Source organism: Azolla caroliniana, unplaced genomic scaffold (genome assembly GCF_043228905.1).
Source record: "Azolla caroliniana isolate FFs.n. ecotype wild unplaced genomic scaffold, voAzoCaro1.0.p SCAF_3, whole genome shotgun sequence".
Lineage (NCBI taxonomy): Eukaryota > Viridiplantae > Streptophyta > Polypodiopsida > Salviniales > Salviniaceae > Azolla > Azolla caroliniana.
In genome coordinates this window covers 753363-823759 of record NW_028230438.1, presented here as the reverse complement: position 1 = coordinate 823759, position 70397 = coordinate 753363, and the positions used below count along the sequence as shown (strand labels likewise).

The 70397-nt window shown below is 35.9% G+C and overlaps 4 protein-coding genes across 6 annotated transcripts in view; 1 reads left to right on the top strand and 3 right to left on the bottom strand.

The window, feature by feature from the left end:
• The window catches only part of LOC147865730 (protein TUNICAMYCIN INDUCED 1-like), a 1570-nt gene extending 1201 nt beyond the window's left edge, over positions 1-369 (bottom strand). Inside the window, exon 1 of the mRNA XM_087317530.1 lies at positions 361-369. Within this exon, the coding sequence (XP_087173656.1) occupies positions 361-369 (9 nt within the window). The remainder of the gene's footprint in view (positions 1-360) is intronic.
• Positions 370-4948: 4579 nt separating this feature from the next.
• Positions 4949-6449, top strand: LOC147865729 (F-box/kelch-repeat protein At5g15710-like). Its single transcript, XM_087316083.1, has one exon. The coding sequence runs from the start codon at positions 5122-5124 to the stop codon at positions 6418-6420; it is 1299 nt and encodes a 432-aa protein (XP_087172209.1). The 5' UTR covers positions 4949-5121; the 3' UTR covers positions 6421-6449.
• A 3295-nt stretch (positions 6450-9744) lies between these two features.
• Positions 9745-14679, bottom strand: LOC147865728 (protein TUNICAMYCIN INDUCED 1-like). Its single transcript, XM_087316081.1, has 3 exons — positions 14494-14679; positions 11326-11667; positions 9745-10529 (listed from the first exon to the last, which is right to left on the bottom strand). Exons 1-3 carry the CDS (start codon positions 14617-14619, stop codon positions 9759-9761), a joined length of 1239 nt encoding a protein of 412 aa, XP_087172207.1. The 5' UTR covers positions 14620-14679; the 3' UTR covers positions 9745-9758.
• Positions 14680-17146: 2467 nt separating this feature from the next.
• MSH5 (MUTS-homolog 5) lies at positions 17147-38184 on the bottom strand. 3 transcript variants are annotated; one of them, XM_087316078.1, is made up of 34 exons: positions 38031-38184; positions 36240-36271; positions 36000-36091; positions 35804-35884; positions 35616-35691; positions 35391-35517; positions 34789-34943; positions 34598-34699; positions 34488-34518; positions 34372-34403; positions 34101-34158; positions 33893-33979; positions 33425-33481; positions 33252-33344; positions 32433-32477; positions 28653-28730; positions 27150-27200; positions 23108-23189; positions 22903-22973; positions 21394-21493; positions 20702-20798; positions 20483-20572; positions 20344-20411; positions 20162-20220; positions 19655-19731; positions 19450-19539; positions 19291-19352; positions 19142-19203; positions 18297-18350; positions 18127-18212; positions 17978-18009; positions 17881-17904; positions 17662-17777; positions 17147-17590 (listed from the first exon to the last, which is right to left on the bottom strand). In XM_087316078.1, exons 1-34 carry the CDS (start codon positions 38061-38063, stop codon positions 17504-17506), a joined length of 2487 nt encoding a protein of 828 aa, XP_087172204.1. In that variant the 5' UTR covers positions 38064-38184; the 3' UTR covers positions 17147-17503. The 3 variants fall into 3 exon arrangements, with proteins under 3 accessions (XP_087172204.1, XP_087172205.1, XP_087172206.1); XM_087316079.1 differs by having other exon boundaries at positions 35391-35454; XM_087316080.1 differs by lacking the exons at positions 35804-35884; positions 36000-36091; positions 36240-36271; positions 38031-38184 and having other exon boundaries at positions 35391-35438; positions 35616-35774.
• Between the last annotated feature and the right edge of the window lie 32213 nt (positions 38185-70397).

Here is a 70397-nt window from a genome sequence, read left to right as displayed (position 1 = left end):
AAAGGTTGAAGGTTAGACCATCTACAATAGTTTCATTACTAAGTAAGTGGGTATGAGGTTCTATGAGTTTGATCGTGAGCGTCTCCGGTGCAGTATCTGGTCGGTGATGGCAAATGTAAGGCCAAGTTTAGTTAGAGTGGTTGAGATGAATAATATGTGTGGGGTGGCTCAAAATCATTGGTCAGATTAAATTTGGTGCTGACAAGTCTTAGGTTCAAGTCAAGTGGGCCGACCGAAACCTACAAAATCGTCAATGTACATGTTGCTCTCTCACGAAATGTTACCAGTTTTTAATAAGTTAATGGTAGGATACTCAAGAAACCAATTAACCCTAGGAATTTAGGACAAACCCATAAGCACCTGTGACATAGGGTATTCTAGGAGCTTTAGGTATTGGGTTGGCTACCCCTTTCATTATATGACATTTTGAGACATTGTCAAGACTCTATTGGTGAGGCTAAACATTGTTCTTCAACAACAATAGTATAAAATAAGGTAACATTCAATGGTATGGCATGTTGATGGTATTTTATGTTTCACGTCCTTCACACAGGGATGAAATCCAATCATGAGTGAACCTAATAATCCTCACCACAATAACACTATTTGTTTAAGCAACAAACCTATTTCCAAAGCGTCATAAGTCTAGCCTTCCACCATCTCCATGTCATGAACTGATAGAATATTCGCGCAAATACTTATGTTATCATGCATTAATTGCCAATAAAAAAGCCAATGCAATCCCACTAGTGGTGACACGAGAGTAAATGGAAATAGTTGATTAGATATTCTAAACCATATGTATTTGTAATGTGGACCCAAATTATTATGCTTTGTTGCATCTAGAAAGCTTCACACCCCTCATTAAGAAAATTAGAGATACAATTAATACCTTGTGTGGCTAAGAAGAATGGCATATGTAGTTCCACATGGGCTAACAAGGGAACACAAAGGAACCTCCAATGAAGACTCTCCCATCTTATGAAGTTGCCAACATGCTTACCCTTGTCATTCCAACTAAGATGTTGTAGTACTAACTTTCAAGCTCTAAGCAATTTGGTGCTAAAGGGACACCCTTTGGTATGACCATCAAACATTCCAAACACATACTCCCAATAAGAGATTTCCCAAAAACCAAAGTTGTAGATGATGGAAGATGCATTAATCCTTGAGTGATCATCTTCATGGGTAGGCAACAACATGGCTTTCCTTTCCAACATATGTACCTTTAGATCAAAGTAATTTTAATCCTCCAAAAGGTCTGGGTGAGTAGAGCTTTGTCTATGCTAAAATCCATAGGCCTCTCTTAACATGCTTATAACACCTACATTTTAGAAACTATGGTTTGTGACATGTCCTTACACCGATCAAGTGATATTTTCCGATATGGATTGTACACATTAAATTGTAAGCAGATATGTAATGATCAAGTGGCTATTTTCCACTAAGTTAATTTTGTCAACGCTATGCAAAAACCCATTCAACTCTTTTTTTTCCTCATCGCGTTCATCCAAGGGGGTAACTGTGACACTTTAATATCAAGTTCATCAATTATTGCTTGCATATGTTCAAGATCATTCATCATCGTGAAGTATGAGTCATCTATATATGCTTGAGAAAGAATATTAATCAATTAGATGTCACAAGACTATCCATGGATGATAACAATGGATGAGTGTCGATTGCATATAGTTTTGCATTAATGGGGCAATCAATATTGCTTAATGGAGTTAAACAATTTTTACGAATCATAGATTTCAAGACAAATGTCTTAATAGTACCCTTTTGCCATAAAAAATGGTTTTTTGTGAAGTGGTTTTGTACATCTAATGGCATGTTGTGCATGCCATCTTGTCATGTTGTCTCTCATATTGAAGTAATGTTGATTAATGTTGATAGGTTGACATGTTCTTTATGCTCGTTTTATGATATTTGAACCATTGCTTATGTGGTGATGGTATTGTAAACTACAAACAATTTAGGTTCTTCTATCTTACTTAATGTTCACTTTATAATTTTCTTTTCCATCATCTACAACCATAATGTTAGGTAAAAATGTAAGTTGCAACCTTATGTATTCAATTGTGGACAAGTGTAAACATTGATAAAGCTACGCCATTTGGTCAAGGTTCCTAAATCCTAAAATATGAAATGACAATGGAAGACTTTGTGTTAAGAGGATTAATAGAACACAACTAAGTTGTATAAAGCCAGCTATGCATATTAGCTTGTCCGAATACAAGCCTAGGCCTTGCAACCTATTAGAAGTTGTGAGGCTCAAGTTAAACTCCATCTATGACTAGACCTTTTTACCGACATTTGAATTTACATTCTTCCTTGCTTATGAAGTGACCTAAACATCCTCCTACTTGTAATCAAGCTCCATGATTAGGCTTGTATAAAACCAACTATAATTTTTAGCTTGTCCAAAGATAAGCCTAGGCCTTGCAACCTATTAGAAGTTGTGAGGCCCAAGTTAAACGCCATCTATGACTAGACCTTTTTACTAACATTTGAATTTCCTTTCTTCCTTGCTTATGAAGTGACTTAAACATCATCATACTTGTACTTGTAATCAAGCTCCATAGTTCTTGGCCCATGAAATGAATTTACCCTTATAGTTTGATGATTTATACATTTACCCTTCTAGTTTGAGAGTTTGACCTCTAGATAAAAGCTGGTTATCCTGCTTTATAATCAAGGGATGCAAGTTAAATTTTAATTTCAAACTATAATTTGTACATTAACTCTATGCCAACTTATAATGGACGAAGTTGAACGTTTATTCACACTCCAAATGTTTAGAACAAATTAAAAGCAATTAGAGGTGTTCATGTACCAATGATTCACTTTTAGGCATGACAAATGGGAAATCAATAACTAAGATTGTTACAAAGCATGTGTTGTGGAGCCATCATGACTTTCTTTAAGGAAGGCAAACAATAAGAGAGTCATAGTTTGCTCTACCATGAAATATAATAAACTTAAAGCGATTCTCTTTCTAGCCCCATTATGTCATAATTAAGAATTTTTCATGAAATCATTGATTTAACCATTAAGTAATACGAAATCCATCTTCCTTGTGAATACAGTATCACTAGGCTTCCCCATCTAGATAATTGGTTCCACCTATAAAAGTCTCCTTTGTCAGCTTTTTTCTCCCTTGGATCAATCCTACAATGCTATTTCCCCTCCATTGTTGTGATCATGCACTATGTTTTCCATATGCTTCATTAGATGACCCTCAAGTGTGTAGGGTTTGACTGCATGACTTTCTTGATTAATATTATACCTTTTGATGTCTATTGCCTAGCCTAAACTATATTCGAATACTAATAAAAGGTATTTTTCATTGTCACTTTATCAAATGCGACAATGGACCATCAAACAACACTCCACAAGAAGCATCGGGAAAAGCCCATGAAATAATATTTAAAACTATGCCTTTTCAAATATACCGTTGTTCTAAATATTTTCTTGATTATGAATAGTTTTGTTCCAAGTTATGTTCATGGGATGAGCATAGTTTATAAGAAAAGGAATTTATATAAATTCCATGGTCACATCACCTTTTTTTTATTAGATACCGACTAGCTATTGGTAGGTTGGCATTTTAAAAACGTGAATCAATTATATAATAGAAGACACATTTCTATTATTCATGTTTCTAACCTTAAACCACATGTTTGGTGAGATCCTATACGCGAAATATAAGCTCACATCAACATGTCTAAAATATAGTTATAGTTTTTGTGTATGATCTAATTACGATGTTTGTTTGATGAGTTGAAGTTTCTAGCGTTCACCATTTTTAAACATCTACTACGTGCTTAGAACAATTCATAAATAACATCTAGTTCTATTGTGATGCCATATCTTGTTTATGAAACAAAGAAGGTTTACCATGATATCAAATTAACCACGCATTAAGGCAACCTCTTATCTTATAAGTAAGTGCTTTGCATGCTTTCAGAGTAAAAGTTGAGCATGTATTGTAGGGCCCTGAACTGTCATTGATATTTGGAAAGAGTATATAGTATGTGTGTGATGTCCTCATCCAAATTGTGCCCAGACGTACTTAACATTGTAGCAGAATGTACGAAGGGGGGGGGGGGGGGCTGGATATGCCATCTATATACCATTCTACTTGTAAAGGATATGGTATGCTTGTATATATGCGTATGCCTACAAAGGGGCAACACAAATAGCAATGACAAGTAGGAGTACATTTGGAAGCGCAAGGAGGCCGTGGTAGACAACAACTTGAAACAACAATTGCATAAGCCAACGATTACAAAACACACGCAACAAACAACACAAGGGAACATGTATGCGACACTTGCAACGATACACAGACATAAATATAACCAACAGTTTAGAGCAATAGTCCTTAGTGTTGATCAATCAATCTATCAATCAATCATAAGCGAGCTGTGGCAAAACCAATGAAGCAATGTCACTAGGGAGCTTGTATGCAACAGATGCAACAACATATGGACATAAAGTAATCAACTGTTTAGAGTGAGTAGCCTATCGATTTGTCAATCAATCAATCAATCAATTGATCTATCTATCAGGAAGAGCATAGACATTCTAAGGCGAAGAGCGATCGAGTCCTAAGATTGCCCCCTCCTTTCGACGCGCTACACCATGAGGGAGGACCATTTTCCAAACAAATCTCTTTCTTGAAGTGAAGAGAACTCATAGAGTCATACATAACACACACACACACACACACACACACACTCTCTCTCTCTCTATCAAAAGGAGACTTAGTGATTCATTTCAAAGAAAGGAAGCTTCAGAAAGAGGCAGGCAGTATAGGGTTTTTCTCACTTTCTCTCTCTCTCTCTCTCTCTCTCTCTCTCTCTCTCTCTCACAGAGCTCTCTGTATAGGGTTTCTCTCTCTTCTAGAGGGCTCTCTCTCTCTCTCTGTCAAGAGCTCTCCGTATAGGGTTTCTCTCTCTTCTAAGAGGGCTCTGTATATTGATCTCTCTCTCTCTCTCAGAGCTCTCTGTATAGGGTTTCTCTCTTCTAAGAGGGCTCTGTATATTGATCTCTCTCTCTCTCTCTCTCTCTCTCTCTCTCTCTCTCTCTCTCTCTCTCTGTGCCATTTCATTTATGGGCAATTTGGTAAGCTGTATCAAATTCTCTCTCATTAGATCCCTCTGGCATACACAGATTAATCAGATTTCTTCTCCATCTCCACCTCTCCTTCTTCTTGGTGGCAACCTTCTCCGCCCTCCCGGCCTAGCATGCCTGACCCCCTCTTCACCAGTAGACCAATCAGATATCACCATGCCATATGCCCCTGATGACAACGACCTCTCCTTTGCGGACCTTCCTGAAGAAATCGTTGACCGGATCCGCTCCTGCCTACCCCTCTCTTTGTATGTGCGGACGTCTACCGTATCGAAACAATGGTACCAAGAAACATTCTCGGAACGCCTCCTTCTTCTCTGTTCAGAGATGCATCCACCGGAACCATGGCTCTTTGCCCTGTGTATTGAACCCTTTAATGATACCCCCCTCTCCTATGTCCTCGATTCCGAATTCTCGCGGTGGCGTAAGATAAGCATTGGTGGTGTCTCAGGTATCATGCCACGTGATCGGGGTTGCTACCCTGTCGCCGCCTCTTCGGGATTGCTATGTGTCAATGCATATGCTGAAAACCAGGTACTCCTTGTGCTTAACCCTCTCATGTCTAGTTATAGAGAATTACCGAAACGGCACGTGAATCGCCCCGATCCTGTTGTGGGAATTCTCGTCGATGAGAAGAAATGTAGTTTTAAGGTGATTGCTGTTGGTAGCTTCGAATCCGAGGCTATCACTGAAGTTTATGATTCTTTAACGAATGAATGGTCTATCACTGCCAAACTACCCGTGCGCCAAAAATTAGCATTCGCATGCTCATTATTCTCTCGAGGGTTCTTCTATTGTTGGACGGCGGGTCCACCTGAAGCCCTGTTAGTTTATGACATGCAAAAGGGGGTTTGGAACCAGATTCCAATGCTTGTTCCTTCTTGTTATGCGTATGGAAGGCTGGTAGAACATCATGATAAGATCCTTCTTGTAGGGGTCACTCATGGTATTGAAGCATTTAAGAGTATTCGTATATGGGAGCTTCATGAACCTGGTATGGAAATGCTTGAAATTGCTCGAATGCCTTATGGTATCTTTCGAGGTTTTTGTGGCAAAGGTAAAGGTCCTTTAGTAGATCAAATTGTTAGTTCAGGAAACCTTCTTTACTTGTATTCTCAAAGGAACTCAAAACTTGTTGTTTGTAACTTGACAAAGACGCCGCCACAATGGCACCAGTTGACACCATCGGGTCCTTTTGGCATTGAAAAAAGCAAAATTTATCTCTTCAGCTTTTGTGTGCATGCTCGGTTAATGAGCACCATATGGAATAATGTATGATGATGATGAAGCTCATTCCTCTTTGTTCACCCGCTTTTATTTTACCATGGTTTTATTTTGCCTGTTTTGCTCTTAGGCAATGTTAATATATATCTTTGCATCAATCAATCATCAGAAGCTATGATTATGCTGGTTCTCATTTAGCCAATGTGAAGGTGACATGAGAATACCTACATATTGAGGGCCAGACTCCTTCATCTTAGGGAGCTCTAGCAAAAGCATTTATGAATGAGTGGTGATGCTGATGCATATCTCACTTCTAGTATTTGTCTCCCTTCTGGTACTGCACCGTAGTTGGAAATGAGTGCTAGGTAAAATGGTATTCACGTGTTGACAAATGTATGGGGATTTTATACACTAAAAAAATACAAATATGGCCATGCAATGCTATTCATGTGTTTTGACAAGTGTGAGAGGGAATATTATACACCAAAAATTTAAATCACCAACAATGGGCATTTGTTTAAAAAATATGTGGGTGAGAACTCTACAAAAAAATATTCAATAGATGGATTAATGGCTGAGGAAAGCATAGACGGCAGCAGATTTTAATATGGCCATGCAATGCTATTCATGTGTTTGACAAATGTGAGGGAATATTATACACCAAAAATTTAAATCAACAACAATGGGCGTTTGTTTGAAAAATATGCGGGTGAGAACTCTATAAAAAAATATTCAATGGATGGATTAATGGCTGAGGAAAGCATAGACGGCAGCAGAGATGAAAGTGAGGAGGCTGGCAGAGACAAGGGAGATAAGGGGGAGGATTGCAGTGGTGGTTCAGGGGTGTTTCTGCATGAAAGAGGACCAAGCTGAATCTCAATGAGCTTCTCATGGATGCAGTCCAGCTACAGTGCCCAGCATGCACACTAGCAGAACCAACTGGAGAAAGGCAGTGACACCTCCGTTGCCGCTTATCACGAGCTCGACCACCTTGTTTTGCATCATGACAAGAAGACTTGCATGAGAACAAGTAGCAACTGAAGGAGATCACCTCCAGAGCCATCATGGCCTCTGGTGTTTTGGCAGGTGGTTAATGCTGGCTGTGGTCATGTCCACCCATTGTAGTGGTGAAAAAGGTGTAGGGTTTGCCAAGGACATGTTGATGAAGACTGCTATCATGAAGTAGGTGCTCACACCACTATTGTCAGGCACCTACATGTGAACAGCCATCTTGACAGGCACTGATATCAGACAAGCTGATACTTTTAAAATGAACTCCATTTGTTTAACCGTGTTGGTCAACTGCTCCTGCCACTACCCACCATGGCTGCATAATATAAATTTCACAGAGAAGGAAATCTTTAGTCTGATATGTGAGTGATCAATAATAACCCCTTTTTTCGAGAAAAAAAGAGATGCCCCTCATTCACTAACACTGGTGGTACTTTTTGAAACTTAACGGTTGGAAGTACTTATAATGGTTTGGAACAAAATAAAATAGAAACATTGTAATTTTTCTACTAAATTCCTGTAATAAGAAAGTAATTAATAATGTGATGTTAATTTGTCATGATGTTCATTTTGGATTCATATTACAGAAATAGTATTTACCTGTTGCTTCTGTCCTCCACTATCATTGTTACCAAGTTGAGACAAGGAGAGAATACGATTAAGGCTAGTCGTCATATGAAGATTATGAATGCCACTAGTTTTGTTGCGTTTTCATGTTATCCTCGTCGGCTTTCCATGAGAAACCAACTCACCTTTTCAACGTTGGATTGACGTGTCCGATTGGTAATATATGTTATTACTTGAATGAGCTAATGAAAGGAGCAAATGCCCATGGTTAGGATTTTGCTAACCCTAAATGTGAGAATAACCCTAATACTTGTGAGAATCTCTGTATCTCTTCATCAATTTGTTAGGATTTTGCTTTGTTTGAAAAGAAGCATCCTAGAAAAAAGTTGTTAATACTGCAATATTTTACCTTCAATGTTCAGATAACTTCCGTCCTTAGTGAAGTTTTCATATTCCTCATTCATTCTGTTATGGAAATCAAACTTTTGTGATTATATGGGTCTAAATTAGAGAATAGCAATGTAACTGGTTTTTTTGTTATCATATTGTTTCACAACAAGATTACAAGGTATACCAACAAAAATTTGTGGCATAGATATATCCTATGTTGTCTTATGTGCACTGCTAATAAAGTATTTAACAAACATCATAATTTTTCTTATACGGGAAACTCATAGCACCTTTCATAATATAGATATGAAAATTTTATCTTGACGGCCAATCACAAATATTTCAATAGATTCCGGAAAAGCATTGAGTATCAAATGAATCTATTTGTTAACATACAATCATGCTTATTTATATCTACGAGAAAAGTTGGGTTCATATTATTATGATGAAATTTTTTCCTTCAACATCCCTTCCACAAAAGAGGTTATACTAGGAATGTGAATAATATATTAAATTAATATTGCCAAATTCTGAGCCTGTGTTTTGTTTTTAAGATCACACAACTTGATAGAGGATTAGGCTATTAGATCATTGTATGCTATTTACGGTTTAAAAGCAGGACACTAATTTCAATTTCAAGCAATTAATGTAGATACACTATGAAATGGCCTGATTAAAATTATGTGTGTCATAGTAACATAAAATAAATAATAAATCACTATTAATTAGCATTATGACTACCATAAATTAAGTAGGCTTGTATTAGCATCACCTCTTAGAGTTGAATTAGAAGTGTCACAATAACATAAAATAAATAATAAACCAATATTCATTAGCAAAATCACTGGCATAAATTAACAAGACGTGCATTAACATTGTGTCTTGGGACATATATTAACTAACTTGCATTAGCATTGTCTCGAAGGCCCAGAAGGGTTGATAGTTTTTAATACAAATCATTAAGCAAAACCTCAAAACGTACGATAATATTTCATTACTGTTTGTCTTCCCCAAAATAGTTCATTGTTTTCCAGTGTGCCTCTTGTTCGTAAGTCATAGAAGAAGCAAGTTCAAAGCTTAGTGCAGTCAGCTACTTGGTTTGTTGGATGCCTCCTAGATCAATGGGAGTTAGACACTTACAACAGTCTCTTTGTCAATATACAATGCTTTGCTTGAAACTTGCGACGCCAGGAGTTAAAGGGAAAGCTAGGAGCATTCTAGAAAGTTCATTACCATGCTTATTAAATTATACGAAGGCTTAGAATATTTACAATATATATAGTTTTGTTTCAAATTTGGCATCAGAAAGAAGGCAGGATGTGGACATCATAAAAAGCTCATTAGGCCCATTATCATGATTGTTAAATTACAAAAAAGCATTGGAATGCTTTATAAATATACACAAGACTAATCATAAAATCCATTCAATAGGTATCTAGTGTCATAGGGCTAGATGGTACAAAGTATCCAGAAAAACCTGCATATGATACATTAGAGGAAACATCCCACCAATTATTACTTTCAATATTTTCATAATATTTCAAAGATTTAACTGACATAGGTATGAGACTATTATCTTTAATTCTGGCAATAACTTGGTAGCTATATCTTTTCACACTGGGCCTTGTTCTCCAATCTGGCCAAAGTGTGGGATCGAAGTCTTCTTTATCAAGTGTCCGTTCTATCTCGAATTCAAAGTGGACAAAAGTTGATGCGGTTACTTTAGCATGTAGAATGGTGCAAGAATTCACATAGTTACTGGTCTCTTCAATTATGTTCTCAACCAATAACAAGCTTGGATCTGAGATATTCAATAGAGGAAAAGGCCATGAGGCTTTGTCCAACATTTCTAATGTTGATGAAGATACTTCATGATCACCCTTATAGAGAATGTTCAGAAAGCTTGGCTCAGGATTTACTTGTGATGTATCGAGAGATAAGTTGAGACCCGTAATATTAGCGACTATTGCAGATCCTATGATATTTATAGAGAGGAGAGCATTGTCCTGCTGCCCTAGTGTATGTATTCTACTCTCACCAAAAGACACTATGCTTGTTGCTAAACTTTGAAATAATGAGGTCCTATTTATCGGTAGTGACAACTCCACAGGGTGTGCAAGGGTCACTTCATGGGCTCCCTCCACTTCAACTGAGCTTCCAAAAGCCACGTTGAGGCTTATAATCTGTTCATTTTCCTATGAATTCAAAAGAAAACAGTGTTAAATCAAAATTGTCAACCCTGAAGGAACATATCAAGGTAATGATGAAACCCATCAAAGAGAATGTATCTATCCTTTGGATGTGAATTCTGGTCACCACTACTCATATATATTAGCTATGACTTTATTATTGTGATTTTATGCAAGAATATTCTGCCATTTCCTTTAGCAAGATATTCTTGGCTCAGCAATAATGCATTCCAAAATTAGTGGAGCCTCAAAATCACTCTTCATTGGCCAATGTTTGCATATAGTTGGAAATCAAAGTCTGCCTTGACAGATATCCTCCCTTTGGAGGCACACCATGACTTTTGAGAGAGGTGCTTCATAAACTGGAACATTCCACGAACTATGTTACTCAAACGGTGATTTTGTGAAACAGTCACTTCACTATGAATGGATAGCTAAAATCCTTGTTCACTCTAAAACTAATTACTATCTACACTCTACATATCAACATTAGATTTATGAGAAATGAAGGAAAACAAATGTGGTACGTTAGTTCTGTAGTATTGTGACAATGTGGTTTTCACTTGATGATCTCCTCGAACTAATATTATGTCATTCGCTGATCAGATGAGTAAGTGCTTTTGACTAGCTAGAAGTGGTTCTTACGATATGAAATAAGATGAGTTCATGTTTCACATCAAAGTGGAAATCTACTCATCATGATTATATGTTCTTTTAGACCAAAATTTAAATTCATCGAGCCATCCATAATATTATCTAGATACAATACCAGCCAGAACTATATGGTCAATAAGTGGAGTACCTGAGAAGAATCTTGAGGAGATTTTGAACTCTTAAAGGATAAATCCAGAGGTCCATTCAACTGGAAAGGTGCCAATACAGATTGTAATGCTTTAGAACTCCATAAAACCTTTGAGGTGGTCTCTTGATGATCCTGATCTTGAGAAAAGTTTTCTAAATCACCCAGACGCTCCCATTTAGGAATCTCATCTACAAATTTTGTTGGAAGGATTTGATCACCAATTTTTATATTTAGCTCATAATCAGTTGCCTTCGTAAATTTGGCATTTTTGGAATCAATATTTACAATGCGAACATTATCTACGTTCCACTCTTTACTTGCGCTAATCCTTTGGACGATATCCTGTAAAAAAGAAGAAGTTTCATATTGCATAGGAAATTGAGACCCTTAGAACCAACAGCACACTTGTTATAAGCTAATTTCAAACACATCTTCCGAGAGATGCGTAAGATGCAGCATATTTACACATCTCAAGCATCTTAAATTTTAGATGCACTTGTTTTTTTTTTTCTTTTTTTGACAAATACATTAATCTATATCAGCCTTAAATATACTAGCAGATTATAAATGCACAAACTTAATAAAGAATGGTTTTCCATTAACTAGCATAGAAAAATGCTAACTTCTTGGTCCCTCGCTCTTTTGACTAACAAAACAACAAATAATCATGGGAAGACATGGAACAAAAACTATTGTTCAGTCAGATGAAGAACCTTCTGAGCTGGTCTTTTCAGCTCCTCCTCTTCCTCAACATCATCATTATCTTCTTCTTCTTCTTCGTCCTCAGCAGAACCACCTGATTGTGCAATGTTCGTAATCTCTTGAAAGGATACATTGCAATGCTCAATAGTGGAATCCAATATCAAAAGTTGGAATTGCCGCAAGGCCGACATTTGCAAAACAATACATCACATGTCTTACATCTAGTTTCTATCCTGTGTTGTCAGCACGTGCCACATTAGGCATGGTGGCAAGGTCACCTTCAATATAACCCCCACATCCTTGTCTAACAAGGAACTGTCTCATTTTATACGTCCAACTTGTGAAGTTGGTTCATTCAAGCTTATTACTTGGGAGTGTGCCACCCATTTGGATATTCAGGGTATCCTTCCTTTGATCTACACAACACACGGTATCTGGTGGAACTCTCTCATTCACAAGCTATGTAGTTGCACATATAATAGCTACAATTGACCATGTCGATGCTCTGAGACAATTCTTCTTGAACAATGATGTCAAGGATAGCATACAAAAAACAGAGGCTATGTTGATGAATAACCCTCCAGTTTGATAGCATGTGAAGAACTAGAGCATTTAGTTCTATGGGAGAATCAAACGTATATACACAAGAAAATAATTAAATAAGATGTGAGAGAAGGAGATAGAGATAGAAAGAAGAAAGCTATATCAAAGTCTTTGAAGAGGCCTAAATGCCTGATTAAATCTCACAATATTTCCTCGCCTTCAAGAACGGAAAACCAAAATAAATACAACTGAACATATGATACTGAGGAATCTACATATCTAAGACCTTGATTCTAAACTCAGATAGACTGAAACATCTGTCTTTGAAAAACTTCCAACATGTGCCTCTTCAAGATGGAGTGATCTCTGAAGCAAAGGAAGGAGACAAGATATCAACGAAAAGAACTTTTATTAACAAATGGGGGAAGATTACAATGATAAAGACTAATTGCCAGTATTATTGACCATAATCAATATGTAATCAACACTATATCCAAGAAGGGGCTTGGTTTATATAGGTCCTTTCTTACTACCTTGTAACTACTTTCTCCCAATTTGACAGGGTGAGAATGGGTGGGATGTGAGCCATCCTTGACTTTGAAAACAACAATGATTCTTTACCATTTGACAAGGGTGGTTACATTCTTATGACAAAAGGTATGACAGTAGAGGTAGTCTTTAATGCGCATATGTGCCTCGTCATATGTGTGTTCACACACAATGTGAATGGTTGAGCTTGATATCTCAACAATCTCAAGTAGATCAAAGCCAATTGATCTCAACTCTCTTTTGTTTTTTTCTCATCACTCTGTCATCATTAAACTGCCAACTTGGGGTTGCACATAGGTATCTTCCTTGTTCCAATTCTCCCTCTGTTTGATTCCAATCCAATCCTCATCTAACTTGCATAACTGCACATCCTTTTGACCTCTCGTCTGTCATCCATGCCAATTTGATCTACTATTGGATCCTAAATGCAACCATGTTCATGATCCTGTTTCAGATCGACGTGGTTTCATGTCTATGAGCTCTTGTAGAGAATGACCCATACATGACAGCAGCTTTAAAAATCCCATACATGAGAATTATTCAGAGGTTAGCCCTATGACACAAGCTATTTAAGATCAGCGTGCATCAGGCAAAGGAAAAACAAAATCCGTTTGACACTAAAATATACCCTTACATAAAAACAAATATAATTTGTTCACAGTATTGAAAACTGCCTTCATAAATTATCTTCCAATTAAAATCCACCATTGCATTTTGTGAATAGGTGAGTCTTATAGATAAATCAGCACGAGCAAAGACCATCCATATATGACTTCTACAGCAATTATTGAGCTAGATTTCTTGTTTTCTGGCACGCTATGCTTTTATACTAGTTTCTTTGTTTATGAAACCTACAACACTGTTGGGACTTTTTTTAATCATTGACATGCATGCAGCATGCTTTTTTGCAGTTAGGTGTTATATTGACTGACAATAAACTTGTTTGAGTGCAGCTCTACGACACAGTCACTCCATTTAACAATGATTGCAGAACTGAATATGCCACCAAACTTAGTCTAGGAACCAAAAAACCCTTATTTCTTGTAAAAAAACATACAAATGAATAACGCCACCAGTTTAATTGAGGAACAAAAAATATGTCTTATTTCTTGGAACAAAAACATAGAGAAAAATCAAGTCACAAATCTAATCTATCTCTTTGATTCCAGGAACAAGAATAATGAAAGCAATAATACAACCAAGCCTAATTTTGTTTTTTAATGCCTAGGTCAGCTAGAGATCCTCAAGGGATAGATGATATTAGCATACGCAGACACAGAGGAAGGAATAGAATTGAGGGCACATATGGATTCATGTACTCTTGTCTTCTTTTTGACAATTAATTAACAGTAAACGAAGAAGACGGGAGAGTACCGAAACAGTGTCCAACACAGAGATACCGAGCTCTTCTTCATGGTCAGGAGGAGAATTAGGCGATGATGATGAAACAAACCCGAGCGATAGGAGGAGGAGAAGAAACAGGGGAGCTCCTAACATCATCAGACCAGACCAGACCAGACCAGATCTGTGAAGAAAGAGAATCTTAAGCCTCCTGCATAGTAATAATAATCAATTCCATCCTCTCTTCCTTATCAATATGTATAACTTATAAGGCATTCTGTCCATTTTGTTTTGTTTTGGGTTGGGGGGTACTTTTGGGCCTAAGCATGGCATTTTGGTTGTTCGCATCTCGGTTCAAATCTCTCTGCCACCACTTGTCCATGGCGTGTGAAAGACTCTCTCTCTCTCTCTCTCTCTCTCTCTCTCTTGCCTGATTATATTGTTTTGTTTATTGTGTCACGTTGGGGTTTTCTAGGTAACACTTGTTCGACTCCATGTTGTTAGTTGATGATTGTCAAGCAATGCCAATTGGGGAAAATATAGCCCTTCCTTGACAATTGGGGAAAATAGCATTTTGGCTATCAAGCTCTTGAAGGGATTATGTAGGTCTTGAGCTTTACTGTGTGTTACTAGTACACTGAACTATATCCTTTTGGTATTTGTCTGATAGTCGAATTTTTAGGGTTGTTGATTGTGGGGTTGCGCAAGTAGGTAACACAATTGATAGTGAGCTCCAATGTTATTTCACTTCTCATCCTAAACTGATATAGTATTTTGGCCACCCCACGTGTTGTTACTTGTTCATGTTTGCATGGCAATGCCACCAAGGCAATGGTTAGAAGTGATGATTCTGCTAGTTCGTTTGGGATTTGAAATTTTACTCCTTTTACCATAAGTGTTCATGTTCTATTTCCAAGAGAAATTGCACACCACAAGCACTTCAAAAGATACAAAACAATGTCAAAACATAAGTTATATATTCTTCCAACCATTGGTATGGTTAATGTAGTCCAATGTTTATCTTATCTTGATTAATTGCATTGACAGGGCTTGCTTGGGCATAGTAACCACTCTCAAACATTTCTTCCATTAAGCCAATAATGCACTTAATGTATTTGTCTTGTGATGTGTCTACAAGTCAAAATGCATCCTCCTAGGAACTCAAACCAACACCCCTTTATTTCAGAGTTAAGTGCCATAACCATTAAACTATCAACTTTGATGTAAAATAAAACATTGAAATTAAACATGAAATCACAAGTGACTCATCCAACCCTCAAGATTTTGGGTGGTTGCAATCAATGGATAATTGGTTTTGCTTGGGGGATTGACAAAGCTCCACTTCTTAATTTGTTAGATATTTTCATGGTGCCTAAGTGGCTCACACTAGCTTGATCATATTTTTTATTTGATGTGGTTCACTTAATTATGTCAATAATTGTTCATAAATTATTTATATCCTTATGTGTCCATGAGTGTCAAAGAGCATCAACTATCAAATAATTTCAAACACCTTACACAATTGGCCATGTGGATGCAAACTTGTTTATCTTTCATATATTATGTCCTACTAGCTAGGAGTAAAAAAACTCATGATTGACGTGACCCAACCCCATAGCATTATGATTCAAAGTCAAATAGCTTATCTATTTGCCTATTTTTTGAATAGTGCATCCATGGTGAAAGGCATGGTCATACTCACGAGTCATAATCATTTCTAATGCCTTATCCATTGACATCAACTTTGCTTATTTATGTGGGGTAAGCAAAAACATAAACTAAATTGAAAATCAAAATTGTCTTCTATGTGAGCATGCTTGAAATCCTTGCCAAAAGTATGCAAACTTATGTTTATTAAAATTCCTATAATTTGTTAAATACTTATATGCTCATATTTTAAACTTGAAAATTCTCCACAGCATGAATCATGACAAAGAGGGTAGTTCCATCAAGAATTTATTGTAGGCTATTCAAAACAATTACTTCTTCTAACACAAATCAATTCCAGATTTGAATGTTGTTCAAATGTCTCTTGTAAGATACCTTTGAACACCAATTGAGAAAGAAACTGCTTTGTCATACAAATGTTTGCTAGAGCTTCTTCCCCATGTTATTTCGTTTGAATCCATTAGTATTTTAAATGGTTAAATATGATTCAAAGCTTGATTAAAACACTGGCACAAATATACCACATAGATCTACATCTAAACATGACGTCTAGCTCATAGCATAAACAGCTCAAAACAAAAAATATGGAGATAATAAAATCTACTGTGAAAACGGGTACATGAAAATAGGCACATGAGAGTTTTGAAGTTGTTGAGGCTAATACTTCTCGAAGTAAGACTTTACAAAAGCAATGGTATTTATGTGTTCGTAAAAGGTAGCAGGATTTAGCTTGCCATGTCCCATACATGCTATATCTTCTTTCTTCCTTCTCACCAAGTTCCCATGGAGCTACATAGAGAGCTTAAGCTTCCGCCAGTACATCTAACAAAAATACTGCTTTTAAATAATCCTTTTCTTTGGGAGGACTTGCAAATTTTTGAAGGTTTCAAATCCAGATTTCAATCAATAGCTAGACATCAAGATTTCACACTATGAACGAGTGATGTTTAGATGTAAAGAGGATTTTCATTTGGAGGAAATCTATCTAAATTGAAATAGAACAGTAGGCTGCAATGTCGTATGAACTTGAGAGAAGCATTTTGATAAAATCACCAAACTATAAATAGCTAATTATCATACAGTTTTCATGTCATCGATATCATTTTACCACCTGATTGACAGAATGTCACCATACTTCTAACTAAGATAAAATGTTAGCACTGCATGTGTATGGCACCCCCCACTTTGCATCTCTGGCTGTTGCCTTGATGATTTATGCCTTAGCATCAAAACAAAATTGAGAAAACCCAAGTTTGATCCTTGCCATGGGGTCAGGCCCCATCCCATAGATCACATTTGGTTTATTCCCACGGATGTTTAAAGGATATCTAAATTCTAATTAATTGAACGATAAACCTTTTCCCTTGGAGATGAATTATATGTGGGAGGCAATTATATCATGGAGGAACAACTTGACATCCCCATTCTTGCAATCGAAACTCAAAAGCTTCTCTATAAGCACCTGGAGTTAATTAAATCGGTTTAGCTAAAAACATATCTTTTGTGCAATAAATATACAATTGTAAAACATACCTTGTAGCTCACTTCTTTAAGTTTCACATTATTGGTAGAGATACGATCAATAGGATTTCCATCTTGAATCAAACCCACAATTTTAGAGGCACGATCCACCACATTATTGGGGATGCCTAGTTTGTGGTAAGTTCAAAAAGAAAACAAACAAATGTGATACACGCGGAACATAATTTGTTAAAGTTCTCAAAATATACCAATAGAAAAGGATGCAAATACCAGATAGCTCTGCACAGTGCAATCCTGCCAATGAATCCATTATAATATTTATATAAGTTTATAAAATATGTGTAGGATAGTAATATTGAATACTCACCATAGCTGGGAAGAGCATGTCCAGAAATAAGTCTGCAAAATGCATTTTTCCCCTGTGGGTCAATAACAAGAAACATCACATAAAAGATGCTATGTATCTATCGGATTTCATGCAATTACCACAGAAATGGAATAAATTAATTTGATGACCTGTAGAGAAATGTGATGTTTTGTTCATCTTTGCTATTGGCACTCCTCTCCAAGATACTCATTGTATAAAATGACATGTTCTGAGTCTGCAAAGTGCATATACAACACAGTCAGGAAATTGCATCATTAAATGTAAAGTATATAATGTAAATCCCAATGAAACTTTTAACCTTTGGGAGGCAAAGATCATCAAACACCTCAGAGAAATGTGTGCAAGCAAATACCTGCAGTTATAGAATTAAGAAAATTTGATTATCTTCCATACAACGATGGAAAATCCTCAATGGCAATCATTATATTTCTTCTCTGCAATATTAAATCAATAGGAAATAACCCTCCGAAAAAACCCAAGCTTTTTTTTGAGAAGTGTGGTATTTGAGCACCAATATGCTTTTTTTTCATCCCCTTTTCTCTCTTTCTGAGGTTACCACGGTTTTCCAAATTTCTGATAGGTCTTAAAAGCGCATTCTGCTAAGTATATGTCCTTCATGGATAGAAATATTAGCATTATAAGATACTTTGGAGTATATGTATTAGCATTATAAAATGGTAAACGGACATCCATCTGCTAATCCAAGTGGAAATTGCCTCTTGGTACGCACCAACACTACTTTTCAGAATATGTTAAATTAGAATAGCTAATAAGGTAGATAGAAGTAGTTGGTTGTAGAAGCTAGCCAAATGCTAAGAACATAAAGTATGCATGATACAAAATGGCAATTTTAAAACATCAAATCAGAATACCCAGTAAGGTAGATGGGAGTGGTTAGTTATAGAAGCTAACCAAATGCTAAGAACATAAAGTATGCATCATACAAAATGGCAATTTTAAAACATCAAATCAGAATACCCAATAAGGTAGATGGGAGTGGTTAGTTATAGAAGCTAGCCAAATGCTAAGAACATAAACTATGCATGATACAAAATGGCAATTTTAAAGATAATAATTCAGAATGAGGGATAGTTTACTTATGTCATAAAGAAGGAAACTAATATCTTATTGCACTTTTTGTACCCTTGGAGGATGAGCAGAGTGGGCAAAGTATGTCAAAGTTGAACAGAGTATCCCAATACCATCTGTAATACAAAATAAAAGAAACACACCGTAAGTTCTATCATTCATTGCAATTAATCTAATTTTATGCAAGAATTTCAAAACAAAACCTGTTGTAAGCGTCCCTTCCCCAAACTCATCAAGAATACAAAATGATTTTCCTGTGCTATTTCTGAAAGGCAGCAAAAGGAAGTTTTTAGCACTTGGAATATTGGGAGAATCAGGATATATCTATTGTCATTTGTAAATTCCCTGAAGGATGTATAAACCTGAGCATAATAGAAACTTGGTGGAGATCCATCATGAAAGTTGATTCAGGAATACTTGTAGTATGTTTACAAGCAGATGCACAGAAGATTCTAACACGAAACGTATTAATGCATTTCCTCAACGAAAGAAGCTTTCAAATTTACAAGTACAATATATATACCAGGGCCTAAATGCAAAACACTTCAAAATTTCATTTTGATTTACCTGTCCACAATGCCAATTGTGACCTTTTCAGCAGGCACAAAACTTCCAATGTGTGAAAGGAAAATGATCAGAGCAACCTACGAAATTGGAGATTAGATTGTGCCGATGATCAGATTTATGATGTTCAAATTAAACGTAGATTCACAACATGTAGTTTGCACCAATTTATTCTAATTCCAAAGTGATGCAATGTTTCTTGTGCCAATTACAGCATTGAGGTGATGTGATATCTAACCCATACAAAAGAATAAAATTATCAGAGAGATGGGATCAAAAGAATAAAATAATCCAGTGATGCTGATGATTTATTAACGTCCCTCAGAAGTACAAAATGATCAGAGGTAACTGGTAAAGAGTTCCTTGAAAGCAGTGAAAGCAGTATTCTTGGAAGACAATCTGGCAACCAGCTTGTTTAATCTCATAATAGGGATAGTCCAAAGCAAAATGTTCCATAGATGCATGAAAATTTAACAATACTTGATATCCATTTCTCAGGCAGATATATACCTGTTTTACGTACACACTTTTTCCAGAATAATTTGGACCAGTAATAATGTTTATCCGTCCTAGAGTCCATGAGAGGATTCCATTAGTTAAAAGCTTGGCCACCTCATTAGAACGTGGTATCTTTATGTAAATTAAAAAGGGAACTGGATCCACTACATATAAAACAAAATTTGCAACTAAACCTTTATCGAAAGATGATTCAGTGTCATTTGGCACAAAAGTGTCTAATAGGAGCTCTTGTAAAGGATGCCTACAAGCTCAGATAATAATCTGTAAACATATCACATTTAGTGGAGGCATGCAATCCACATGACACCTTACCTTCCACCCTTGATTTGTAACACATCATCACGAGTTAAATTAGGACGTATATACTCGCTGTCTTTGGCAACTGAAGCAAATGCGAGTAGGCTGCATAATTCATGACAAAATTCATCTTCAATTTCTTTCCCAAAGGTTTCGTTTTTCTTTACTTTAATAAAATAAATAAACAAATGAAGGTCAGCAACAATAAAGTTCACAAACAGCTTTTATGATTACCAATCAAGTTCAGCAACAATCTCAGATACTTCCAATAGTGGTCCAGTTGATCTTGCTATGTGGGACTCCAAACTCCTCAAAATTTCTCTTTCCATGTCTACAATATGAGTAAATAAGGTAGAAAAAATATAGAATAAAACCTCCCCATAATGGGCCCATGCAGGTATGTATAGTGAAGGAATGGGTCAAATTTCATTTAGTATGTCAGTCTTGGAATGGTGTCAGGTTCTCCAATTTAACTCATGCCAATGTCCAGTTGGCAATACATTAGCTCCTCTTCCCATAACAGACCTAACGTTTTCCAAGTTCCTTATCGAACTTAATTTTCTTCATTTTTCTTTCATTTTCGGTGAGCAGGCTTTTGTTTTTTCTTCTTCGAACTTCTTGTTTTTATTTTTTATTTTTTTTGGGAGGGGAGAGAAAGAAGTAAAGATATATTGATGTCTTTTAAGATGCCATAAGACCAAACAAGAGATTACATCTTAAAATGTTGTCTTATGCTTGACTTTCTAAAATTTCCATGGAAAAGAGAGGAAGCAAAGACACTGAAATCTTATGGGAACAAATTTTATAACGAATTAAATATGGCACAGACAATAATACTGCATCTTCCTCTACAATTTTCTTAATACTTAACACATGAACTTGACTATTTTTTAAAATGAAATCAACAGTAGAATACGTTTGTATACCCAAAATCTTATTAAGTATGTCCCCCAACATTTGATCCAGCTCCTTTGTCTTTGTTGTTCTATAAAAAAATTCATCACCACCATTTGCTCCATTTGAAAACTGTCCATGAGAAATTTCAAATTTTAATCACTGCTCATCTAAGGAGATTAATGTTATATTCTTTTATAAACTAAGCGTAGGAAAATATATGGCACTAACAATTGAATAATCCTAAAGCATGAATGGAAATATTATAGGATCAATTGACACTTCATATTGGGATGCCCAAATAGTACCATGGTTTCAGCATTGACAAACCACTTCCCTTCCAATACTCCTTGGATGCACCATCTCTCATATTAACTTACCCAGGGATTCACAACTTCAAGGCAAGATCTCCTTCAGCTAAAGGACTAGGGGATGGAGGAACCTATGCATGAGTAGTACGAAGACGGCCTTCTATTAGACCATCCTGTGCACATCTTTGACGATGGAATTGTCCTACAATGTGGATATATGGATAAAGACATGCAGCTATAGGGGTGTACCCCCTGAGCCAGAGATCGACGAGCACTACATATAGCGCAACACACTTTACTATGAGATCCAAAGATGGTTTGAACTATTCTCCCATGTCATGGAATTCCATAACAATTGATGTTTGGGGCTGTTTTTTCTAGAGATCCATGAATTTAGAGAATCTCCCTTGAGTAGTAGATGGCCAGGAGGGTCTATTCAAAAAACAGATTTCAGGAACCTCAGAGCAAGCAGAAACCAGCAGATCAAGAAAATGTTGTTTGACAGAGCAGTTCATTTAGCACGCTCCAAACACCCTAGGATACACGGATGATCACATAGAAACATACATTAGAAAATACTAGTACCATTCCCCAAGATAACACACAATTCCCTAGATGCTTCACTTTGAAAGATACTACTGTCACAAGTATCATTCCTTCTATCCAATCATAGTAGTCCCTTTCTAACATTAGTGAATATACCCTTCACTTATGTTTTGTAAATATTAGTGACCTACCCTCACATAACGATATGGCATCATCTTATGACATTGCTCATGGGCTGATGCATTCATGTTCTACTCTCCTACATATGCATTTATTTTGAACAAGGTCTCTATATCATTCCACTCGTCATAGATAGTTACATATAACTACCTAGTTAATGTACAATTCCATTTTTCTTTAGCTTACATGATTTATACATGGCTGTATTTGTCTCACTGGTCACTTTGGCCTTTTGAAGACGTTTATATAATATTTGACTTCATTTCTATTTTCCTTTCCACTTGCAAAAATGATTATTTGATTATGTACCAGTAGTCAACATCTTCAGTGGATCGGATTTTAACAAGCTCTACAGATAAGATTTTCTCATTGCTGTCTACTCTTCATTTGAGCGATTAGTAGAACTGAGCAGTTAGATAATCTAGTTTAATGCAGATCCAGAGGGATCAATTCAGCATTGACATAATGATTTTAATGAGAACATGATAAAAAAAAGAGTTCTACCACAAACTCAAAATCTGGAAGATTTATCAAACTGTCTGCAAGTCTTTTCCCATTTAAACGCATTAGATATCCTGCACATATAGAAAATGCATAGATTTCTTAGAATTTACGTTCAAATTCCTTTCTATTTACATTTATCAGGCACCGAGAATACTATGGTCAATACAATTATGTTGTCCCAAATATTATCCTTTTCCAAATAAACCTGTCTGTGGAAAATAGATGATCGATCCGGTATATTTGCTTAAATCTTGCTTTGGAAGCCTCTCCAGCTCAGCAGATGCAACCTCATTCATGTTAAAAGATCTTTGTAAATTTCTTAAAGTTCAATAATTGTTTATCTAAGTTACAAATATAAATTTCAAATTGAATAACTTCCAAAAACTATGCGCGAGAATCATGTATTTTGAGTTACGCTACTATGCAATCAGCATAATATGGCATGTCGACATCCTATGAAATGGATGGGTTTTCTATAGCTTTACAGATTATGAAGCTGAAGTATATCTATTATATGATATTAATAGAAAATAAAGTCCTTTGCAGTTTAGGCTGGATCTTTACTAGGCAAGCAAATGTCGTATGTGTAAATGTGTGTGTGGTTGGACATGAACAATTTACCCTCCCTCCAATATCATGATGCCTCTTTACCCCTTAAGATTTTTTTGGTATGGAAAAAATAAAGAATTGATAGTATACCATTCAAATACATACTTGGGGAACACAGTTAGGAATCAATATCCCTTTGCCTCCTCAAGGACTAGGCAAGGGAGATCACAGTATTACCTAAATGCTATTAGCAATGATTCCAAATGATGAATTAAAATTGCTTGCTTTGGCTGCATACATAACACTGACTGTAATTTCTACAATGCCTTTTTGTTTCACAAATATTTCAGTATTTCTCTTGATTTTACCCCTTACAAAACCAGGGATCCTGCTTAACTCTAATTCAGCTTCAGGAGTCCAATTGAGATCTCTATTTGTGGATAACGAGTTGGTGCTTAACCCCCTAGCATCCCTATCTAGAAAATAAATTACCCCAGAAGCTTGGTATCACATACTTGAAACCTACATATAATTGTTGGATTGAGCTACATATTGTATATTTTCATGAGAGTACAGCACTTAAATTGATCATAGCTTACAATTACTAATAATTCATCGCATTGTAAATAACATTTGTCTCATAGGCGGATTTGACCTACAATTACTACTTCAGATCCTTCTTTCCTTTTCAGAAAACAGGGTTGTATATTAAGTGTACCAAAAATGATCAGAATCGCCACATGGTCTAATTCTGATGATTGTACACAATTATTAAATACACATACTCTAACTAGAGTATCTCAGTTGTCAATCAATGATAATGGAAGTTATGCCAAACCAATATTAATGTCTCCAAGAGACAAATCAAGGAAAGAAATATTAACATCATTTGAGAGGCTAAATGTTCTATAAGACCAAACAAGAGATTACATCTTAAAATATTGTCTGCTCTTTGAGAACAGCAAACCAAAATAAATGTAAACGACATAAATAGTAAATTAAAAAAGGGACTAAAGAATTGCATTGTCTACACTCGTAAGATTCTAAAGTCAGATAAATTATAATTTTTCTATTCAAAAGATCTCCGGCATGGATCGCTGAAGCGAGAGAAGCACCTGCCACAGTGGGACATAATGACCTTTATTTGTCAATGACAAGTGTGGTGAAATCATGTTGCATTTCAGTGTACTAATAATGATTATCTCCATGTTCAGCAAGCTGTTTTGATGACATAAGTCCAACCCTTCAGTAGCTTTGCTTAGGGACTTCCCAAAGCCCTTGGATATGTGACACTAATTGGAATAATGCCTCACTATTGGGGCTGCTCGCCCAAATAATATCATGGGTCACCAATGCTTTGGTCCTTACATGTGGGCAATCATTGAGACTAGAGGTGTCTCTAGCAATGGGCCCGGTTTCGGCTCAAACCGAACCGAACCAAAAAACCGTGGCTTAACGGTTTATAGGTTCAAAGATAACTAAACAGTTTGGTTTGGTTTCAAATGTTACTAATCGATTTCGGTTCGGTTCGGTTTGGTTTGGTTTGGTTTGGTTTTGAATTGACCGGTTTAGTGGTTTAGGGATTTAGCGGCTTATCGGTTTCTGTTTATGTGGTTCGGTTTAAAGCTTTAAAGGTTAAAAAATACTCATAAATATTTTCTATAAGCTATAACTTTCAACTTTTAATTTTAAACTCTTGTTTTAACTTATTAAATTTTATATGTATTATATGTAGAGTCTCTTTTTCATTTATGATGATCAATTATGATAAGTATGATGATCAAATTTATGATTAGTATGATGACCAAAATTATGATAAGTATGATGACAAATTTTATAATAAGTATGATGACAAAATTTATGATGAGTATGATGAATAAATTTATGATGATTTTCTCACACAAATTTATAATAAGTATAATGATTAATATCAATAAAAAATGGTTTGGTTTGGTTTGGTTTTGATTTATGATAAACTAGTTTGGTTTGGTTTTAAATTTTTCGTAAACGGTTGGTTTCTCCTATGCTTTAAACGGTTTGGTTTAACGGTTCGGCTCTAAACGGTTCGGTTTAAATGGCTTCATAAATTTTAAAACAGTTTGGTTCGGTTTTTTTTATTAATAAATGGTTTGGTTTGGTTTCAAGGCCAAGAAACCGAACCGAACCGGGTGTCTCCAAATGTGTCCACAGGTGTCATTGTGACAAAGAATGACGCCAGGAAGAGAGGTAAGCTGGCTGGCTTTCTTTCCTTTTGTAACCTGATGACACCTCATGGTGTGAACAAGCTCACACCATACACTTTCTAGAGGAAACAACATGAGATGAGGCTCCTGAGTTGGTGTGAGTGAGAATGACCCCAGGAAGTGAGAAAAGCCGGCCTTCTTTCCTTTTCTAATTTGATGATCCACAAGCATACCATTGACACCTCACGTTGTGAACAAGCTCACATCATACTCTTTCTAGAGGAAAATAGGTGGGATGAATTTCGTGAGTGACAATTCAGTATATCCACCTATAGACCACATGGACAGTCTACCATTGGAAATAAACCACCAGGAAATTGATGGAAAGAACCCAAATGCAAGCCCCACCGGGCAACATGTGATTAGGTGCAACATGCAACCAATGGTGTAACTGTGTTGGAATGATATCTTTCTTACAAATCAAAATACTTTTACCAATCTACATGCTATATGATAATAACAATACCATGACGTCTGGCCATGCCAGCTCATGGGCCTGTAGAATGGGGGAAGAATGGCATAAAAAATATCTGTAATGTAGGTGGAAAATCCCCAATAAATAACATAATGTTGGGAATAGAGCCTGCATGGAATGAGAAGGTCAAGGTCTACCGTGAGAAACAAGGGTGAGATCTGGCATCAAAAACAGCCAAATCAATGTTTGCAAATGACTTCCCTGAAAATCTGTACCATGGGATTCCAAATATGGCTCCATGATACATCTCATCACAGAGAGGTCATTGCCCCTGAATATGGGAGCAACGCACAAGAACCCCAAATCTGTAAAATGGAGGGCATGAAGTGTTGCATATGATATGATGAGGGATTCAATGAAGAGAAACCTGAAGGAACCCATCTAAGAGACTCAATGATGAGGGGGGACACGTATGAGGACCTTGTAAGAGATTGCATGCCACCTTCTGTCCTTGGAAAAATGACTATGCCAGCCACAAAGCTCACACGAGTGTATAGCTCCATCTTGGAGCAGCTCATGTTGAATATTTTTCAGAGAAAAAATGTCTTAGTCTATCTAAATTTAGAATCTTAATTTCCTTGATAAAGAGATTCTCTAGTAACACATGTTCAGTTGTATTTTTTTTGTTTGTTCTCAAAAACAAGAAAACATTGTAAGATGCAATCTCTTCATTGGTCTTATATGCCATTCTGGCTTCTTAAAAGATGTTAATATGGTTTTCTTTTGGTTTGATGTTCTCCAAGATGCAATGTTGCACTATAAAGTATGTACAACAGAACTTATTTTTGCAGCTTTTCAAATTAATACAAAGTGTAACTACAAAAAAATGTGAAAAATCAAGTAGTGAGAGTGTTGATGTCCCTATTCCATGCAAACTTGTCTGTAAATATAGATCCACTCAGTCCAGATTAACTGTGAAGCATCAATTCTGACGCAATGCACCTTCCACTTGCCCTCTTCACACAAAAAAAAAAGAATACCTGTTCCAAAAAGTCTGGCAATCCTTCATAGATATGCTTCAGTTCATCAAGCTGGCAAAACCAATAGATAGACATGATGCCATAAAGTTACAGAAACAATTCTTGAACAGATGAAACTATTTATGGTGAAGGTCTCCATTGAAAGGCATTCTATTGTTTATTCTACTCTCCATGCTCTCATGACATAGATATTTCATTTATGATGATGGTTCTTTAATGCCAGACAAATGAGTTAATTACCCCTCGGATGTAGTATAGGATTCTCCAAACCTTCTGACTAGCTGATTGGCCTCAGATTCGGGAATATTCTTGTGTTGATGAGATATCTCTAGCTGTTAACTGTTAACTAGTTTAATCTTGAATTCTGGGTTCATTTCTATTAATTACACAACAAGGAGAGATACTCAAAATAAATGCCCACTGTGGGTATCCACGTGATTGATTTGCTGCAATGAAGGGAGGAACCTATTTATTCTTCTAGGTTTTCTTATTTAATTATAAAGTTCTAAATCATAATTGCCAAAGTGGCTCATGTTTGTATAATATTTGCGATTGAGGAAAGATAATATCATGGATGTGGATGTACAAGGAAAAATAAGGAGCTTATTTATCATGAGCCAAGGTCTGGCCCCTTAACGTTTGTGTTTTTACAACTACATTTATTGGAATATAACTCACACAAGTTACAACACATGAGGAGAATATTGTATCCATGAATGCATATTTGTGAATTTCTTTCCTTGAATGAATGAGAAAGGGGGTTAATGAGAGTGCCAGACAACCACAGGGCAAGCATCTGTTGAAAAGAGATGACACAAGCCCATACTCTTCAAGGCATTCATAAGCTATTACCACAAATGGAGATATGAAAGAACTATTCATCAACACGTTGGAAATATAGTGCATTAGGTAAGAGGAGTTCCTATTTCACCAAACCAAAGAGAGGATGTTAGCTAATACGTTTCTCAATTTTGCATGAGTCACAAAACAAAGTGAGTTCTTGACATTCATATTTTACAAAAGTAATGACTCAGCAGCCCCACAATGACAGCAAACCTTGGTGTTTAGTTGCCTTCTATTTAAACAACTAATATGGAAGTTAACATTTTTTGGATGAGCTATCCGAGGAAGAACATATTTTTTGTTTCTCTTCTCACTTTATCTCATAGACTTGTCTCTCCACTAGAACAGTTCAGACAATTGGGAGTGTTTGCACATTTTTTGGCTGGCTTCTAATTCAGACTGTATTCAGGACTTCTCTGAAATGGAGAAGTCAATTCGTAATATTAAACTTAACCTTTCTCTGATAAAACAGAACACCAGCGCTTAAATTTTTAAAGGAGAATCATCAAAGCCAAAGTAGGGCCTTTCTTTAACGAAACAGGGTTCCATCTTATCACTACGAACATACTTCAGAATTTTGGGAGAAGTAAAGCATAACATATACAATGGCCAAAGCGAAGAAAGTCAGCTATATCACTGAGAGACACCAAAGCAGTTTACCTCTTCACAGACCCCTTTTGAAATAAAAGTCGCTGTGCTTTCACCACATGTTTGATCAAAATCAATAGCTCTACCTATCTGTCAACATATTTCAATTCGCATGAAGATATAAGCATCATGTAAGGACATGAAATGAAATATGCATGTATTACAAACCAGTGTTCTATAAATTATTTCTCAACAAGATGTCCTTGAACAATTAAGTTACTCTCTTAAGATGACATACATGGTTAGTCATTAAAAAAACAAGGCCATATTTAGTTGAATGACCATTGCACTTACATCCACAGAGCAATCCCAATAAATAAATATTCAATGCAAAAAATTCAAACAAAAACAGTCATAAGAAAAAAATAGGAAACAGAAAAAAGAGAAGTTGAATTATCACCTTCGACCATGCCTAAAAGTAGTTAAAAGAGAATTTCTAGTTCATGAAAGAGAGAACTAGTTGATGTATTTAGCTGTGGAGTATACAATGGCATGCTAGACTTGGATTCTTTTGCACCCTTAGCAAATGTCACACAAGGATTGTCAAATGCCACAAATGCATTTCCCCACACAACCAGCACCCAAACCTTGTTACTCACACAAAGTAGTTGGTATGATGAGGAATGTTGTGATACAAGAAGACACTTGTAACATGTTTCCTACATACAAACAAACAAGACCAACCTTCTAACGTCTTGGGAGGAAGAAGAGATCATAGTTGGCTGGGCTGACTTGAAGCATGTGTATCCCTTGTTCCTAGAAGACGAGAGTAAAAGAGCATGGAAAATGTTTAATGTACCAGACAACTGACCTAGTCTTAGGTGTGCCATGAATATACAAAGGCACTATACGATGTACTCAAGCAGCCCCCAATTTCCCATCCACATGGTTCATTCCCATGTGAATCTACCTTTTTTGCTCCACAAAATGTAAGAAACTCCATTGATCGATTAGAATTTGATAAGGACCAAGTTCATGATGGATTGGTAAGTTAGGACTTTATCTATGCCCAGGACATCTTGCTTCGACTGTTAGCAACAATCTTTAATAGAGCTATATGTGAAAGTTTCCCTACTAGCTGAACAGATACATACCATAGTGCCAAACTTCAAGAGTGTAGACCCAATGATGCTGAGCAATTGTATGACAATCATAATTGGACATTACTTTGACTAAACTATATGGCTCGATCCTAGAATCAGAAATGAGTGTATGAGCAAAGAGGAAGGGTTGCCACTGAGCCAGAAAAGCCGGCTTTTGAAATAAGTTCACAACTTTGGATCACTTATTAACCCTCTGAGCCCTTATCAAGGAGAGCAGAGCCCATAAAAAGAAGATTTACTGCTTCTTTGTGAATTTTCAAATAACCTTCAACATTATACTGCGTGTTTGGCTCATGCAGCATCTAGAAGCCCTTGGTGTCCTCGTAGATATGAAATGAAGAATCTATGCTCTGTATGAATCCATGTCAGGAAAAGTGTGATCTCCCAATGTGTTGTCAGAGGTTGTGACTAGCACAATTGGGTTGTCAGGAGAAGTGTTATCTCCCACTATTGCCCACTCTCTCCAGTGTTTATATAGATGAGGTATCACATTACATAAAGAGATACGGGAGTTCAGGTGCATGCCTAGCAGGTATAGCTATACAAATATTACTATATGCTGGTGATATTGAGCTGATTTCTAACGCATACCTAGGAATAACAGTGCAGGTTCTCCTTATGGGAGGTTGCTTGTGCCCAACTTTCTCATGGATATGCAGCCCTTGGTGCTCTCAAAAGACAATGTGTACACATTTAGTTCCAACAGCCACGAACTAAACTGTGGATATTTGATACACTTGTGACACCGACTCTTCTATATCGAGTAGAAATGTGGGGATAAATTCTTAACAAGCAAATAACAGGAAAGATTTAGAGAAACCTTTAGTCTTATTGACTGCCCGCGATGATAAGGAGCAAAGCATTGGTGCCTCATGATATAAACCGGGCAGAGATGGGAGCAGCTCCAATAATCATTGAGACATTATTCCAATCAGTGACTTGTATCGAATGGTTTTGGGATCTCCCTAAAGGAAGGTACTCAAGGTTGGCCTTATGTCATCAAGACAACTTGCTGAACATGGAAACTTTCATTGTTAGTATGCTGAAATGCAACAATGGTTTGAATCACGGGCATAAGCATAACAGCACTACCCTGTTTCAATACAGCTTGGATTGTCCCCGTCTAAACGTGACCAAAGTGGAAAAAAATAAGAGTGATACGAACTGATATTATTAACTTGGAAAATAAGATAACATGGATCAGCCCGAAAACTTCACTTCATACAAAGATGGTCCACGATAAGATTCACTTTTTATACACATCAGATGATGTATTCATCACCAGGCCATCCTATATGGACATATATCTATCCTATGCACTGCTCAGTGTGATAGGGCAGCCACAAACTTCATCACATCAGCTAGAGATTGAGATAGGCAAATATGCACAAATATCTTTAGAAGAAAGAATTTGCCAACTGTGTCATTAGGGAGTGGAATCTGGCGAACACTATGTTTGTTACTTCGGTGTTTTTTATGAATTAAGAGGGAGATACTATTGCCTCTTTATAAAAAGCTTTGGCCTACTTCAAAAGGTAATGGAATATGCGGACCAACGGTGCTTGCAACTTTTCTTGCTAGAACTCTAGAGACATAGGGAAAAAATGTTGAAGGACAACAATACAACCACACAAGCTCATCCACAAAGAACAATCGTAACTTTCTTTAGCCCCATCACTCCTCATGCTACAAGTCACTCAAGGACTATAGAAATGGGCTCCCAACCAAGACATAACAAAGGGATTACACTAGATCGGGCAATAGCAATTTGTCATGCACATAGGCCCTGGCCCCATGGACCACGATCTCACTACCATTGTCATCGACAGTTAACGGCCATTATCTCCTGCCACCGCATGTGCTTCCCTCACTTTGGAGACCTCTCCATTCTGGATCAACCTATGCTAGATATTTCGAAGTAAAAAATTATAATATATCTGACTTGAGAATTTTAGATGGATCGATAACAAGAATTTCTTTAGTCTCTTTTTATCTTATTTACCTTTTTTAATTCGTAACATTTATTTATTTTCATTTGTTGTTCTCAAAGACGAGACAACAATTAAGATGTAATCTCGTGTTTGGTCTTATAGGAAATTTTGGCCTCTTAAAAGACGTTAATATAATATAATATATCTTTCTTTCTTTCTCCTTTAATATACATGCACACACACATACACAACCACAAACATATATCTTACTTAATCTATTCCACTATATGGACTATATTCTCGAGTTCTTTATAATTTCCATCCATCATTCAATTGCATGTTTGAGACATTGTACGGTGAAGAGTCTCATATGATCAGATGTCTAATAAGCCATACCAACGATTTTTATCAGATCTATGTTGTAGTTCTCATTGATGAGACACCATTCTCAATCATATTCATTGTTTGGGTAGATGTCTAATAAGCCATACCAAAGACTTTTATCAGATCTTCTATGTTGTAGTTCTCATTGATGAGACACCATTCTCAATCATATTCATCATTCGGTGTGAATTCTTAGACGTATTAATATACCTCTTGTTTCTTTCCATCAACAATGTTAGGCAATATTCGCTTCTAAGGGAAAAAACAATGCTATATGAAGCCCCAATAAAACTAAATGGACGATTAAAGAATTTAGGACAGTGACATACATCGAAGAAAAATAAAGAATTCAATATAATTGACTACCACATTACCAGATCATTTAATGAAACAAGCTCTTCCATATCCATTGACATAAACTGCAAAATAATTCATTTTGATTCTCATAAATATGTCCATCTTGTTTCTCACCATATAATCTGAAATATTATAGCAATATTTTCTGGTGTTTTACATTTAAATTAAAATGAGCAACAAATAATTTTGGCATTCCCAGTGCAATCGCAGCTCATTCTCGAACTCGTAGATTTCTAAACATATAATACTCTCATTCAAACCTAATGGCATATCTCAAATTTTATTAAAAAGCCAAGGTTAATAAATGAATTCTGTATGAAGGATCATAAAATGGATGACTATGCAGATACATGTTTCACAAACAATGTTATAATGTAATTCCATAAGGCAATGCTATTTTGAGATGTGGTTTTAACAGCATATGAAATCTCAAGCATTACTATGCACATACATGTTTCACAAACAATGTGGAAATGTAATTCCATTGGCAATGCAATGGTATTTTGAGATGTGCTTTTAACATGTGTCACTTCAAATATATATTGTGCACATGAAACCCAAGTTATGAGGTAGCATGCTTGGGCACAGTATGTGATGTGTCCACCATTCTACCCAGATGATAGGCCTCAGCTAGGGGTATAGATGTTTGGTAGAAAATAAATCTCTAGTATTGTGCATGGTAATTTAATTAATAGTATTTATTGAGTTAATTATATAATTAAGAGAGTGTGATTCTAGCAAAATATCTGGCTTAAAAAGATGATTTGACTCAGGTCAACATCAATTTGAGCAGCCTTAAATCGACAGCAAAAGAAACCCTAAAGTTAGATTCCAACCTTTTCAACAATCCGCAACCCTTGAATTGTGTGTTTATTAAGCCTAGACCCCACCTCCAAAATTTCCCAAAGATATAAGTAACAGCTAATAGTCTGCATACAACAAGTGCATTGCATATGTTTATACAATTCATCCAATAATAAAGAAATTACTTTTTCATATCCCATGATACCTTTGACAGCTGATGCCAATCATTACTTGTGGATGTCATGCTAGGACAGGATAACCTCTGTCAGGAAAATTTGAAAGTTCAGAATTGGTATATTATACCTCCAAAAGTCAGTCAAAATCTCCAACAGAAAAAACATCGGCAGTTCAACTAGTAATGACTGTCCACCAACAAGACAATATTGCATACTCACAAATTCAAGAATGGACACATCTATAGCATTGCACAATCTCCTGAGAAAGGTATACTGTAGAAATCTATTCAAAGCTTGCTGGAAAATTCAAGGAATACTTTTTTGGCCACCTATTTACCACTATAGAGAATCTCAGTGGGTCTATGTAGAGTTTCAAAAGTGCTTTATTGATTGATTAAACTATACAAAAAACACTTTTTTATGAGAAAATGCAACTATATTGGAAGGGAAAAATTTCCAATTGTTTGCATAGATTAAAGAATGACTAGATTCATTACCTTTAACAATTTTGGTATGTCTTTGGCATGCTTCAGTGACTGATGCAATGCAATAACCATCTCATCAAGCTTTGAGAATACAGAAATCTAGATTTGCTTTAAAGAGAACAGCGTTTATGCAATTGCAGGTTTACCACTCAAAGATGATAACTATAACAAGAGGGTAATAAAACAGGCTGAAGAACAAATGTCACATGAGATAGGATACAGAATCAAGCCGATCATTGAGAATATCAAGATCCAATGACGGTCTTAAAAACCACGTCCTGAGGCAAATTTAAAAGCACTCATCAGGTTAAATCGATTTTAATTTTCTTTAGATGTTATATGGCTTACCTTCAACCACATTGTGTGGAAAAAATTAAGAACTCCAATTTTTCATTTGATGATTTAAATAATGTTTGGAATGGGTGTCATGTTTTATACCTAATAATAAAACTATAAATTTAAGATAACAGTATATGAATTCTAGTTCACACCTTAATAGACGGCGACCCATCAAGGTGATGCACTGTCAAAGTTTAACAAAGCAAAGACAATTTGGTTATTCAAAAAGGAGAGCATTTCCAGAAACAAAAGTGTGCAATCCCCATACCTTATCAGCAAAGATCCCAAACAAAGAAAATCTGTAGAACCATAGAATTGACAAGTCATAAGTTGTAATATCAAGAGAATTGCATCATTCTTCCAGCTTTGTTTCCATACCCTTCTTTCGCTTTGCCAATGCCCATGTAGCTTGGATGCTTATCAGTTTGAAAGATTTGCAATGTGCCATAGGAAGTCATATCTAAGGTAAGAAATTTGTCCCTGTATTTGATTTCAGACAAATAAGTGTAGTTTAAGAACTATACAGAGTTCAGAAAACTATATCTGAATAAAAGAATGGCTGTGTATACATAGAATGCTCAGATATATTGTGTATCTGGAGCAGAGTAACTCCACACTCTGTATTCTTGACAGGATCAATCAGCATCTCATCTTGTAAAACTTGAAGGAGACCTCCGGCAGCCCGGACTTGCATTTCACTTTCTAAGTTCATCATAGACTTGAGCTGTGACATAGTTTTGAATTTGATTTTCAAATAATACATTTTTTAATTTAATTTTCCTAGTAAATTTTCTAATTCAATGCTATATGTTCTAATTAAATTTTTATACTATATTTTTATAATTAAGTTTCATAGTACATTTCCATAAGATATTTTGAAATAAAATTTCATAATATAAAAAGTAGATTTTAAAGACGCCCTACTATTTATATGTATATTCGTCATTCGTTTCTATTTTAAAATGCATGATATGCTCAGTACAAAATTACATGCAGGGTTCATCATAGAACTACAAAACAAGAAAAAACAAAATACTATTTATTTAATAAAGCAAAGGAACAGTATCATGTTCCAGAACAGCATTAATATTTTACATATTAACAATCCGACGGTAAAAGAATATCCCTCTCTATTATTCATGCATAGAATAAGGCAATTCTTAAAACTTACATGCCAAACTCTTTCCTTCACACCAAGATCATCTGCCATCCCATTAACCTGAACAAATATCAATCTAAATGCCAGCTCCAAGATTTTTTGGAGCATTCCAATCAATCCTTCTATAAATTCTAGCCATCTTGGTTCATTATATATAAGATTATGTAACGGAAATTGGTTATTTTTAGAATATCTGGAGATAACAATCAAATTAGGTATTATGTCCTGTGTACAGACCTGTGCCAAGCTTGTTCATAACTGAACACTGAACTTCTCAATGTTTTCACTGTTGTCTCTTTGGTATCTTCTGATACTGATGAAATAGCAAGGGTAAAATATTCAACTATATATTTCTCTTAAATTCCCTTTTCCAGGGAATAAGGGAGTTTAAGTTCCCCCTCCTCTCTCTCACACAAAACGCATACCCTTTTTCCTGAGGGCTGCCAAAAATGTTTCCTCCATTTTTGTGCTTGTGTATATCAAAGTAGGTTGTACTTGCTGCTTCACTGTAACAATGATATTTGAGAGGTGGGAAATTGTTCATACGAAATAAAAAATGCCAGAAATTAAGATATATGAAATTTAACCTCATAAAGGATCTAATTCAACTATTTAACTTACATATTTGTACACCAAATAATTCATTATCCCCTTCCCAGACTTCTAAAACTGCTAGTTTCTGGCTTAAACAATCGTAATATGCAACACCAAGTCTGTTAAGAATATGAAATAAGGTCAATTATGAACTTATCTAAGTCAAGATGTATATTTTGGACTTCTCAACCTAAAAATTAAAAGTTAGAGATCTTTGATAGGATGCAGATAAGCTAATTATGCATTCTTCTACCACATGTGAATTACCTGTGCCCTTGCAAAATACACGCCATGTAAACCTACAGATAAAAGTCATGCAAGATTGAAGATGTGAACTGAATTATCCAGCAGCTATGATCCTACCACAAATCTTTATTGAAACCATCAGATTCAACTTCAATATAGTAACATTCACACAAAATGTAGATCCAATGCACTGTGAATTGGCGTGAAATTATTAAGATTTCCCAAAAATAGAGATGTATAGCAATTAGTTCACCTTAAATATAACAAAGTTAACCTTGACAGCATCATGTAAAGAAGAAAAGTAGCTATAAATAAACACTTTTACAAGTGTAGAGCAGCTATAACTATGATTCCTGTAATTCTTTCAAAGTAGCACTAAATGTGGCAAAGCATAAACACGATGTACGTCTAATATGCCTGTGAAATGAATATCTGTGCATGGACATCATCCTCTGAAGGAGGAAAAAGGAAGAGAAAACAAAATTTCCACAAATAATATTGAGATTGTGTACCGACCTCTTTAGGACCTTCAAATTTAAGGCTAAATTGAGCAAAAAACACACACATACACCTTTCTGTGCTTTAACCTAAAGCAGAAAAGGTGGAGAAAACAAGACTTTTGCAAAATTAGAGGAGATTTACTTACACCTCTGTAAAGTCTTCTCATTATACTACAATTAGCAAAGAAACACAAAAGAAATTTCAAAATAATTTCTTATGCATGAACAGCAGTCATATAAAGAAAAAAGAAACAAATACTGTTCGATTTCACATATATAGAGCAGATGAACATTTCTATGAAAAATTAACACTAGAGCAAGCAAAACACGGATATACACCTACTTTCTGTGAAGCTAAAGAGACATCGGCTTTTGTAAATTACACTAATTCTCAAATTACTGTTAATTGTATACTTTATGCGAAAACTTCAAAGGTAATAGTAAATTCTTGCAAATGATTACACAGAAATGCACCTATTTTCAGAGCATTCATGTAATGAAGAATAGGTAAGAGAAATTATTAAGCTTTTGTAAATCACATTGAATAGATATATTGCAAAACCTTCACAATTAACAGTAAATATAGGTGCAAATTAATATACAAAAATGCGCTGCTTCTATGCTTTAGAGATATGATTAGTGTTCACGTCTGCAGAGCATATCAACTACCATCTCTTCAAATCCTAATTAAATGTTACGTGTCAAATCTAGCATTAAAATGACTCTGTCCATCGACAGAAATATATCAAAAGGAGAAAATGAAAGAGAAATGATTAAGCTTTCATGTGGAATGTATTGCAGATTAACACAGGTTCTGTGTTAAACCATTGAGAACATACAAATGCACAACCAAAACCACTTCCTGTAAATTCATCTAAAGAAGAAAAGAGAGAATTTCATTGCAAACGGAGATCAGCATATGAACTACAATTTCTATAAAGCAAGATATGTGCAGTATATCCATATATACAAACTTTTCCCACGTACATATGAGCTTACAATGTATATACAGACTGAAAGTTTCAAATGTATATATATTATCTATAAGCAAAACATATGGAAAATATATACACACGCATACATATTTGTTTTACCGAAATTCTCGTGCGGATATTGAACTCATGTATTAATCTAGAGAAGAAGAAAAATTAGAAAACTACGACTGAAATGGAAAGAGAATGAATTTTTTCTTTTTGCTTATGGTGATTAGCGGAACTCCAAGTACTGCATGAGAGAGACGGCACAATGAAACGTATGCAAAAATAGAGAGAGAGAGAGAGAGAGAGAGAGAGAGAGAGAGAGAGATTCTGACTTGAGATTCTATGTCCATAGCATCGTCCTCCATCGCAGATCTTATCTGAGCTAATCCGATTGATTGGCAGGACAGAAACTGCAACGAAATTCAATCGCTGAAGAAAGAGAAAGTCGCTTCGCGCATTCTGTAGGGAGAAAGACAGTGTGCTCTCGCTCACGCAAAGGCTTGGCCGAGTTCTATGTAGTAAAATTGTACGTATGATATATATATATACATATGTATAACAGTATATGTATAATGTATGTATGTATGTATGTAATAATGTATGTATGTATGTATGTATGTATGTATGTATGTATGTATCTGTCTATGTATGTATGTATGATTATGTGTAGGTCGTGTCTATTTGCACCCAAGGTACACCTAATAGTCTAATAGAGGAGTTCTAAACCCTAAACCTTACACCCCAAACCCTAAACGATTGAGGTAAGGTAATTACATCCCATTTAACTTTGGATTGAGCATGACCTGAATCAACTTTTCCAAACCACTAGGAGTTTTGTCTCAACCTTCATATTGACAAAATGCATGATTTGGAAAAGATCCAGCAAGACAATAAATATATTGTTGTTGCCGATCACAGTACGTAATATACTCGAATGCATTGGCAAACATTCTTTTTCATAGGAATTCAAACGAATGCGTATGTAACATTCTTATGTTTTTTTTTCACTTTTAACCTTAAAAAACAATTGATTTTATAATGAATACAAAAGTATGGTATTTAGCATACTTTGAGGGTGTTTACCATACTCGAATGATTGCAACATTCTCGAATACGAATGCACGTATGGTACTTATAGTTCATACCATGTTGTCGATAATACTTGGTTTACAACTATAATATGACTTGCAAAAGAAATTTTGCCTAAACTCCATACCAACAATTTTTCCTAAGCATCATTACGAGGGGTGTTGCTTGATTCTAATACGATAAAACAATGCTTATTGTGCAACCTAAATAGCAAATTGGGGTACCTCGTGTAATCCATCGAAATTGTGGATGTGTTTCCCATTGATTTATTCCAGTAACAAGAGCACCAAAAGACTTTCAAAACATAGAGAGGGATAGTTCAACTTTATGTAGATTATCCAAATCACCCTGCAGGTATAAGGAAGTATCATCAACAAATTCGGCTTCTCTTAATTCTGCCCTTGAAAATGGGATTACCTAATCTGCACCAATGCCATCAACAATAAAAAAGGAAGTCCTTGGCTCAACAAAGAGAATGAATAGAAAATTAGCCAAAGCGCACCTTGAATTAATTCTGCCCTTGAAAACCAATGCCATCAACAATAAAAAAGGAAGTCATTGGCCCAACAAAGAGAATGAATAGAAAATGAACCAAAGCGCACCTTTGTCTAATTGATCGTGAGATGATAAAGAAAGAACCATAGTTCTCTACCAATAAACCAAGCTTTATGTTGTACAATATGAGGAAATACATGTAATCTGCTCGTGATTGAACCAAACTTAGCCAATGTACCTTATAAGAAGTCCCAATCAACATAGTCATAAGATTTCTCAAAATCAAGCATAACAATTGCCAACTTCTACTTGGATTTTGCAACTATATCAGTTGATTCCCAAAATATATAAACATTATCCAAGATACTTCATTCACGAACAAAACTTCCTTACATTGGATGTATAATTGTAGGTAACATAATTTGAAGTATTTCATACTAAGTATTTTCCACAAATTTTTATAAACTATGTTGAGTATTGTAGTAGGGCGTCAATTTGATATCAAGTGAAGGATCCTAAAACTTAGGTATAAGATAAAATAGTCAGGTTCTGTAAAATGTGAAGGCATACAACCATCAGAAAAAATGTTGGTAGGTTGTACATAAGTCCACTTTGATCAAATCCCAATATTTAAGGAAAAATGTTGTGGTTAGACCATCGATACCTAGGCAACTATGTTTGGGCAAGGCTTGAAATGTTTCTCTCACTTCATCATAAGAGAAGACTTCTTGTAGTTGAACATTCATGTCTGATGTTATTTTTATGTTTTAACAATTATATTCATATGATCGCATACATATATGCATAGATTGAAGCATGCGTGATATGCGTGGTATTCGACATCCGCAATATTCGTAGTATTCGAGAATATAAAATTGCTCCAAGAATATTATAAAACCATTCGTTTATGGAAAATAAATTTATATAATAAAAATTATTCAATTCACTCAAAAAAAAAAGGAAAAATCACCAATTTATAGAAAAATGGAAGGTCTTCAAAATCACACTAACATAAGCAAGAAAAGTTTTAATTAAAGCGATTATGAGCCGTTATATTGTAATTTCTAAATTCTAGGTTCTAACTTCTAACTTCTAAGTAATGCTTCGAAATGCTTAAGACTCTATGCACTATCACATTCATCATCCGTATCTTCAAGCTCATCCATAATGTCCTTATGAGCTTCATTTTGAACTATTCCATAATGCAATGTTCTTTCATTGCACTCTGATTTGGTTTTTTCTGCACTTTGGAACATGCACAAGCAAAGGAGACTCTTCATTCCTTTGGTTGCATTGTTTATTAGAGCAACTTCTTCATAGTACATATGCACATGGATTTTTTCATTTCTATATTTTGTTGCATAATGCAGAATAAACAAAATCTGACTACAAGGAACGAATTATGATTTATGAAATGAAATTCTAGAACAAATTCGAGAACAAAAAATTCGATGAAAACCAAATTCGAGAACAAAAAATTCTCTCTCTTCTCTCTCGTGAGAGAACAAAACTACACGAAAGAGCATATATTTCTTGCATGAAAATCAGAGGAGAAGCAAGAGCATACCTGAATCTGTTGTTTCTGTAGACTGCGAAGAAGAAGAGATTGCGCGCAGGAAGATGCAGAGGAGGATTGGAGCTTCAATGGGAGCAGGCGAGAGAGAAAGGCAAGAAAACAGAAAGTCTCTGTTCGCTACTCGTCGACTGAATTTTTTCCAAAAAAAAAATTAGGGGAAAAAAAGGGGGAAAAAAAAGTTAACGAATATTAGAAGAAATATTCGTATACGCATTCGTTGGGATTCGTGGGGGAGGCCCCACGAATGCGAATATTTCAATCTATGCATATATGTATGTATGATATTAGGTATGATCAATGTGTGAACATTAGTAGCTATGTATGAATGTGTATGACTATATATGCATATGTTGCATGAATCTACATGCATGAATGTATTTATGCATATATATTAACCCTAACTTCATGCATTGTATATATTCATCCATTGTATTGTTTGTATGCACATGCATGTATGCTTAAAACTAAACCCTTATATTTTCATTGAGATAGATAAAGTAAAGTATGAGAGAGAGAGAGAGAGCGGAGATACATCTTGGAGCACTTACTTCTTTCATTGATGGCAATTGGGAGTATTGTTGACCAATGGAATATATGAAAAGGGGATTTTGAATTTGCCTTTTCAGTTTTTTTTTAAACATGATGCTAACATTGAGCTTTTATCATGACTTTAATGTTGCATTCCATTATAAAAACAAAAAAAAGATTGAGCATGTGATGCTAAACGTCACAATTAACATGTGATGCTAACTACCACATCTAGTGTCGCCTTTGGGTTAAAAGGCAAGACAATATTGTACATGCCCCTGATGTAGTATCTAAATTTTGGATATAACAAGTGAAGTGAAATCATGTACGTAAATAGGGCTAGCTATCCTATTTCTACCACTGTAATTTTTCTTTTAGTTGGTTTCTAGATTATGTATAGTATACCCATGTTGCAAGGACAATTCAACTCATCCTCTTTCTTCTAATTTCCTTATGTCACCATCCTTTTGATGAAGTAAAGAGTACACCTTTTAGCTCCACTAGCTACATAAGTGACCCATTCATTCACCTATAGTTGGATTCCATTTATGAATTATTTGCACATCTCTTCGTTTCAAGAATGCAACATATAGCATGGTTGACTTTCAACATCCAACATTGTCTTACATGCAATGAACTTTGTGAGTTCAAGTTCCCATCTATGGTTATCCAAGTTATACTTCTCCCTTTACTCTTTACCTGATATTGTTTCTATGTACCAATTTGCATGCAATATCCCATCATTCGTATTTTGTTTTGGTGAGATCAATGTTATTGATATAAAACATGTTTTAAGTCATAGTTAACATATTCACAATATCAATATATATATACATACACACACATATATACTTACATATTCTTCATCATTATTTTGTGGATATTCTTGTTTATTGTTGGGTCATTTGTGTTAAGTTATCGTTGTCTTCATCCTCAAAATCCTCTCTATCATTAATGCCTACTCAAATTGCAATTAGTGACACAACATGCTTGTTATAAGAAATCATAACCATGTTTCCACATTCAAGCCATGATATCTCTAAAAGACAACATTGTGTTTCCTAGCTTATGACTTCTCGATATCCACTACCATGCAACAACAGACAAAGATAGACGATTGGATATAACAATAATGCATAGCTATAAACCTCTATAGTGCCATACCCTTCTAAAACTCAGTATTTGAAGCAAGGGCGTGTCTACTTCGCTGGTTTTCTTTGGGTGACCACCAAACTTTAAGAACAATGGAACATGTTGAGTCTATAGATTCTAATAATATAACGCAACTTGATTGGACATGACACCAAAGAAAAATGTATGTTGAAAGCAAGATCTACTATTATCATATTGGTTTTATGATCCTCCATTTGATTAGTGCATGAGAGAAGCTCAAGCTAATTGATAAGGCTTAACCATTTCAATACTAGGTTGACCCTTTACTATTACTACATTGTTAGACATATATTGATCATTAGCATTGTGACACATATAGGTTGTCTCATTGCATACGACACACAGTATCAACCGCCTTTAAACCAAAGACAGAACACCAATTGTAATGTGTACAAAATTAATAATTTAACTTCATTTATCAACATTGTACATATAAATTATAACTTTGAGAGAAGATTTGAACCAACTTGTACCTCCAAAATACGAACCAATGCAAATACCAATAAGATAGCAACTATATATTGAAAAATCATAAGACGTCCATAAAAAACAAATGAAAAAGGAATTCTTAAATTGCACGCTATAGCATGTGCACCAAGTGTCAACACATGCTTAGCCTTTAAAATGCATGAGAAGGTTAAAGCATGCTTTGTTACACGGGGAAAACCATATTTAAAGGCCATTATGAGGGTAGGGGCAAAACGAAAGCAAATAAAGTTTTCTGCTATCATATAACAAACAATAGGAAGAGTTAACTTTAATACATAGTTATTTTTGTCTAGCAATATTGTTCTTGTGGTTAACTATCTTTTTTCTACATAAAGGTGTCGGAGGTTAGATCGTACATTACGTTATTATGCTCCTTACCTAATCGTTCATATTTCTTTTGTTTAGCACATTCTTCTTCTCGAATTTTGTCTATTTCATCTATCTCCACCTAGTCTAAAATTGTGGACATCAATGCACCCACGAATCTTACACACATTGCATACCACAATCCACTTGATCTACTTGAATCATGCTACCAGTTATGGGTCACAAGTATTGATTTCTCTAATCTTAATCTAATATAAATCAATAGATTCTTAAGAAAACATGATAGGGAACGAAAAACACAACGTGAACACACAACTCAATTCATCTTATAGAAGAACTCAACTGTTAGAAAAAAAAGATACGCCAAAATAGTGATATTAGTATTCAAAAACACAAAAAAAACCCAAAGGATATGAAAACGCGCAAGAAAAGATGATAGTACATTTAAAAAGGCTTAATCGAAGACGTCTTGCTCAAAAAAGAATGGACTTTAAAAAAATAGGATGAAAAAGCCATCGGGAGTCATAACAAGACCCAAAAAAGGTGTTGGAAGGCAGAAAGGAAAGACAACGTGGGACAAATTACATGCAAGCACTCTAATAAGTAGAACAACATTCTTATAGAAAAGAAAAGCAAGTACTTGGTTAATTGATGAAAAAGCAATAAAAGGTATTCAAAATAACATGAAAAGACAAATTGTACAAAACACACATTAAATGGAAGTAGGGAACAAAATAGATGTATGAGAAGACCATAAAAAGAGTATGGAAATATACAAGGAAAAGACCATGGAAGACATAATGCACTCAAGCACACCTACTCGAGACATCATACACACACACACACACACAAAAAGCAAAAGTTTTAAGTAAATGAGATTTATGCCATCATACACACACAAAAGGCAAAAGTTTAAGTAAATGAGATTTATGCCAGGGTTCAACTTTTAGATAATGCACCACTTTCACATGACACATTGATCCCCGTCCTTCAACGTGCCTATTTGAATTCAACCCTCGACCATGATGATGAGCAAGCTAAACTCTCCACTTTAAAATACCTTGTACTTTGGGTTCCATTTACATTTCGCCTTGTTTTTCAAATGTTACATGGGGTCCATCCATTTTAATGTGGAGCCATTGTTTATCACTTAAATCTTTCGATTCCAAAACAACTTTATGAATGATGTTTATTGTTGCCTTCATGGTATATTTAGGTGATCGAAGAGAGTTTTGCTTACTACATTAAATAAACTCCATTCATGACAAAGGGATGCAACTAGAAGTTAATTATCATTCATGGGGATGAACTACAACTTAATTTATTAAGCATCTGCAAATTGTATATTGGATAATTGGAAATTTGTGGAAGAAAGAAAATTCAATGGTAGTAATGCAATCAAGATGATACATTAAATAAACTCCATTCCTAAGGCCCGATGCAACTAGAATTTTATTTTTTTTATTTTTTTTCAAAACAAATTATCCTTCCATTAGTAACTAGAAATTTATTATCATTCACTGGGATGGATTACAGCTTAATTTAAGCATTTGCAAATGATTGTATATTGGATGGTAGGTGATTCGAGGAAAGATGAAAATCCAATGCTAGTAATGTAATCAAGATGATTTGATACATATAGGGTAGCCCCCCTGAAATTTGGTTGCTGATTCTCCGCTATCATCCCTTAGATTCAACACATCTTCAAAAGCCCCTTGATTGTGGAACAAAAGGAACATACAAGTTATTGTGTCAATTTCTTAATTTGTTTTAGGATCTCTTTTTCTTCTTTCCTTTTTTGAGCTATATGGGTAATTTTGGAGTTTTTTTGGGAAATTAGAAGGTTTTTTTTCATTGTCTTCTTCTTCTTCTTCTTCTTCTAGAACTATGATTTATTTGGGTGGGAGGTTAGAGGTGGAGTAACTACTGATGACCTTTTGATGGCATGTTATTAATTGCTCATGAGTGCATTGATATAATTATAGCCAGTTCAATTGGGCAAATTCTAATCCTATCCTCGCTCTAACTATCAACACGATTAGTAACAAATATCTATATTATCAAGACTTAATTTAATCAGCGCCTAGTTAATCACTTAATTCACAAACACATTAACATAAGGAATCAAGAATATATACATTTCTATTATTAACACATGTGGGCTACACAACCCACACTCTCACAAAATGATCAGATGGAGATTAAGCGCTTATGATTAAGCCTTAAGCCTTAAGCTCGGGGTCATGGAAGACGATCAAAATTAAATTGAGATGGGCATATATAGGAAGAAAGATTCTCTCTAAAAATGGAAAGTGAAGAAGAAGAAGAAGTAAAACGGTTATCATTTCATCTTTATATTTCTTAATAGTATGTTTAGGGTAATTGTGATCATTTGGGCACCAAAGCCAATAATTATGTCATTCACAGGTATAATTAGGTTTTTAACCCTTTAAGTGCATCATCGAACCATGAGAGGCCGGATTCAGCATTGTTAGCATAAAGACTTGATAAAGCAATAATGTGAGGGGTGAGTGACAAAGGGTGTCTCCATTTGCATATAGGCGAACAAACCCCAATATTGACCTTGGTTTCAAAGTCACAATGATATCTCTATTGGGGAAGACATGAGCATAAAACCAAAGGCCAATGAATTGATACCGCGTGGGCTTGAGATTTAGGTTGAAAGCTATTAAATTGAGGTGTCCTTAATTAGGTATCTTGAATGTTGGGTCGACATTGAGGATGATCGTAGTATCCGGGGTACGCAAATCATTGGTTTGACATTAAGATTAACTATATCGATGCTTGAGTTGGTGAAGAATGCCATTATCCTTATTGTGCAAGGACAATTGCATTTACAATAATTAGGTGCGTTGAATGTAGGGCCATTGATGAGGATGCATAGTAGCTAGAGCATGCAAATCATGAATTGGATGTTAAAATTAGTTATATGGATGTAGCTATTGGATCCTCATCAATGATTGGCATGTGTGGTAGTTATGGGAGTATTGGCCAATTGAAAGGGAGGTTGAGATACAATGTTTGAGTTGTAGTGCAGTTTGGCTTGGCTAGGGTCATCGGAGTGAGGGCAAGAAGAAAGTGGGATTGGTTCAAACCTTATAGTTGGCTTGTATCCTCCCTAGGTGCTAATGTGATGTTGTATTCAATTGTTTGAAACAAACTTTCCTTTTTACATAATGAGAGGTATTTTACCATAGTTAGCGCAACGAGATCTATGGAATTGATTATGCATTCAAACCTACTTTCGTGGAAGATGTTTTCGTGGAAGATGTTTCTATGAATGATTCCTTAATGGTGATGGGAGTGGAGGAAGTTGATGTTGAAGCATTTCCTCTCTCAAACAAAACCACCTATAGATCCATGATAGAATATATTCTAGAGTTTTGTGAATGTGTTTCAAGTACAATTGTTGCTACAGTTTCCTTCGTATTACAATAGGTCAAAAAAATGAAACATTAAAATGGCAAAATTACACATTTCAAAAATATACAAGGAAAACACAAGGACAAGTGTACTGTGTAGTTAAAAAACCCCGAGTTAGTTGTTATATCAAATTCAACATTATGACTTGAATCATTCAAATGGCATGAGTTGGCTAAGAATTGTAGATAGGGTGTGAAGACCAAAAGAAGAAAGAAAGAAGAACAAAAGAGTCTCGGGGGGTATATTTGAGTTTTGGTATGGCGAGTCTACAATCGACGGTCGTGTTGCCTACACCCTGGTGATTCGCTACCCCATTGTTTTGTTTGTCGACAAAGCCTAGGCGTTTGACTCTTAGAACTTGTGAACTTGACAATGAGGTAGCTTTCATGAGCGCTCACGCTCTTGTCAAATAAAAATGGTCCCAAACTAACTTGTATATTATTTACAGATGTAGTTTTAGTTGTCCAATCTTCCTTATGAAACCAATTGACAATAAACGCAATGTTAGTCTCAAATAAGTAGCATTTTCACCAAAGCTTAGTTGAAGCCTAGGTTGAGAGAAATCATAATATGGTTTGAAATTACACCATAGTAATTCACACAAGACTAATGGTTGTCTTGAATATATTCAGACATTTCAATTTGATGTACTTTCAACCATGGATCAAATTATGAGTAAGGAAATAATCATTACTTAAATTTATGAGTCAATTTATGGTTTAATAAATCCTTGAAAGAAACACATCAAATAAGTTATCGGTTTAATGAATGTTTGATTAGGGAATCGGGATACATTTCTTAAGATTAATCATAGTCACGAGCCACAAGTGAATCACATGACCTTGGTCTTCACATAGCGGATAAAAAGGTGATATATGATACAAAGTAGATGTTTTTCATCATGGAGACATAACCCAAGGTATGAGCATTAACACAAAACTACATTGATTCAGGTCCTAGATTAATCATTAATGACTATATCAACATATCTCGCTAGTTGAGCTAGAGATTACCTTATTATCATGCACTAGGATAGTAGATGATCGGCACTTGAAGTTGCAAAAGGTAAATCGGTGTAGTTCTATGGCAATATGTTGTTGCGAAACATTATAAAGTAAGAATTGTGCATCTTTGAAGTTTATCATTATTATTGTGCAATTGTTCAAAGAGTAAGGGGCGTGTAATTAATATGGACTCGATTCATGTCAATTGACTCTACAAAGTTTTTGAATAGGTTCATACGAAAACACAATATACATATTCCCATCTCATTGTGATATGGTATATGAGTCATGTAAACAAATGTTCTTACACAACTTCGCAACCATGGTAATGTTGGCAATATAACACATATTTCCCAACAATCAAATTGTCAATGAGTTTATTGAACGACGAAAATGTTACAATCAAGGCTTGGACGTTCAAAGAGCAAGTAGGAAATTCACCTAAATAGTCAAAGAATATGAGGGTCAAGAAGATGAATATACATGGGACAATGACTATGATCTTGATAATAGAGGTAGTGGATTGAATCTCTTCATTGATTTGGATTTATGAGATAATGATATCAACGTAATGCATGATTTTGCAAAGTATGATAAAGATAAAAATGATTTGTTACAATCTAATTTATTAATATTATGTATTGTACGGTTCATACACCATTGTATGATATAAAAAATGCATCACAATTTATTAATGAATTCCAACTTTGATCAATTCATTTTCCAATGAACAAATAATGCACATCTGTGTGCAATTCTAACACCAACATTCTTAGCATTCATTTGCCAAATTCTTATCAAAATGTGCCCTTTATTCAAGTATAACACACCTCACAGAGTCACAACCCATCACAATTGAAATTTTTATTAAAGGCATGATAATAAACATGAGTGGGCATGGTAGATATAAACACAAAATATAAATGACACTTTTCACAACATGATATTATCTCAATATGTTATGATTGGGTGACATGATGAATGTTGGAACTGGAAGTATATTATAGACTTTATAATACACGCGAACCGCATCAGGTTGGAAGTATAATATATGCGTGATAATACACATGAACAATGAGTGGATGTAGATATAAACACTAAATGTAAATGACATTTTTCACACATCCACAATCTCTCCATGTATTTTGCACCTCCATATATTATGACTAGGTCAGTATATTATACCTACAATAGTACATGTGACCACATGTAGATATAAACACTAAATGTAAATGACATTTTTCACACGACCACAATATCTCCATATATTTTGCACCTCCATATACATATGTATAGTAAACATTCGGTTAAGTGTGTGCCCATTTAAGTGTGCTTTCTATGGAGACCAAAATCTAGATAAAAAAACTTACATTTATTTGATGACAAAAGTACATCAAACCAAATTGAAACGATGTCCCAAACACTCAAAAACAACAATATCATCAACAACAGTAAGATTTCTAGGTCTTTCTCTATTGCATACCAAAATCATGTAATGCCATTTGCCTACTGTTTGAAAAGAAACATAAGTTTGTTCAATTTACAATCTCAATGTTTAGAAACTACTATTACATTTTAAAATTTATGTTCACAATTATATACAGAGAATATGTACATGCTTTACAATAAGTAAAAACCTTCATACCTGGAGATATAATCTTGATGCGATTCAAACAACAATATGGGAGCAATTAGAGTGGTTGATCACTATTGTGGAAGCTATTAGCGTGGTTGTGGGCATAGTATGAACGATATATGCATTCACATTCGAGTATGTTAAATACAATACTTTTGTATTCATTATTTACTAAAGGTGAAAAAGTGAGAAAAAATTTCAAACTTATAAAAACAAATGTTTGAGTAGAAGAAAGCGAATATTATGTTCTATGGTTGTGGGGATCTGATTATAATCATGGAGCAATTACTGAAGTGGTTCTGGGTGTTGTACTTTCAAAGCTGTAGAGAGAAACATATTTTTTCAAATAAACACATAAAAAACCGTAAGTGCATAGCTTGGTTAAGTGCACGCTTTTGCCCCGAGATCAAAGACTGTTTGCAGTTAACCAAATGTCTATAGTATTATGACTAGGCAACATGCAATAATGAAGGTTGAAATTGTAATATTGTCATGAAGAATACACTTTCATACAAACAAGTCTATCGACCACATTGTTGAGTGCTCATGCAATATATGCCTAAGCATGAGGTTTCATATGTGGAGCATAGATAATCCCAAAGAGCTTCATAGGGTATAGATTGAACCTACGTGTACCATGTCATATTCCCTTATAATTTACCACTTTGTGTCACGAGCCAATCCTCAAGACACTCTTGTAAGAACCATGTGAGTGAATATCCCTTCCACTACTTTTCTTCTTTTCATGTCTCGAGACAATTATATATGGAGGCATGGATTAACCTAAGACAAGTATATACATATAGAGACATGAAGCATGCATAAGTGATCGATCGAATGCCCAACAACAGGCATAGTGCACTTTGTTTGAGCATTAAACCGAGAGGTTAACTATATTTTATGAGGGTATGTGGTCTCTTTCGTGTATAATCCCTCTAGTATCTCATTTATCTTATGATATTTATAAGTTACATTATGATATTTATAAGTTACATTATGATCACACCAATCTTTTGTATAAGTCCATATACTTTAACCTACTAGACATGTTATTCTCACAATTACTAGAGGAACAACCAAAAACACTTAAGATTTAGGAAATGGCCCAAAAACCTAATAACAAGTTAATAATATTATTATTAGTAATAATAAATTAATAATGAGAATAATTCATGTTATTCTCACAATTACTTGATGAACCAAAAAACACTTCAGGACTAAGCTTTAGCAAATGACCCAAAACCTAATGACACTTAATAATAATATTATTAGTAATAATATAACAATAATTCATGTTATTCTCACAATTACTTGATGAACCAAAAAACACTTCAGGACTAAGCTTTAGCAAATGACCCAAAACCTAATGACACTTAATAATAATATTATTAGTAATAATATAACAATAATTCATGTTATTCTAATTTCTCACAATTATGTACTTGAGGAACCCAAAACACTTCAGGACTAAGCTTTAGGAAATGACCCAAACCTAATAACAGTTAATAAAAATTTAATAATATAACAATAATTTATGTTATTCTAATTTCTCACAATTACTTGAGGAACCCAAAACACTTCAGGACTAAGCTTTAGGAAATGACCCAAAACTAAGAACAGTTAATAATAATTTAATAACTTATTAATATTATTATTACTATGATTATTATTACTGTAATTAGGTTGTTTCTAATTTATCGGGCAGATGGAAATCTATGGAGTTTTAATTTTTTCCGGATAGAATACGTAGATTTAAATTGTATTTGCTGTCATAATTTAATAAAAAAACAATTTAATCCTGTTGGGACTCGGGGTTCGAATGTTTTGGGGGGATGCGATTTCACAGACAGAAAATCAAATCAATCAATAATAAAAATTTAGGATTTAAATCCTTCTGTTTTGGACTGTACTCTCTCTGTTTAATTGGGTATTAAATCTTGCCTTTTATGTCTTCCCCCCTCTGTCATTTTCCCTCTTTTCACACTAAAAGTCTGCAAATTCGATCAGAAGATTATTATTTTTTCCCTTTTCCTTTTTCTTGGACTGCTTGTCTCTCTGTACTTTTCGATTGAGAAAGCAACATCCGATCAGAAACCTTCTAGTTTGTTGATCTGTTCAGTTCAGTTCAGTTCAGTTCAGTTCAGTTTCTGCACGAGCACATAATGCATATGATGGATTATGTGTAGTAGATACACAGATATAAATGCATTCAATTCTTATTCAATCCCATCCCATCATCATCAATCATCATTCTCACGGATTGATTTCTTCATCCTGCTACAGACAATCAAATCAAGTCTAGTAATTCAATAAAATCAGTCAATTGGATCATATAACTGTATACATTAGTGCCTTTGAACTTAACATTGAATTCTCGACCAAATCAGTACTAGTAGCAACTAGATGACCAAAACAAAAAAACAAAAAGAATTTAAAAAGAAAAAACAGATCAGACTGTTTACTGCGACGTAGTTTTACCAAATCGCTATTATTGTAACCAGGAAATCAAAACACACAGATAAATAAAAATAGCAAAAAGGCAAGTACTTCAAAATTAGGGCTTGTGTGGTGTAACCTATTAAATTCTCGTATTATGTAGCAGAATAGTATTGATTCGGTCTTGTCAAATTAAACTCGCGATTACTGTAAACACTTGATTTGATTTAATGTATATAGTATTAATCTCGCCTGCACTCGTGGAATAAATCACTATAATATACTTAACAAACTCTGATTAACTGATTCGCCCATGATTAGTTAGTAGCAGACATGGCAATCTGCAAAATCACAAGAAAAAATAACAAAATAAAATAAAATAAAAGATTGGACACAGAGATTTCATATGCATTTTGTATGTTGAAATTGACTGATCATCAAGGGCTAAAGCTTAGAAGTGAAGGGGATCATGATGTATAGCCAGGGTCTAACTTGCCGGTAAGAAAGAAGATATAATATCATTGCTGCTTTTTATAATTAGTTCAGTAGGGAGCAAATTAAACAGCTAATTTGAGCATATATTATTAGAGGATAATTTAGATTTAGATTATGCATATACAGGTAATTAATCTGGTCAAATTATATACGTGTATAGGATCAATAGTGTGAACTATACACAGAATCATTCATTTAAACTACCTACATATATATGTGAGTGTGATCATTAATCAAGACTGATTACATGTATATATATGTGTGTATCTAATATGTAATCCGGCAAGTCATCCTTGGCTGCATTTCATGGTCTGCATTAACTTCTCAGCTAACCATTGATACTTAATTTAATCATCAAATTCTTCATCTCCACCCACGCCTCAACATAACCAGCTAATATTATAAGGAAACTAATTCATCTCTGTGTGTATATATATACTGTCGGGGATAGTTATTCAATGGCTGTAATCATTCTAGCTAGACATAGAAGGGGTGCTGAAATATACAGTCTAATTGGAGTAATTACATACTAATTGATAGATAGTAAAGTGCATAAGGAGGCCAGGGGAGAGATTAACTGCAGAGAACCGTTTAACTAATTGGGTTGAAGACCTAATTGTGAATATAGGAAAATATGAGCACAATGCATGCTAACTATCAACATAATTAAGTTCTTGAAAATTAGGGATCAGTGAGGAGATTAGTGAGGAAGACTACTAATTAGAGATGGGTTTTAGGTGGTTAATGATGGATTAAAAGGCAGGTAAAGTATATCATGTATGATAAAGAAGGAGCCATACACCTATATTTATATGGCAATTATAGAGAAAGAGGGAGAAGAGGAGAGAGAGAGAGAGAGAGAGAGAGAGAGAGAGAGGATCAAATTAAATAAATAATATATATAGACAGAATAAATAGTAATGAAATAATTAATTTTTGTACAATATTAATTAAATAAAAATTGATCATACTAGCTCAATTTCATTATTCAATAACATTACTTAGATTGTTGATGAAAATAATTACACATATGTACATATAAATAGAGAGAGAGAGAGAGAGAGGATCAAATTAAATAAATAATATATATAGACAGAATAAATAGTAATGAAGTAATTAATTTTTGTACAATATTAATTAAATAAAAATTGTAAGCAAAAATATCATAGCAGGTCAATTTCATTATTCAATAATATTAATTAGATTGTTGATGAAAATAATTACACATATGTACATATAAATAGAGAGAGAGAGAGAGAGAGAGGTTTCAGTTTGAGCTTAACTAGGTTATTTGTGGAGAGTGAATAAAGACTTCTAATTGGGTTGGTACCAACCTAAAAGCCTATATTATCAAGTCCTTTCCTTTTCACATACATACATATATACATACATGTTGACCATTTTGATTTTACTACACAATCATCACATATAAACCCCATCCATGGATACGATCTATTTCTTGATTTAATCCTATATCCTTGAGTCCTGTCTTCTTGTCCATGTAAAATTTTCTAAACAATCATGAGTACCACGTCGCCTATGCCTATGCTCTTGGACCCACATCTGGACTCAGCTCATTGTTCTTTGCTTCTAATGCTTTTTTTTTTACCTTCGATTACTGGAAGTGGGCCATGCCCCGTCTACGATATTCCGGCCCAATGCATAGGCCTTGATGCGTACTTATTTATGTATGCTTGTTAGAAACAGGCAAGGCATTGCATGCACCACGTTGTGTTATGCAACATGTTTCACTGTATTTGTCTTAGAATGACGCTAGAAGACGTTAATAATTAGGGTAGATGGATGCATACAATCAATCAACATGATAAAGAACTAGTATTTACACTGATCATATAAAGTCTAGTTAGCTCAAGTTTGGGTTGGATTAAATTGTCTTTCAATGGAAGCTAATGATGCATTTGTATGCGAGCCAACACATTGTAATGAGATCAAATTTATTTTTATGTAGTTCATGATGTAAGATTCAATCTTGTAGAGGGCACAATGTGAGGCAAACGTTGTCTTTTTGTATAGCGTGCAAGTTTCTAGACTTAGTGCCACATATCTCGGCAATAAGCCGAGAATATTCATCGCCATAAGTCATACTATTTAGAGTAGGGTTAATCAATAGTAATGCCATGTTGCATATTCTTCACGAAGCCAAGTGGTAGGAAGGATCCAAATGATATTGGTGGATGATAAATAGTGTTCTTGATGCATAACACTCGTCTTGTCACAAAGGTACACATAAACTAAAATAAAAATAACATGTGTTCTATTCTCGCTTTATCAACCAACCCACACTAGAGTATCGTGGTCTTCTTAGATCTTTCATTGTTCTTATCTACTCCCAAAGTACTTAGGTAAAAGTGCTTTAGTTCCAGAGTTAACTTAGTTGAAAAAAAGTATCCATACGCACTTAGATTTATACAACCGAAAACCCAAGTTTTTTTTATTAGTTCATGGACATCAAAATACTTGTCATCACTAAATAGAAGACCATGGACACAATAAGTTTAGAGTTTTCATGTAGTTTTTAGGACAACTTGTCTCTTGGTTGACGATATACAATATATTTGTATGTAGTATTCACGGGAGATTTGAACAACGACAAATGCTCAAAACTTCCCATCGTCCGAAGTAAAGAACTTTAATGGTTTTAGGACAAATATCGAGTAATTGTACACTTGAGTGTACTACATTTCCTTTTGTATGTTAATAATCAAATACCAATATTAATCACTCAAAACGTCCCATTAAGAATCAATGCTCCTAAGCCTTGATTAAACTTGATCCGAGAGCAAAATACATGTTGAAACATGGCATGTGTAATATCATGGGATGAGGAAATAGTGGAGAGCACTTATTTATATGCGCAATCTTATAATGCCAAACTTGAACAATGATTCAAGATGACAAAGAGATGTCATGACACATATTCATTCCGCTACAAAACAAGTGGGTGACTCCCCTCGTGTATTTATCTATATCCCTCATCCCCTTGTGTGTATTGATCTATATGTATTTTCACCTTTTACCTAGGTGTCAGTCCAACTTGCCCTTAAGACAATGCACTTTGCTTGTCGACTCTCGAAATTTATATGCATCAATTCCAATAATTACCGAGAAATCACTATTTAGCTTTGAAAACAAAGAAATGTTGATTAAAATATGTAACCCAAATTTTCTTTCTTGTTTCACTCTACATTTAAAAATATCACTCACTCAAATTATCAACCCATCCTTGATTACGTAGGAAAGTTTCTATTAACCTATGATTTATATGGTTTTTTATCATCTCTTCTCTCTTCGTTTTGAAAAAATAAGTTGATGAACTTAGCAATTGTCACAAAAGGTCAATATTTTTTTTTCTTAAATCCAATGTAAATCCCAATACTATATTTCCAGTACATGATGCGAATATTTTCATATGAATATTAAGTAATACAAAAACAATATTAATTAATACGAAACCAAAGGGACATGATATTGTGATAGATATAGCAATGACCTATTAATTTTGGAACCTAATTAATCAAACTTTCATGGAGTGTGTATTTTCTCAATGTTTTTGACCTCATCTTGTATTAAGGAACTCGAAAAAGTTTGAGATGAAGACCTAACGAAAAGACTTAACTTATGTAACTAGATGGTTTCCTAGCAAATATCATCTTGAATCTTGCAAAAAAATATCTGTTACATTAATTGCGTCCAAGGACACTTGTTTTCTACCAAAAACACACTATACTAATGGTAAAAAAAAGTGGAGATTGATGTACGTAAGAATAATCAACTCTTGCCTTCGAAAAACTCGTGAAAACAACTCACAAATTTGTCAATAAGTCAAATAAAGCTAGCGGAAGGAATGTTCAGCAATTGTATAATTGGACTTTTGTTCAACTTTGAAGTTTTATCCACATGTCAAGGTTGAATCTTCTTCTTTTTTGGCATATAAACGACGAATTATATTAAAAAACGGAAAGAAGATCGATACTATTGCCAAGATGGGCAATGTGTGATACATATAGTACACCTTTTTATAACTAGAAAAGCATAAGCCCTCCAGTGGCCCAAGCTTGTTGATTAGATGCACTTCTTAAATTTTGAATCTCGATATTCAAGTCAGTAGCAATAAACATTATTGAAACATAAAGCAAGTTATCATGTATGGTAATGCACAATCTTCAAAGTGTTCTTCTATATTTAAGAACATATATTCGCATCCTAATTATGGGTATGCATTTATAAATGCATGTTTGTTGTCTATACAACATTTGATATGCATATGTATTAGGCATTAGGCATTATATGTATCTACGCGAGTATGGTACACATACTATGGTATACAATAATCAATACAAGAATTTACTATTCTTTTGTTTTTATTGTGGCCGTTGACACATTTATGATAATGTATAACTTTGCAAATCGGTTGAAAGTATTATGAGTGTGTTTCGTCAATTATCAAGGTATAAATTAATTATGGTGATTGATTTCTACCATCTAGTATTCAAGTTGTTGAACTTGAACATTGTTGTGTGACTAATTTACGTTGAAAGATAAGATATTTACATCGATTAGATCTATTTGGTCAATGACTAGTTAGAGAGAGATGCTAGAGTGCATGGAGACACCCTTCTATGTTATACTACAAGGCTTAAATGTTGTCTTACCGTGTCAATGTCCATCATGTACCATTAACAGGATGTCAATCAAATTGATGGTGTAGTTAGCTAAGAGTAAGGGGCATGACATTTTCAATCAATATTGTACTCTTGAGCACTATGTGAAGAACCAATTGGGGCATAAACATATGATCAAAGTCTCTCTCTTTTTTTCCAAAACAAAATACCTTCCATTAGTTATTATGATCAAAGTCTTCGCAGACGGCAAGCCTAACATATATACATCTATGTTAGGACTTGGCCTACCTACAAAATAGGCCAAATTTTGGAAAATCCTAGCTTTAATGGATTTGGACTCGTACCCTAGGTGGCCAATGGTGAACTTCCAATATAGGCGTAACAATAATTTTGAGAGAGAAGTGAATGTACTCATGTGTGTAAGTTAAAATATAGTTTGCATTCACGTTTTTAAGTGTCTAATTCATTGTAAGAATGTTGTGTGTACATCTTTAAGATTTGCTAGATTTTGGGCAAATTGGTGATTGACACCTCGACAATGGGTTTTTCCTCTAACACCACAAGTTTATGACCCCAACTTAAAAAATGATGTTATTTTTATTTTTGAGGAATAGTGTGGATTACGGTATAATTGTCCCATGCGTAATACCTTTGTTCAATAAAAGATTTGCAATGATTCCACACCCATGGAATTGAAAGTGGGAGTAAGATTGTTGTGAATAATGGAGTTGCCAATGTTTAGGTGTCCTATGAATATGCAAGTTGTGTTCTCAGTTCGATTCCCTTGATATTTAGTTTGTGCATCTAGTCTATTTGTTAGTTCTACAATTGTGCATTATTACATCATTTGAGAGACACAAATTGATTTTATTATGTCCTCAAATCAAATTTGACCCATCGGACCTTTAGACAAATCAGTGCAATGAGGAGCTGAAATTCAATGGATTGTGGTAATAAGGCTATTCAAATGCTTATATAGTTTTTATAATGAGAGAGAGAGGTCTCCCTAGTGATAATATGTTAAATTCAATGATACTATGTGACGTCTTCACCTAAATACCTCTTGAATTACTTTACGATTATGTAATGTGTTAGTTTGCAACATGAGGGTTCAATATGCGTGAACACTATCCTTCCAACACTGACATGATATTGTATAATGCTTTGATAGATGTATGATGCAAAACCCAAGACCTAAAGCACCACTTGCTCAATAAAAAATCCTATACTTTGAACTTGAAGCATAGAGTGGTCTTAACCCTCAATCTTAAATCCCAACTTACTTTAAAACAAAAGAACCATAATGATTTCAAGAATCCTAAGTAAGTTTCCATTACTCCAGCTACAATAATAAAATTCAATCAGTACATTATCATGAATATGTAACTACATGAATCTAATAGAAATAATTTGCACAAAACCATTACTTACTTCTACATAGTTCTTTCACATGTATCATTGTTTGGTATGTTTAGACATCAAAGCATCCTGATCAGATATCTTTTATATATATATATATATATACATATATCCATTTTTGTTATGTCTACATCCCATTCTAGTATCATAGAAGACGGAACTATAGCATTGTTAGTGATTGTGGGGGAGAAAACCCGCATTACATATTATCTAGATTCTAAATAAAACGATGATTCAAAATACAATGCAAGGGAATTCCTATCTTTTTAGTAAGACTTTTATAACTAGTGGGAATCCTCAAATCTAACTCATTCCTAGTCATTAAAGAGTGTTTTAACAAGCATAAGACATATTGATCATGTTTAATACAATATTAAAATATCATTGCCTTTAAGTGATTGAAAGTGTGGTACAAATTTAGTGACACTTCAAACTCTTTTTCAAAAAGCCGAAAATGTCAACATTATTGGAAGACCGACAAATTTCATCTTCGTAATTGTTGAATTTCAAAAACATAAATATTTTAATTAAGCTATTTTCAATAACATTTGATTTTTTTACATTATTAATTTAGTAAATTGCTAGAAATATCAACAATAATTTTCAAAATTTCCAACAAATATGAAAACCAACATTGGTACATGCAATACAAGAAACATAGAAATTTCCCATTTTGTTATATTGATATGTTTTTAAAGGTTTGAATGATGATCAAAGTAGGTACTTGATTTGGCCATGTCGATAACTGATGATAATGGCATTGGGGCACATGTAACATTGGCCAAGCTACATTAAGATGAAATAGACTGATGATAGTTTAATGGTTTTCATCAAGCTTGGAAATGTGTAGTTATACAAGGGGTTCCTTTAAATGTACGGGGCAAAAAGATACAGTCATGTGCATGGAAAGGTTATAAAGCTTTTTGTGTGATGTTAAAATGAACGTAATAATAGAGAAGAAAATAAATGTTTTATAACTAGCAACAAAAGAAAATGGACTAATGTGGTAATAGAGAAGATGAGAAGGTTAATGAATAGAATATTGAGGTGAAACAAATAATGTCTTGATAAAAGTTCTCTTTTTAGCATTCTCATGCTTTGATAAATAACAATGTCATTGTGATATGTAAATTCTAATTCATCGATACATCTTTAAGATGTCAATGAGTCAAAGGTGACTTAATTTGAATATGATGTTGTTTCGATGATGAAATGGCGTTATTGAATTCAAAGTAAGTTGCTTTTCAAAGTTCCTACTCATCATTCAACAACAGATTTCCATATAAAGATTTCGTCCAAAGCATACCCCAAAAAGTCACAACTGAAATGAACACATGGCTTACTCGCCCCCTATTGATCATTTCGCCCCCTATTGATCATTGAAATATGGGATGCACTCTCCGAGTTGGATGCAAATAGTTGCCCCAATATCGATGGTCTAACTCCTCACTTCTCCACTAGCCTTTGGGATATTATTAAAGAAGACCTCCTCCAGGAATATGAGGAGATTATCACATTTGGTAATATGTCGAAGGAATTTGGACAAGGGATGATACATCTCATTCCCAAAGGTGGTGGGAAGGCCAACAACATCAGTAAGTGGTGGCCCATAACTGTTCTCAATATTGTTTACACACTTCTAGCAAGAATCCTGGCTCATCGCCTAACACCCCTTCTCCCTCAACTCATTCACCCCTCCCATATATGCTTCGTTAAAAATAGGAGAATCCTAACCAACCTCTTCTCGTTCTTGGAAGTAGTAGCCCTTGCCAAGTATACCAACAACCATGTAGATGTGGTGTTTCTAGATTTCAAGAAAGCATACAATAGGGTATGCTGGGATTTTCTAGAAAGAGTGATGGGAAATTTTGCTTCCAAGAGTCATGGATTAAAGGCACTACAACCCTTTATAGAATATCAATAGTCGCGCATCACTAGCTAGTGAAAGTGGCCCCTTCTTCCAAATATCACACTCTGTGCAATAGGGATGCATGCTCCCAATTTCTATATACACAGAAACACTCTCTAGCTTCGTCAACGTGAGGCATTTAAAGCTACTTGGTCTTCTTGTGTTGCACTCACACTAATGCTTCTTGGATATAGCATTTGTAGACCTTTTCGTAGTCTAAATGCAAGGGGATGTGGAGAATCTATAGAAGCAGAAAGTGGACTATCTTTGTTTTGCGAGAGATCGAACACCATGATCAATTGGCATAAATCTTGTGCAATATGGCTATACGATGAACCATATCCAGCTTGGTGCCCAGATCCCAATTTCACATGGGTCAACTAAGGAGCAAGGATCGGGTATTTGGATTTCCAAATTGGCTTCAACACTCCTCCTGAGAGGATGATTGCACAAGATATTCACTCCATTCAACAAAAGTTAATACCCTGGAGCTTGAAAAAACTTTCATCATAGTGGGAAATCATGTATTGCTTGCAACAACATGGTACAACCTATTGTGCTAGATGATCTCCAAAGGAAGTATACATCAAATTCAGAGATTGGTGCACAATTATATTTGGTCAGGTAAGGACTATAATGCAGCTCGGACAATTATACATTTGGTCACGTTCTTAGTTCACCCAAGTCGAGGGGATGGATGGGTCTAATGGATCCCCTTTCACAATCCAACGAACTGTGCCAATGGAATGAGGCTCCATTTGGTGGACCCTTCTAAAAATTCAAGTGGTTAGAAGCTTGTATAAAAGACTTAGAAGTTAGAACTCATTATCTCAATATTTAAACTGGAAGTTTAATTATAATTGGGATCATAACATGGTTTCCAATGCATATTAAGCTTAAATTAAATGCTCATAATCATTTAGAGATTATAGAAAAGTAAAGTTAAACCTTGAAAAACAATGTTATGATGGATATATAGATATGAGTTTAGATAACTAATGAATCGATGCTAACAACAAGATTAACTTCCATGGCTATATGTTTCCTTGATATTCATCTTTAAGGCAATGATTACCTTGTCAGCTCAAGTTATTCCTTAATTCTAACCGAGAATATTAATAAATGTTAAAAATATAGTAAGGAGCTCTTAATGATTTGACCTGCAAGCTCCATATTCTAGTATGTGAAAGGCATTGATTGGTGAAGGCAATTTTATGTTGATTTTTGTACCGTTTTTTATTTTTTATAACGATTTACTATAAATTCTAAACTTTCGATAAAAGACCGAATGGTATATCACAATACTAATAGCAACAATAAAGTTCCAACTTGTATGAAAAGTTTAACTCCAAGGACTATTAGACAATGTTAAAGTTTCTAAGTCTTCATACTAGATAGTACTCATATAATGAAAACATGTTTTTGGAATCTCTGGCCTTAAATTTTCTTAACAAAAGAGACCGTAATTTTGGTTTTCAATTCAATGTCTTTGGTACATGTCTTATTGCACCTAAATAGGCTAAACCTTTTTTCTTTTCTTTTTTCTTTTTTCCAAAAAAAAACTCCTTCCATTAGTTATACAATTTTACAAATGAGACGATTATGTACAAATCCCTGAAGGGACGTGATAGTTCCATCTTATGTGGATGCCCACTAACTCAAGAAAGGGAGAGGACGACCATTGTTTGATGAAGGCTATTCGTTGTCTTTCAACTCCCTCGGAGCCGCCCTTAAGGCCATCATATTGGCTCTTCAGAGTGGCTACAATTTCACTTCATATCTCTTGCAGTAACCTTGTTGGATGTGCGGTTTGGTTGGAGAAGACTCGCCTACATCGTTGTTTCTATAGAATCCAAAGAGTTATTGGGCTGACCAATTCCAACACCTCTTGAGATTTGTCATTAAGAGGAGTGGAGTGGACATTGCTGCTGGAGGAGAAAAAAACCTCTTGTGCTTTTATCACCAAAGTCATCCCCTCCTCCTGATGCTCGTATCAGCCAACTGCGGCTTGCCATGATAGCCAACATATATTTCCCCACTTGATTGAGCCTTGCACTTGGCATAATTGCAACAAGTGGCCAACCCCCTGCCATATTTGATGGGACGTTGGGCAGTCCCACAAAGCATGTTGTATTGATTCTACTGCATGTGGGAACTCTACACAATTAGGAGAGCTAAGGTTCCCACATTGCCATGCTCCCACCGGTAGGGACTTATGTATTAATAGCCATTGGAACTTGGTAATTCACCTCGCGTGTTGTTGTTTCCAGATTTTCTGCCAAAACTTGGTGATTATTGTGGGAGGAACTTGAAATGTGTGCCAGACCTTCGCAACAGCCGACTCTCGGGCAGTTTGAGCGGCTAGAATGTGGCGACCCAATCTAGTTGTGAATTGGAAGAAAGGGATGGGTTTGCTTCCTTGCCCCGCATAGGGATCACGCCATGTCCATTGCAAAGGGTCCCAACTGACCTTACGTAGCCATGTGTTTTCATGAATACATATGTGCCAATTGGGTTGTACTTTGATCGGATCAGGATCTACAATCCATTTATGACCAGTATACGCGAGTACTGAATTGTGTTATTTTGTGTTGGTGTCTCAGTGTCTCGCAATTCAGAGCCTTCGAGTCTGTCTGGTGGTCCCCTTTTGCACATAAGATAATCTTCTTCTTTCACACTGTATCCAACTACTGACCACAAATACTATAAGCTATAAATTTGAATCTCCGGTATTTGGATATCAATCTAACCTATTCAAGCTTATCCTTTCAATAAAGGGAAAATGTCTATTTTTCATGACATATTGGCAATTGGTCTTAAATTTAGGAAGGCAAAATGAAGATGATCATTATATTATTGAGAACTAATTAAATATTGTCAACCAGAGAAGCTTAAGAATCTTGGCTCGGTTCGGGGTTGAGGTTCATGTAACGAGCGTAGCAATCACTTGGTTGGCCATTGAATCGGCCTCGTGGTTTCAAGGGTGGAATGGAAACAGTCCTTCTTTAAAGGTGATGCAAGGATCTGTGCAACCATCGCAAGGAGGTTTATTCTTCTTACAGGAACGTTGTGTGGACATATGGGTATTAGTGGTTGGCCTTACGGTCTGGCAAGTGTGGGTATCTAGGTGCAAGGAGACTTTCGCAGGTAAACGAACCCCACTGGCTGAAAATTTAATGATGATCTAGTTCAATCTTATTTCTACGTTGCGAGGTGAGTTTGAAAGTCTTCAAGGGCCATCTGACGCAAGTGAAGAAGCTAGAGCTCGTTTCTTGCTGAAATGGAGTGGTTCGTCGATGCTGCAGATAATGGATGGTAAAGTGAAGTGGAATTATCAACCACCACGGTGGCTGTTCCCTCCAAGTGTACCTAACATCTAGATGGGTGCTGCCATGAGGAGTGAATGAAGGACATCTATGCTGAATTTTGTTTGTATGAGGCTCACGTGGAGAATATGCGTTCGAGTAATTCTATACACATCGAATGATGTGGTGCTTTGGAGTTGTTTTATTTTTTTGTTGTTTCATCTACACATATTGTTTTCCTTCGTCATGCAAGATGTCTTGTAAGATATGAGTTGTAAATTATCCTTTGTACATTGCTTAACTAATGGAAGTAGTTTTTTATTGAAAAAATAATAATATTGTCAACCAACTCAATGGTTAAACTCAATAAATATTAGGTATAGTTGTATTAGACCGAATTCTTATTTTTTATTTCTTCACTTAAAGTGGTAGAGGGAGAGGGAGAGAGAGAGAGAGAGAGAGAGAGAGAGAGAGAGAGAGAGAGAATGGTCTAGAGAGAGAAGCCTTGTTTTGCATGTGTGAGGAGACAGTGGTTGAGTATATGTCTAGCGAGAGTGAGAGAGAGGAGCTATGGGTTTTGTCTGTGTGAGGGAGAGAGAAGCTCTGTCAGTCCTTGAAAGTTGAGTGTGTATCTAGATTATGTAGAGAGAGAAGATTTGTCAGTTTTCGTGTGAGAGAGAGGGTGTGTGTGTGTGTGTACGTGTGTCAAACGTCACTTCTGTTTGCAACGAATTATGAATATCAGAAAAAAACCCCCAAAAAAACCAAAAAGGAAAAAAAGGGTCCAAAATGAATATCGTGTATCATACGTGAATGTATGCAAACGTTCGCATACGTCCACCAAATTGGACGTACACGAATATTAGGATCTATGTATACTAATATAAAATAACCATATGTAAGGCTAATGTTTTCTATATTGTGATAATTTGATCATTAAGAAAGCATAGATTTGACTCATGATTATTTTTTTTCCAAAATGAAGCTACTTTCCCATTAGTTAGGAAGGATTATTACAAAGAGACTGTACAAGGAGGCTTACACATAGATCGAGGAATCTCCCTCTGATCAAGTTCAAGAAAATGAGACTAGTTACATCGCCTTTCCGACTGACTACTTAATGTAAGTACCTATAGCTAAAAACGACGCCCTTTAGTGTTGGCTAGTATGAGACAACTCCTGGGGTCGACAATGAAGGGAGGGTGGTAAGTGAGTCAGAAACAGCCAGCGTGGGGGTTGGTAGTTCCCCCTCGGGCCACTTCCTCCTTGTGTCACTATAGGCGTGTTCTGCCATTTCTACCAAAAGCGCAAACGGGCAGTGACCACGTCATTGGAATGGTTGCAAACCTCGTCCAATTGCCCTCGTAGGCTATTGATAAGCACAAACCATATGTCCATTATCACTTCCTCCGGGGACCGCACTAGATCCTGAAAGACCTTTAGGCAACACGCTTTCCATACATACCACAGGGTGAAGCCTGCGATTAGCATCCAAATTTCCGAGAACCTAGGGGATGCGGATTGCAAGCCTCTCTTAAATCGAATCTTGGCGATTTTGCCTCTCATGCATACGTAGCACTAACTATCTGCATTGAAGGCGTCCGTTCACCTATCAACGGAGTGATCAATCCATGCCGCAACACTCCACGATGTTGTTCCTTCCACTTCACATGCCGCAAGGAGGCGAGTCACTCTATTCCATACCTTTTGAGCTTGAGGGCAATCCCACAGACAATGCCTCAAAGTCTCAATAGATGAATGGCAAAGAGGGCAGCCTAACGGGCCGCCACGTTTACCTAGCCATTCACCAACGGGAACCACATTATGACTGATTTGCCACCAAAAAAACTTTATCTTTCCCGGCATGTGGAGACGCCAGAGACCCTTCCAAAAGGTAATGAGCACCTCATCAGGGATGCCCAATGTACACTAACCATTGCTTAAGGGGCCGTCTAACTACAGTTGAAAAGTCCGGCCCAGTTTAGTGTTGTACTCGAAGAAATGGCGAAATCTACCATCATGTTTCTACCTGAAATCCCCTGGGTCCCATTCTAGTTCTACGAGGGGACAACAACCATATACCGATAACTTCCAATGGGGTTCCACCTTAGCAACATCTAGGTCTGTCTTCCAGATGTTATCAACCTGCGCCACCACGCGGATTGGGTGCCAAGAGCCCCTACTCTTACTCTTCCCAAAAATTGTATCTCTTCCTGATTCGCTCGCACCCTTCAGCAACTTAACCCTTCCAGCCTCATCAAAGAAACTGAACCAAGCATCTTCTCTCACCTCCCCCATCGGAACCCTATCAACTGCCTCAACTATCAATCTCCGCATTTTCATGGCTCCCTTGAGGGGAGGGAATGGGACCTCCTGGGATCCTCCTAATGCCACCATGTGTCTCCAATCATCTATAGAGTGGAGACCTGTTTGCGCCCGCTTTCCCCATTCTAGGACCTTAAGTTGCCCTAACATCATGTTGTCACTTGTTTGCACTTGAGGGTTCCAAAATAATGGTTTTCTAGACCACTCGATTAGTGTCTCCGGCGTGTGCTTGACCAAATGATGTTGTACGTGACACCATGCTCGCAAGATGGAGTTCGTGACCCTCTCCTCCGGATGACAAGCCATCTTGGGTGGGATTCGCTCGTGCAACACCAATTCAAGGAGTCAGGCCAAGGCCTACCATACTTGGTTCATAATCCAGTAGGAGACTGAGTACCACATGGTGGCGAGCATCACTTGGTTCACAATAAGAACCCTACCAGCTTGGATAGTTTAGACCTACTCCATTGGTTCAACTTCTTGCTTAGTTTGGCTGGCACATGGGACAATTGCGCTCCCTTGGGGATTGCCCTCCCCATCATAAATCCAAGGTACTTGAATGTCCTCCCATCAGGGACCCATGCAAAATCAACATGGGGATGCCACCTTGGCTTCTCTTGTTCGTTAATCCAAAGGCCTTGGGTTTTATCCCAATTGACCTTGGCACCAACAGCCTGACAAAAGTCATCAACAAGATGTCCATCTCGTTGCCAATTTGCATCATCGCCCTGCAAGAAAAGGACCATATCGTCGACATATTCAAATAACAGAAGATCCTCAGTCACATTGGGGATGGGCAATCCCCTCAGTCCGCTGCTTGGTGCTTGTAAGTAGGCAGAGAAAGCCTCAGTTACAAATAGATAGAGATATGGGGCTAGGGGACAACCTTGCCTCATTGAGCGATGTAGTTGGAAGGCGTGGCCCCTAGCACCAGATACCAACATGCTACTGGTACCTATCCGATAGAGTGCAGAAGTGCAATTCCTCCATTGTTGGGGAAGGCCCATAGCTCTCATCACTCTTTCCAAAAAGGGCCATAACACCCCATCGTAGGCGTTCTCAAAGTCTAACATCAGAATAGACGAGCTTGATACGACGCGATCTGCCAATGCCATAACTTCCCAGAGAAGCAACACATTATCAAAGATACACCTACTCCCTGATAAACCCTGTTTGATTCTCATGTATGATGTCTGGTAGGAAGCTTGCTATCTGCCTAGCTAGGAATTTTGCGAGTATCTTGTATACCGTATTAAGGATCGTGATTGGACACCATTGGCGCAACTCAAGGCTTCGCCCTGCCGCTTTAGGGATGAGATAGATCATCCCCTCAGCCAAGACAGTTGGCATCGCTCCTGAGGTCCAAATCTCCTGAATCCCGACTTCCAATGACGGGATGACAGTTTCCCAAAGAATCTCGTGAGAGACCATCGGGGCTTGGGCATGCTCCTCTCCGCAAATCCCTAAGTGCCTCTGAGAGTTCTAATCGAGAAATGGGGCTATCGAGCACAACTTCCATCTCATGGGTTACCTTGGGGTGAATGCAAGCCAACGCCCTCTCGGCCAACTCTATGATTTGCCGCATATGCATGGGTGCGGGCAGGTCGCGATAGTATTGTGTGGCCTCCGTTATTGAGCCATCTTGTTTGCCCAGATCTTGTATATGTCCACCACCACCCTTGGGTGCCCTGGAGTGAAAGAAATGATGGTTGACCTTGTTGTCTATTCTAGCTCACCATGCTGCGGTCCTTGGAAATAACATTCGGTTCTTCTCCAACGTCCTTTCCCGCAGCTTCATCTTTGCTTCCTCCAACTTAGCTCTAGACCAATTGCAACTAGGGTCTGCTTGTAGCAATCGTTGCGCGGCCGCAACGGACTTCCATAATTTTGTTTCAATGGCTCTAGCCTGCTAGAGGGCCAACTTGGTTTCCTGTTGTAAAAAGGAGGAGGAGAGGGCCAATTTCTTCTGCAAATCCTCACTGGCCGATTCACTCACAATGGTCTCCTGTCGTACGCTCTGCAACCCTGCTTTCACCTTTGCACTCTTCATGATCTTTGTGGGGATTTTCACATTGAGACTCCCCTTGCTACCGCGGGGTGGGTTAAGGTCTAGTCTCATCAGCTGGTGATCAAAGAAGGTAAGACTTGCCAAGATAGCGAAGGAGCCCCCCAACTCTTCAAGGGACGAGCTGATGTATATGCGGTCTAGCCGTGCAAGACTACCACCCCTAGCATTTGCGGCAGCTCGGGCTGGGTTGTCGGGATATTGCCGATGAAAGTCCTCAACAAGAACTCAAGCATTTACCACATTCTCGATTGGTTCCCAAGTACACTCGCTTGGACTATAGTCTAGCCAATCGACCAAATAGTAGAGCTTGTTGCGAACAATCTTGGAATCAAGGATGATAGCTACTTCGTACTCCGGTCCTACTTCACGCTTGATCGGGGGTGGAGGTGGTGTAATACGATTTGGAATAGTGTTGTCTTGATACGGTTCGAGAAGAGAACTATGAAAAAACGGATGTATCCGTAGTTGTGGAGGTAGATCGAGACGAAAAGCAACCTCATTAATTTTTCCGATAATACGGAAAGGACCTAATCGTTGATAGTCTAATTTATCACATGGGCAAGTAGTCTTGATGTGTCGTCGTAATAGCCATACCCGATCTCCAATGTTAAATCTAAATGGAAGCCGATGACGATCTGCATAATCCTTCTATGCTTGTTGAGCTTGTTGTAAATGAGTAGATAAGTCTGCATGTATCTTGTGTAGCCACTCCAAACAATCCTCTACACAAGGATTTGTGGGTAACTCTGGAGTTTTGAATACACATCACTGAGGATGATAGCCTATATAAGCATAAAATGGTGTAACCCTAGTTGATGAGTGGATAGAGTTATTATATGCAAATTCGTCAAAGTGGAGAATATCCGCCCAGTCATCTTGTTGATAGCTTAGAAAACACCGAAGATATTATTCCAACGTTTGATTTGTTCGTTCTGCTTGTCCATCTGTTTGCGGGTGGTAGCCAGAGGAGAGGTTACAAGTGACCTTGAGCATTTTGAGAGATGCTTCCAGAATTTCTAGACGAATTGGGGTCCACGGTCGTTGATAATACTATCGGGGAGGCCATGATGCCGACATACCTCACGCATGACAGTTTCGGCGGTTTCTTCACTAGTGATTTCCTTAGTACAAGGCAGAAATTGTGCCATCTTCATATATCGATCTACTATTGTTAAGATCGCATCGAATCCCTTTAAAACTGGAAGATCTGTGATGAAATCTAGAGAAATGGATTGCCACAACTTGCATGGAATTGGTAATGGTTCCAATAAACCATATAGATGATGTCTTGGCATCTTTGCTCTGCAACATGTATCACATGTTTGAATATAGTCTTCGACAAATCGTCGCATATGAGGCCACCAGAATGATCATTGTACTAAATCCAACATTTTAGTACTACCGAAATGCCCCCATGTATATGTGTCATGACAATTTTGGACTACTTGAAGGCGACAAGAACCATTAGAACATACAAGAGTTTCTTAAAGAATCTAGTAATTCATCATGACATTCGAATTGTCGATAGTCTATACCTGGTTGTTGCGATTGTGAACAAGATGCTCGAGAGGGATCAATTTGTGCTAGAAGAATGGCTTGAGCGAAAGCGTTTGTCTTCAAGTCTTCACATATGGTATCGATAATGTGGGAATCCAATGGTGTATCGAAAACCCACGTTGCTTGTAGTCGTGCCGGTCCCAGGATTACTTGCTTTTGATTATTGAATATTGGCTCCCGGGACCTAGTGCTAGATATGAGCGTCGTGATAACACATTTGCCTTCCCTTGTTGCTTCCCAGGAAGATATGTAATTTTGAAGTTGAAACGAGTGAGGAATTAGGCCCATGGAGCTTGACGTCGATTTAATACTGTCATGAGCATTCCAAAAGTAGTCCAGATTTTTGTGATCATTGAATATAGTGACTTGATAAGAAGATCCCTCTAAAAAATGCCTCCATTAACACGTTTGCGTTCACAAGTGGAAGGATAAGGAATATTCTGTTTGATTTTGGGGTTTTTTTTGCCATTTCACAAAACATCTTGATACTAGTATCACATGTTCTCCAAAACTTGATGAAAAAGTTGAAATTTTCACCATTTGGTAAAATTGAAAAATGCCAAATTTGGGTAAAATATGAAAAGTAACTTTGTGGATTTTTAAAGAAAAATGACAACTAATAAGTTTTTAGATCTTAAAGAAATCAAAGTAGAATATTTCAAAACAATGAACGTTTTTATTCCATTCGATAAAATGTTGTCTAAATTTGTTACATATAGTTGCACAACAAATACATTTGGGAGTTATCTGCATGACTATCATCATTCTTTTCATGAGAATC

Coding starts and splice junctions, on each gene's coding strand:
- LOC147865729 (XM_087316083.1), top strand. CDS start 5,122: ATGGGCAATTTGGTAAGCTGTATCAAATTCTCTCTCATTAGATCCCTC.
- LOC147865728 (XM_087316081.1), bottom strand. CDS start 14,619: ATGATGTTAGGAGCTCCCCTGTTTCTTCTCCTCCTCCTATCGCTCGGG. Junction 11,668..14,493: donor CTGTGTTGGACACTGTTTCG/GTACTCTCCCGT, acceptor TCTTTTTTACAG/GATATCGTCCAAAGGATTAG. Junction 10,530..11,325: donor CTCCTCAAGATTCTTCTCAG/GTACTCCACTTA, acceptor TTGAATTCATAG/GAAAATGAACAGATTATAAG.
- MSH5 (XM_087316078.1), bottom strand. CDS start 38,063: ATGGAGGACGATGCTATGGACATAGAATCTCAA. Junction 36,272..38,030: donor CTATGGACATAGAATCTCAA/GTCAGAATCTCT, acceptor TTTTATCTGTAG/GTTTACATGGCGTGTATTTT. Junction 20,412..20,482: donor TTACAAATCAAGGGTGGAAG/GTAAGGTGTCAT, acceptor CTGAGCTTGTAG/GCATCCTTTACAAGAGCTCC.